The following is a 60,948-nucleotide window of genomic DNA, read 5'->3' on the forward strand; positions in this document are numbered from 1 at the left end:
TCTAAGCTCAGAATTTTGGTGGATTATGAGCTTCCACAAGGGAAAACAAAACACTCAGAGACAAGTGGTACTTGGAACAAAAAAAATGGGTAAGTCCAATTTTTTAACCACGGTAAGTTTCCAACAAGGTCAAACTTCATCAAAACACATAGCAGACACCCACTTATAAACTATGAAAATCTATGGGAAGAAACGGACACAACGAAAACCTTACACAATTTTATCTTTACAAGACAGTTCTAACACCACCCCCATCCCCCTTTTTACCTGACTGACCTAGGCTGGCAGTTGGGAAAAGAAAACTCCAGGATAATACTTACGATCCCTTTTTGACAGTTATTGCTTTTAGCCTTAGGATGGTTGGTTTACGGGGTAGCTGGAGTGAATGTTGCCTCTCCCAGTTACTTCGGTCTCCGGTTCTCCAGCTGGTTGGCCTCGGAGCGTTGTTCGGTGTGTGGCTCGGCTTCTTGAGATGATGTTGGGCCTCTCGGTAGTTAGGTTGTATATTCTGCACACAAGTCGAGTCCAGGGCCCGTTCGATGGTATGTTTCACAGCCGGTAACAGCCTGTCTCCATTCTCTCTCCGTTTCTGTCTTATCTGTGACTGCTTCCTACTGCTCCAGCTGCTTTCTCTACTATTTTCAAACTGGGCCGGGTAGTCCCCATTGGTTGAGGATTTCCCCGCTTCAGGCACGACTCGACCGCTGATTGGCCTGCCAGAATACACTTTTCCCCCATTGGCCAGTGCCTCTGTCTCGCTTTTGAGCCAGACTCCACAATGTAATCAGAAGATGTCACAGGTAGGTGTGAGGACAGGGGTATTATTTCAGTGCATATTGGTGCCTCAATGTCTGCTGGTCCATTGACTCCCAGGACTGTTACAATTACCGCAGTGATCTCAGGGCTATTATCCACTGTCCATATTGATTAGGTAGATAATGGTCCACATTCATAATTTGATTCGGAGTGAGTCATATTTTCAAACTGGGCTGGGTAGTCCCCATTGGTTGAGGATTTCCCCGCTTCAGGCCCGACTCGACCCCTGATTGGCCTGCCAGGATGCACTTTCCCCCCATTGGCCAGTGCCTCTGTCTCGCTTGTGAGCCAGACTCCACAATGTCTGTAGCCGCCCACACGTTTCCCAGCCCGCCTGGTCTGAGGATTTTACTTGGCCAAAAATGTTCATTTAAGGTGTATAGAACGATCCCATTTAGATTTCTTGTCGTTAGGGTGTTCCAATAAAACACGGCCGTGGATTTTCGAACCTTACAGTTTATTCTGAGTTTTATGGATTCACTGAACATTGGACCCTATAGGTTGTCATGAATGAATTGGGCACATTTTATCGTGACATGTAATTGACCAATAAAACTGGAGCTGACGGTTTTTTAACTCCCAGGTGGGGTTTCAGTGTCAACTCATTCTTTCGCCCTGGCAGCTGTCGAATATTCAGCACAACCCCGCGAGCTGGAGCTGGCACCATCCAAAGGGGAAATATTCTCCACCTCTGCATCCTTCCCATCACGCTCCCGTTTGTGGTCAGGGCTCTCATCACTCCGGCGATCAATCAGTTGTTTATTCTCTCCCAGCAAGGCAGATAATCTGCACTGTGGGATATTAAAGCAATGCCTCACATCCCTCACTCTTGTTTTTACCATTATCGCAACCCATTTTGGAGCCACCACATCCTGACTTCTCTCCAGCACAGACCGAGTCCGGCCTGACACGGTGAACTCTGCAGGGAGCCGTTGAGGGCCCGTTAGTTCAGAACAGTCACTGAGCTGTTTAAAGATGAACACGTTGTAAATCACGGTTGGATTCCTTTCCTGTGCAGCACCAGAGCACTGCGATGATCAGCAGTTCAGTACCACTAATGGATTCAGTACAGCCTAACCCTGATCAGTGTAAATGGATCGAACCACCTAGATACATGTGGGAGACTGACCAGGAGCGTCTGATCAATACAATAGATGGATCGCTGTAGTTAAACTCACCTGATCTTTATAAATGCACCAAACCATCTAACTACATGTGGAGAAGGGACTGGCTAGGATGGACTGCTCATTACAACAACAACTACTGCGATCATTTACATAGCTCCGTTAACTTAGTAAATTGCCCCAAGTCCCTTCACATAAGTGTAATCAGACAAAAAAGTATACTGAGCCAAAGAAGGCGAGATGAGTACAGAAGTGTGGTTAGAGATAGTTTCTAAGGATGGTCTTATAGGAGGAGTGAAATGGAGAAGTTTAAGAAGGGAATTCCAGATATTAGGGCCTAGACAACTAAAGGCACGGCAGCCAATGATGGGGTGAAGAAAGTGGAGGATACAGAAGAGGTTAGAGAATCAGCAATGCAGAATTCATACAATCATAGAAATTTACAGCACGGAAGGAGGCCATTTGGCCAATCATGTCCGTGCCGGCCGACCAAGAGCTACCCAGCCTAATCCCATTTCCAGCTCTTGGTCTGTAGGCCTGTAGTTATGGCACTTCAGGTGAATATTCAAGTACTATTTACATGTGGTGAGAGTTTCGGCCTCTACCAGCATTTCAGGCAGTGAGTTCCAGACCCCTACCACCCTCTGGTGAAATAATTTCCCCTCAAATCCCCTCTAAACCTCTATGCCACCTGGTTGTTGACCCCTCTGCTAAAGGAAATAAGTCTTTCCTATCCACTCTAGCTAGGTCCCTCATAATGTTATACTCCTCAATTAGGTCTCTCGTCAGTCTCCTCTGTTCCAAAGAAAACAACCCCAGTCTTTCCAATCTTTACTTATAGCTAAAATTATCCAGTCCAGGCTACATCCTCGTAAATCTCCTCTGTACCCACTCTGGTGCAATCACATCTTTCCTGTAATGTGGTGACCAGAACTGCACGCAATACTCTAGTTGTGGCCGAAGTAATGTTTTATACAGTTCAAGCATAACCCACCTGCTCATATTCTAAGCCTCGGCTATTAAAGGCAAGCATTCCATATGCCTTCTTAACCACCTTATCTACCTGGCCTGCTACCTTCAGGGATCTGTGGACATGCACTCCAAAGTCCCTTTTTCCTCTACACTTTTCAGTGTCCTACCATTTAATGTGTATTCCCTTGCCTTGTTGGCCCAGAAGAGGCGAGGACCCAGGGGCAGCACAGGCCAGCCCACACAACGATATCTGTGAGCACTAGGTCCATACAGCAGAACTGGTCTCCAGTCGTCTTGGTTAATTCTTGCCACTGGACCAAGATCTAATTATGTCAAGCCCGTGTGGTGGCTGGTTGGCAATGGCCACCACATGTTAAAAAATCCACGCACAGGCATCCTCCACCCTTCAGCATGTAGTTCGGGACGTGGAATATTAGGTCCTTCATTGAAACATCTGTGAACTCATTCCTTTTTGGCGAGGTAGCAAGTCATCCTCGATACGAGGGACCGGCTATGATGATGATGATAGCCTTCCCTAAATGCATTACCTCACACTTCTCCGGATTGAATTCCATTTGCCACTGTTCTGCCCACCAGACCAGTCCCTTGCTATCTTCTTGCAGTCTGCAGATTTCTTCTACTTTATAACTGCACAACCAATTTTTATAACACCTGCAATCTTTTTAATCATACCCCCGACATTCATGTCTAAATCACTGATATAAAACTCAAAAAGCAAGGGACCTAGTTCTGGGAGGATCATAGGGTTGGAGGAGGTTTCATAGATAGGGCAGGGGTGACCATATGGAGGGATTTGAACACGAGAATGAGAATTTTATAATCGAGAGATTGCTGGACAGAGAGCCAATGTAGTTCAACGGACAATGGCGTGTGAAAGGGACTTTGTGCGAGGGCAGCAGAGTTTGGGTGAGTTTAAGTTTATGCAGGGAGCAAGATGGGAGTCGGGACAGGACACCATTGGATTGGTCCTGCCTGAAAGGGACAAAAGCCTGGAGGGTTTTCGTGGCAGAAGGGGCGGAGCATGGAAAGGGAGCCATGCTGTACCTGCCCTGGGAGTGTTTGATGGGACAATGCAGAGGGACCTTTAATCTGTATCTAACCCGTGCTGTACATGCCCTGGGGGTGTTTGATGGGACAGTGTAGAGGGAGCTTTACTCTGTATCTAACCCATGCTGTACCTGCCCTGGAAGTGTTGGATAGGATAGTGTGGCGGGTGGGAAGGAGGGAAAGAGGGAAGGAGGGAAGAAAGGAAGAGAAGGGGAGGAAAAGAACTGAAAGAAAGCAAGAAAGAAATGAAGAAAGAAACGCTCTTCATGTTTTTGTGAATGAGTTGAGAAGAACAGGTTGGTCTCTCACAACACCCAACCTCCTGTTCTCGCTCCTTTACTCATTGAGAGAACAGCTTAAAATAAAAGATGTATCTTTCTGTATTTTTCCCATCCCCAGAATACCCATGTTCACTGACCTCCTCCTCTCCCCGTCTCTTTCCCAGACGTGATTTCACAGAATATCCGCCAGACTCCCACCACTGTCTCCAGATTTCCCGGGGAGGGAGTGGGACTGAAGTGTGATGTCACGAGCCCCAGTAACCCTGACATATTCTGGTACAGGCAAGACCCGGAGAGGGAGTGGGACTGAAGTGTGATGTCACAGGCCCCAGTAAACCTGACATGTCCTGGTACAGGCAGGATCAGGGGAGGAGCCGCAGTTGATGTTTTACTCACTAACTGTACAAAGTGTGAATCCAGAGGGGATGGTGAACGGTTTTACCACCGAGTGGCAATGAGTTGAAGCTGAAGTGCTCCAGCTGTGGGCGGATCAGTTGGCCGTGTATTACTGCGGCTGGAGTCTGCACAGTGAGTCCGAGAGATGGAGGGGCTCGACACAAACCCCAGAGGGGCAGGGAGCACTTGTGGGGGATAAAATCTCATGGCGCCTCTGCCTGTTGGGTCTATTTTGCAAAGCAAATGTGCTCTGACCAGAAGGGATATAAAAGTGAATAAAAGTGAGAAATTAGATTTTAAAAAGGGCAATGGAGAAGGCGCAAAGAATGATTAAGTTAGATGTAGAGAAGAATGAAAGAAAGAAAGATTGAAGGAAAGAAAGAAAGAAAGAAAGAAAGAAAGATTGAAAGAAAGAAAGAAAGATTGAAAGAAAGAAAGAAAGATTGAAAGAAAGAAAGAAAGAAAGAAAGATTGAAGGAAAAGAAAGAAAGAAAGATTGAAGGAAAAAAAAGAAAGAAAGAAAAAGGAAGGACAATTGAAAGAAAAAAATTAAGAAAGAAAGATAGAAAGAAAGAATGATATATATAAAGAAAGAAGGCAGAGAAAAAAGGATAGAAAGAATGAAAGAAAAACAGAAAGTAAGTAAGAAAAAAAGAACGAATGAAAGAAGAATGAAAGGGAGAAAGAATGTAAGAAACAAGGGAAGAATGATAGAAAGGAGGAGGCCATTCAGTCCCCTTGAGTCTGTTACTTAGGAACAGGAAAAGCCCATTGAGCCCCTTGGGACCATATGCACAGGAACAGGAGGAGGCCCATTCAGCCCCTCAAGTCTGTCACACGGGATCAGCAACAGATCATTCAGCCCCTCGAGTCTGTCACACAGAAACAGGAGGAGGCCCATTCAGTCCCTCGAGCCTGTTACACAGGAACAGTAGGAGGCCCATTCAGCCCCTCGAGTCTGTCACACAGGAACAGGAGGAGACCCATTCAGTCCCTCAAGTCTCTCACACGGGAACAGCAACAGACCATTCAGCTCCTCGAGCCTGTTATATAGGAACAAGAGGAGGTCATTCAGCCCTACGAGCCTGTTCTGCCAGCCAATGAGATCATGGTTGACGTGTTGATCTTCATTCTATCTGACCACATTTGCACCATACCCCTTGATATCCTTACCCAACAAATTTCTAACAATCTCAGTCTCAAAGGCTCCAACTGACCCCCAGCCTGAACAGACTGTTGAAGGAGAGTGTTCCATATTTACACTACCATTATGTGAAGAAGTGTTTTTAATGCAGCGCCTGAATGACCTAACTCTAATTTTAAGGTTCTGGGCCAGAGGAAATAGTTTATCTCTATATACCCTATCAACTTATTTTAAAATTAAAAAACTCAGTCAGTTCACCATTGAATCGTCTATACTCAAAGTAATATAGGCCAGGCTTTTGAAATCTGTCCTCATAATTTAACCCTCTGAGCCCCGGGTATTAGTCTGATGAATCTGCCCTGCATCCACTCCAAATCTATTACATCTTTCCTGAGATGTGCTGTTCAAAACTCAATAATCTAGATGGGGTCTAACTAAGGCTCCATATGCCACAAGCAAAACATCTTGCCCATTGTATGCCTTGAGATAAAGGACAGCATTCCTTTAGCCTGTTTGATACCTTTTTTTCCCTGTTTACCAGCATTTAGTAATTTGTTTACCTGAGCACTTAAAACCCCTTTCTCCTCCACAGCTCATAGCTTCTCACCATTTAGAAAATACTCTGATCTATCTTTCTTAGGTCCAAAGTGGATGACCTCGCTCTTGCCCACGTTACATTCCTCCTTTTGCTGGAATCGCTCCATGTTCCCTTTGCTGCACTGATATGTCTTAATGCAATTATATAGGGCCCTGGTGAGATCACACCTGGAGCATTGTGGACAGTTTTGATCTCCTTACCTAAGGAAAGACATACTTAAGAACATAAGAATTATGAGCAGGAGTAGTCTATTTGAACCCTCGAACCTGCTCCGCCATTCCATAAGATCATGGCTGATCTTCTACCTCAACTCTACTTTCCTGCATTGTCCCCATATCCCTTGATTCCCTTAATATTCAAAAATATTTCGATCTCTGTCTTGAATGCACTAAAAGACAGAGTCTCCACAGCTTTGGGGTAGAGAATTTCAAGGATTCACCATCCTCTGAGTGAAGAAATTTCTCCTCATCTCAGTCCTGAATGGCCAACCCCTTATTCTGAGACTGTGACCCCTAGTTTTAGACTCTCCAGCCAGAGGAAACATCCTCTTTGCATCTACCCTGTCAAGCCCTGTAAAAATGTTATATGTTTCAATGAGATCACCTCTCATTCTTCTAAACTATAGAGAATATAGGCCTAGTCTACTCAATCACTCCTCAGAGGACCATCGACCCATGCCAGGAATCAGTCTGGTGAACCTCTGTTGCACTCCCTCTATGTTAAGTATACCCTTCCTTTGGTAAGATCAAAATTGTTATGTATGCAACTCCTTATAAGCAGCATTCTACCACCACCAGAGGGTGCATCTGTTGGAGTCCCAAGGCATTCCAGCATCCCTTGGGAGCACTGCATATAAGCAGGCCTCTTATGCTGTGCCAGCACTCTGGAGTCAGAATAAAGAGGCTAAGGTCACACTTACTCAAGTCTACAGTACTCAGTCACATTGCTTTATTTGATACATAACAACTGGCGATGAGTAACAGATAATGAACCATCACGCAAAAATGCAGAGAACTGTTCGTATCCTGGAGAAATTCTCAGAAGGTGACGTTTGGGAAGCCTTCGTGGAGCAACTCGACCAATACTTCCTGGCCAACGAGCTGGAAGGGAATGAGAACGCTGCCAAATGAAGGGCGATCCTCCTCACCGTCTGCGGGCCAACAACCTATGGCCTCATGAAGAATCTTCATGCTCCGGTGAAACCAACAACCAAATCGTATGAAAAACACTGAACGCTGGTCCGGGAGCACCTAAATCTGAAGGGGAGCGTTCTGATGGCAAGATATCGACTTTATACATGTCAACGGTCTGAAGGCCAGGAAGTGGCAAGCTATGTCGCCGAACTAAGGCGCCTTGCAGGACATTGCAAATTCAGTGGATTCCTGGAGCAAATGCTAAGAGATATTTTTGTGCTTGGCATTGACCATGAGGTTATCCTTCGCAAACTATTGACTGTTGAAACACCGAACCTGAGCAAAGCCATAAAGATAGCCCAGGCATTTATGTCCACCAGCGATAAGACCAAACAAATTTCACAGCATAAAGATGAATCGGCAAGTACTGTACACAAAGTAACATCGTTTTCAGGAGGAATCCATATGGTAGAACGTACATGCCTGCAGCAGCACGACCTCAGATGACTCAGAATGCGAGGCAATTAACACCTTGTTGGCGCTGCAGAGGTGATCATCGAGCCCATCAATGCCACTTCAAACAGTATGCGTGCAAAGGCTGTGGAACAATTGGACACCTCCAGCGAATGTGCAGATGAGCTGCAAACCATGTTGCAGAGGAAGACCGATCCATGGCGGATCAAACTGAATTAGAGACTCGAACTGAGGAGGCAGAAGTGTACGGGGTACACATCTTCACCACGAAATGTCCACCGATCATGTTAAATTTGAACTGAATGGAATTCGAGTATCCAGGGAATTAGACACGGGTGCAAGTCAGTCTATCATGAGCAAAAAGACCTTTGATAGGCTGTGGTGCAACAAGGCACAAAAGCTCAAGCTGAGCCCTATTCATACCAAGCTGAGAACTTACAATAAAGAGCTGATCCCTATAATTGGCAGTGCAGCTGTAAAAGTCTCCGATGATGGAGCGGTGCACAAACTACATTATGGATTGTACCAGGAGATGGCCCCACACTGTTCAGCAGAAACTGGCTGGGGAAAATCCGCTGGAACTGGGATGACATCTGAACGCTTTCATCTGTCTATGACACCTCATGTGCCCAGGTCTTGAGCAAGTTCCCATCATTGTTTGAGCCAGGCATCGGAAATTTCTCTGGGGTGAAGGTGCAGATCCACTTGGTTCTCGGTACATGACCCATCCACCACAAAGCACGTGAGGTGCCATACATAATGCAAGAGAAAGTGGAGATTGAGCTGGACAGGCTGCAACGAGAGGGCATCATCACGCCGGCTGAGTTCAACGAGTGGGCCGGTCCGATTGTTCCAGTTCTCAAGGGCGATGGCATGGTCAGAATTTGTGGGACAATAAAGTAACGATTAACCATTTTTCGCTGCAGGACCAGTACCTTCTACCCAAGGCAGACGACCTATTTGCGAAGCAGGCAGAAGGGAAGACTTCACCAAGTTGGACCTGACCTCGGCCTTCATGATGCAGGAGCTGGTGGAATCTTCAAAAGGCCTCACCCGCATCAACACGTACAAAGGTCTGTTCATCTACAATAAATGCCCGTTTGGGATTCGATCGGCCACGGCTATTTTTCAAAGGAACATGAAGAGTCTGCCAAAGTCAGTTCTGCGCACCGTGGTTTTCCAGGATGACATATTGATCACAGGTCGGGACAGCATCAAACACTTGCAGAACCTGGAAGAGGTTCTAAGTCAGCTAGATCGGGTGGGACTCAGGTTGAAATGCTCGAACTGTGTTTTCCTGGCACCAGAGGTTGAATTCTTAGGGAGAAGAATCATGGCAGATGGCATCAGACCCACCGACGCCAAGACGGAGGCCATCAAGAGTGCATCGAGACCACAGAACATGACAGAGCTGCGGTCATTCCTGGGACTCCTCAATTATTTTGGTAATTTCCTACCTGGGTTAAGCACCTTGCTAGAACCTCTACATGTGTTGCTACGCAAGGAAGATGACTGGGTATGGGGGAAATCACAAGAGACTGCTTTTGAGAAAGCCAGAAATCTGTTATGTTCCAACAAACTGCTTGTTCTGTATAACCCATGTAAACGTTTAGTGCTACTTGCAATGCATCTTCGTATGGGGTCTGGTGTGTGTTATAACAAGCAAATGAACTGGGAACATTGCAACCGGTCGCTTATGCTTCCAGGAGTTTGTCCAAGGCCGAAAGGGCTTATAGCATGATTGAAAAAAAAGCTCTGGCATGCCTTTATGGGGTGAAAAAAATGCACCAGTATTTGTTTGGGCTTAAGTTCGAGTTAGAAACTGATCATAAGCCACTCATACCACTATTCTCAGGGAGCAAAGGTATTAATACCAATGCCTCTGCTCGTATCCAAACATGGACACTCACGCTGTCTGTATATAACTATGTAATTCGCCACAGGCCAGGCACAGAGAACTGTGCTGATGCTCTCAGTCGGCTACCATAGCCCACCACCGGGGGAAATGGCAAAGCCTGTAGACTTGCTCTTGGTAACGGATGCATTTGAAAATGAAAAGTCACCCGTTACGGCCCGCCAGATCAGGACCTGGACCAGCCAGGATCCTTTACTGTCCCTTGTAAAAAACTGTGTCCTCCATGGGACCTGGTCCAGCATCCCAGCGGAGATAAATGAAGAGATCAAGTCGTTCCAGTGGCGCAAAGATGAAATGTCCATACAGGCGGACAGTCTTTTGTGGGGCAATCATGTGGTTTTGCCTAAGAAAGGCAGGGAAACGTTCATATGTGACCTACATAGTACCCACACAGGCATAGTAATGATGAAAGGTATAGCCAGATCCCACGTGTGGTGGCCTGGCATCGACTCAGATGTGGAGTCTTGCGTGCGTCAATGCAACACTTGCTCTCAACTGAGCAATGAACCCAGGGAGGCACCGCTAAGTTTGTGGTCATGGCCCTACAAACCATGGTCTAGGATCCACGTTTACTTCGCTGGCCCGTTTCTAGGCAAAATATTTTTGGTTGTTGTGGATGCTTATTTAAAATGGATTGAGTGTGTAATAATGTCTGTAAGCATGTCCACTGCCATCGTCAAAAGCCTACGAGCCATGTTTGCCACACACGGCCTGCCTGATGTCCTTGACAGCAACAGTGAGCCGTGCTTCACCAGCGCTGAATTCAAGGAATTCATGACCCGCAATGGGATCAAGCACATCACATCTGCCCAGTTCAAGTCTGTATCTAATGGCCAGGCAGAACGGGCAGTTCAAACCATCAAGCAAAGCTTGAAATGCATGTTGGAAGGCTCCCTGCAGACCCGCCTATCCTGAGTCCTGCTCAGCTACCTCACAAGACCCACTTCGCTCACCGGGGTTCCCTCTGCCGAACTGCTCATGAAAAGGGCACTCAAAACAAGGCTCTTTTGAGTCCACCTGATCTCCATGATCGTGTCGAGGGCAGGCAGTATAAACAAAACATGTACCATGATCGCACAAATTTGTCACGTGATATTGAAGTCAATGACCCTGTATTTGTACTCAACTATGGACATGGTCCCAAATGGCTTGCTGGCATTGTCATAGCCAAAGAAGGGAACAGGGTATTTGAGGTCAAACTTGCAAATGGACTAACTTGCAGAAAGCATTTGGACCAACCAAAATGCGATTCACAGACAGCCACAAGCAACCTGAAGAGGACACCACCAACTTCGACCCTCTGATACACACACAAGTGGCAACCGACATCCCGGTTGACCACAAAGCTGAACTCATCATCCCCAGCAGCCCAGCAAGGCCAACTGCACAGCAGCCCAGCAAAGGTCCAACCAACTCACATGCACCTGTGTTTGTACCGAGACGATCGACTAGGGAGTGGAAAGCCCCAGATCGTCTCATCCTGTAAATAAGTGTACTATTGGTTTTGGGGGGAGTGATGTTATGTATGCAATACCTTCTAACCAGAATTCTACCGCCACCAGAGGGCGCATCTGTTGGAGTCCCAAGGGATCCTAGCATCCTTGGGAGCACTGCATATAAGCAGGCCTCCCATGCTGTGCCAGCACTCTGGAGTCAGAATAAAGAGGCTAAGGTCACACTTACTCAAGTCTACAGTACTCAGTCACATTGCTTTATTTGAGATATAACAAAAACTGTACACAATACTCCAGGTGCAGTCTCATCAGGGCCCTATAAAGTTGCAATAAGATGTCTTTACTCTTGTACGCAAATCCTCCATTAATGAAGACCAACATACTATTTCCTTTCTTAATTGCTTGCTGTACCTGCAGGTTAACTTTCAGTGATTCGTGTACAAGGACACCCAGGTGCCTCTGAACACCAACATTTCCTAATCTCTCACCATTTAAAAAATACTCTGCTTTTCTATTTTTCCTACAAAAGTGGATAACTTCACATTTATCCATATTATATTCCATTTGCCATGTCCTTGCCCATTCACTTAGCCTGTCTATATCCCCTTGAAGCCTCTTTGCACCCTCCTCACAACTTGCATTCCAACCTAGCTTTGTATCATCAGTAAACTTGGATATATAACATTTAATCCTCTCATCTAAATCACTGATATATATTGTGACTAGCTATGGCCCAAGCATCGATCCTTGCAGTACCCCACCAGTTATAGCCTGGCAACCTGAAAATTAACCGTTTATTTCTACTCTCTGTTTTATATCCATTAACCGATCCTCAATCCATGCTAGTATGTTATCCCCAATCCCATGAACCCTAATTTTGTTTAATAACCTTTTGTGGCACCTTATCGAAAGTCATTGCTTTTCTACCATCACACCTTTTAATGGAGTTTCCCAATCTACCTTAACCAACTCCCCTCATACCTACATAGTTTCCTTTGTTTAGATTTTAGACCCTAGTTTCAGATTTAACTAAGTCACTTTCAAATTTAATGTAAAATTTGATCATATGATGGTCACTCTTCCCTATGGGCCCTTTTACTACAAGGTTATTAATTAACCCTTTCTTATTGCACAATACTAGATCTAAAATAACCTGTTCTCTAGTTGGTTCCTCAACATACTGATCTAGAAAACCATCTTGTATATCTTCTATGAATTCGTCCTCCACACTATTACTGCAAATTTGGTTTGCCCAGTCTATATGCAGATTAAAGTCCCCCATGATTATTGTATTACCTTTGTTACATGCACCTCTAGTTTCCTGATTTATACTGTGCCCTACATTACCACTGCAGTTTGGGGGTCCACAAATAACTCCCACCAATGTTTTCTGCTCTCGCTGTTTCATAGCTTCACCCAAACCGATTCTATTTCTTGATTTTCTGAGCAAAGATCCTTTCCCTCTGCTGTCTTTATCCCATTCCTTATCAGGGATACTCCTTCTACTTTTCTATTTTGCTACCTCTTTTAAAAGTTACATATTCTGGAATATTTAGTTCCCAACCATGGTCACTTTGCAACTATGTCTCCGTAATGGCTATTAAATCAAACCTATTATTTTCTATCTGCGCTATTAATTCGTCTATTCTGTTGTGAATACTTCATGCATTCAGATAAAGTGCCTTTAGCTTTGACTTTTTTCTATTTTTCCCTGAGGTTACCTTAGTCAGTAATGCCCTTTTACCTTTGTTACTCTCTCTGTCCCTTCCTGACCCACCCTGCTTATTGTTACCCAAAACTCTGCTCTGCTCTAGAGCCTTGACATTTCTCTTGCTGCCTTTTCTCCGTATCTAAACCATGCTGTACTTTCCTGAATTCTGCCCCCACTCCCTTCATTAGCTTAATGCTCTGTGTACTGCCCTAGTTATTCGATTTGCTCGGACACTGGTTCCAGCCCAGATCAAGTGGAACCTGTCCCAATGGAACAGCTCCCTCTTTGCCCAGTGCTGGTGCCAGTGCCCCATAAAGCAAAACCTTTGCCTCCCACACCACTCTGAGCCACGCATTTAACGTTCTAATCTGCTTATTCCTGTAACAATTGGTATGGAGCTCAGGTAATAATCCAGAGATTATTACCATTGAGGTTCAGCTTTTTCATTTGGATCCCAACTCCTCAAACTCTTTCAGCAGAACCTCATTCCTAGTTTTATCTATGTCGTTGGTTCCTACATAGACTATGAAAACTGGATCCTCACCTTCCCACTCGGTTGGGGCTCAAATTTCTCCTTGCTGAATTTTGGCATAGTTGAAGAGTTACGGCCGATTTTATTGCACCTGACTATGACAAAAAAAAGTTGGAACTTTTGCCGTTTTAAATTTTGAGTTTGGTATGATGTAGATTGTCCTTAAGCTCTGTCGGTGGTGCCTAAGATCTGAGCTGAAACTTGGAGGCCGCCTTCTGTGCATGTACCAAAAAAAAAATCCCCTTTTCCACATGACGGGTGTGCCTGCGCTTGTACAGTACACTTCCTAGTCTGCATTCAGCCATTTTTAAAGAGCCAGGTGAGAACTTGCCTGTGAGTAGAAAAATCGGAGCTGCAATATAGATCAAGGGACAAGGACCAAGAATTTTCTACCAGAAGAAGTCGAGGCCCTTGTTTCTGTCATTGAGGGCGATGGCACAAGCTTCAGAACAAAAGTCCAGTTAATATAAAGCCAAAAGGAATGAACAAACGCTGGGACAAATTTGCAGAAGTTTTCTGTGGCATGGTGACCACCCCGAGGACCGATTGGCAGTGCAGAAAGAAGTGGCAGGACCTTGGCCAAGCAATTGGTGTAAGTAATATTTTAATTTATGCATTGGAATTACAATTGTAAGTGTGACCATCTGTGTGTGCCACCAACCACAGCAGACAGACCCCCCCCCCCTCCCCTCTCTAAAAAGTTCTATTTTCATCTTTGCAGAGGAAGGTGGCACATAACAGAGAGCAAAATAGAACTGGAGGAAGTCCGGCAAATCTGCACCCACTGACACCCCTGGAAGTGAGGGTCACTGGTATGATTGGTGCTGGCTCTGGAAGATCAACAACCGGTGCACAAGCTAGGCCCCGACTCCAGAGAGTTAGTCCTGCAAAATCCAGAGTCTGGCTTGCTTAAATGTTAAGTACTGTGCGGGCTAGCCATGCTTCGGTTCATGGGATGTACTCTCCATCAGCTACGCTTCGGTTTATGCAATGTGCTTTCATCATGGTCCTTCAAACGAGCCTGCACTGTGTGAGCCTACTCATGCCACCCTACCCCCTCCCTGCTACTAACCAATCGTCTTACCTGTTATATTTTGCAGAAGTTGTGCCCATCCCTGAGGAAGCACAACCCGATGCTGCAGAATAACATTCAGACACTCAGGAGCCTGATCAGAATAACATCTTTCATGCCGAACTTCCAGTGGAACAGCAGGATGAGCAGGGGGGAGGTGAGGTCCCCAGTTGTGACAATGTCACACGGAATCAGGAGGAAGTAGTGCTCCTCCACCCCCATTGATGTGCCAGCCCCTTTCCAGACTGCTACGAGTGATGTGACATTTCATGGCGTCCCACAGCGCGAGGTTGCGGGTCCCAGTGGGTTGCAGTGAGCCACACCCAGGGTGAGGAGGGGAAGGACAGTGCTCGTCTTAAATGCAACAGACGTAGTTCAACTCATGGCAATGAGTGGGGAGTGCATTGACCTTACCCGAGCACTCTGGAAACCATCATTGGGGTGGGTGATGAGATAGCGGGACTGACAGCAGAAGTAACAACACTCTCACGAAAATAGGAACACTGTCGGGGCACATTAGAGAGGGAATGTCAGAGATAGTTGATACGCTGTCGGGGCGGATTAGGTAGTTGCTGCAAGAAGGGAACACACCCAGGCTGTCATTGCCCCGCGGCAATTGACGGAATTAACTGCCGCGACTCCCACTCCAAACCCCAGACCATCCTCAGGTACTGTGCCGGTTCATCCACAGGCCGAGGAAGAGGCTGAAGAGACCCAAGCCGGGCCTTCCACATTGCCGTCTGTGCACCCCCAACAGGAAATGCACATTCCCCAAGATCTCGAAAAAAGCAGCTTGGTACCGGTGGGAGAATGCCTGCACCACCACCACGGCCAAGGGTGGAGTCAACAAGGGCAAGTCTTAGGATAAGGGGGAGGAGAGCTGGCTGCAGCTAAAGTTTGTTTGCTGCTGTTGTTGTTGTTGTTCTCATGTTATTGTTATTTAACTGATCTCAATTGAAAAGTTTTTTGTAAGTGATGTAAATTTACAAGTTTAAAGTTTGTAAGTGATCTTAACCAAAAAGTTTAAAATTTGATACAAGAACATTTTCAAAGTTAAGTTAAAGTACAAGTGTAAACATTTTTAATAAACATAATTCTTTTTCAAATTAAAGCAGAATCATTATCATTTTTTCAATTAACATAACACAACATTAGGGAACAGGTCCAAACAGTAAACATGGTCATCAGCCAGGTGACGAGGCCGTACCCTTTGTCCCCCAGCAGCCAGCTCTGCCCTTGTGGCTGCTGCTGAAAAATGGCAGATATAATGCTTTCACACAAGAGGAAAGCATCATGAGTGCTCCCTGGATATCTGGCATCAACTGCCATGATGAGCTGGGTGTTTAGTGAGTGGAACCCTTTTCTGTTCCTGTACATCACGGAATCATCCAAAGGTGCTCGCAAGGCGATGTGTGTAGTCAATGCAACCCTGTACCTGGAGAAGCCCACAGCCCTGTCACACATTGCCTGGGCAGTCATGAGGAACTTGATGTAGTCATTCCTGCAGGCACAGTGCAGCAGTCACCTGCTGAATGCAGATATGTTGGATGTTGAGAGATGGAGCATACATTCCCAGTTGAATAAGAGGCAGAGGCATAGAAGGCAAGTGCTGCAGTCACCTTCACTTCTACAGAGAATGCAGTCCTCCTCAGGCTTCTAGGCTGCAGGTTTGCCTTGATTAATTCGCAGATCTCTGTTATGACCTCCTTCCGAAAACGCAGCCTCCTGATGCAGTCTGCCTCACTCAGGTGCAGGAATGAACTCCTCTCTCTCTATCCCCGATTTGAGTAAGGCCTCCTGACCATCATCCTCCGCGCTCTCTGGTTCCTGATGTGATCAACGGCACCATGATGCAGAAGGCTCTTACTAAGAAAGGCATTGTTAATATTGCTCCCATTATTTGTTCTAAGTTTGAAACGCAATGAAAATAGTAGCAGAAAGCACTCACACCTTCTTTCCTCTCTATCCAAGGTTGATGCCCTAGTCATGGACCACACCCTGGTCTGCGCATGTGCAACATTAGGCTCGGTTTCTACTGTGACAACACTCGAGGCAGACATTTGGGGCACAAAATACACATGATGACTGGAGGCAATATTTAATATTTTTCATTGTTGCTGTGCAAAAAAATGCTTTTGTGCCGTCTCCGATGCTCACCGGGCTCGAGGCACACAGGGACGGAGCACCGGCCGGCAGCATCGCTCCCTCAGCTTCCACCCTCCCCTGGGCTTCTTTTGAAGCCGAGCACTGAGCTCCTGTGACCGGCCGAGGGAGCGATCCTGCCGGCCGGCACTCCGACCCTCAAGCCCGGTGAGGAGAGGTTCGGTGGTGGGATGAAACTTGATGGGCTAAGGTTTGGAAGATGGAATACAATGTCGGAAAATGTGAGGTCATCCACCTTGGGAAAAAAAAACAGTAAAAGGGAATATTATTTGAATGGGGAGAAATTACAACATGCTGTGGTGCAGTGGGACCTGGGGGTCCTTGTGCATGAATCCCAAAAAGTTAGTTTGCAGGTACAGCAGGTTATTAGGAAGGCGAATGGAATGTTGGTCTTCATTGCGAGAGGGATGGAGTACAAAAGCAGGGAGGTCCTGCTGCAACTGTATAGGGGTATTGGTGAGGCCGCACCTGGAGTACTGCGTGCAGATTTGGTCACCTTACTTAAGGATATACTAGCTTTGGAGAGGGTACAGAGACGATTCACTAGGCTGATTCCGGAGATGAGAGGGTTACCTTATGATGATAGATTGAGTAGACTGGGTCTTTACTCGTTGGAGTTCAGAAGGATGAGGGGTGATCTTATAGAAACATTTAAAATAATGAAAGGGATAGACAAGATAGAAGCAGAGAGTTTGTTTCCACTGGTCGGGAGACCAGAACTCGGGGGCACAGCCTCAAAATACGGGGGAGCCAATTTAAAACCAAGTTGAGAAGGAATTTCTTCTCCGAGGGTTGTGAATCTGTGGAATTCTCTGCCCAGGGAAGCAGTTGAGGCTAGCTCATTGAATGTATTCAAATCACAGATAGATACATTTTTAACCAATAAGGGAATTAAGGGTTATGGGGTGCGGGCGGGTAAGTGGAGCCGAGTCCACGGCCAGTTCAGCCATGATCTTGTTGAATGGCGGAGCAGGCTCGAGGGGCTAGATGGCCTACTCCTGTTCCTAATTCTTATGTTCTTATGTAAAAGTTACAATTTCCATTTATACTTTCAAATAAATGTAGTTTCTCCCTTTTTACTCTCCAAAAATGAACATGTGTCATGCATTCATTTTGTGTATGTAATTAATGTCTCCTTCACTCCCTCCAAAACCTCGGCTAAAATCAATGGCGTCTTATCTGCGCCAATTTTGTTATGTGCGTTGATTTTGTTAAAAGCCCAGAGTGTTTTTCAGCACGGCCCACTACACCATCTTAAAAGAAATCGTAGTTGGCCAAACTCGCTTAAATGGCAAGAAGTGGCACAGCGTCAGGTTACGCCCCCAGTGATGTCAAAAAATCGCACTGTAAAAAAATTGTACCCAAGTGGTTTGCGATGGTGCAGAAACTTAGAGGAAACTTGGAGATTTTAGTTTGCTCAAAATAAAACAACAGACGGCAAAAATACAGCGCAGAATGGTGGGGAAAATTGATCCCCAATTTCTGACCCTGAGCTGGCCCAGGGAGGGGGCAGTGTGTGATGTCCCTGTGGGGGTCAGTATCTGACCCTGAGCTGCCCCAGGGAGGGGGCAGTGTGTGATGTCCCTGTGGGGGGCAGTATGTTCAGTGTCTGACCCTGAGCTGCCCCAGGGAGGGGGCAGTGTGTGATGTCCCTGTGGGGTGCAGTATGTTCAGTGTCTGACCCTGAGCTGCCCCAGGGAGGGGGCAGTGAGTGATGTCACTGTGGGGTGCAGTATGTTCAGTGTCTGACCCTGAGCTGCCCCAGGGAGGGGGCAGTGAGTGATGTCCCTGTGGGGTGCAGTATTTTCAGTGTCTGACCCTGAGCTGTCCCAGGGAGGGGGCAGTGTGTGATGTCCCTGTGGGGTGCAGTATGTTCAGTGTCTGACCCTGAGCTGTCCCAGAGAGGGGGCAGTGTGTGATGTCCCTGTGGGGGGGCAGTATGTTCAGTGTCTGACCCTGAGCTGCCCTCATTCCCCCTATTCTAGGGGGCAGTCACTCTCCTCTCAGTCGGAGAGAGTTGGAGGGACAGCGTCATCTACTGGACACCGGCGGTATTTCAAGGCACATCATGTCCGGCTCCATCCCAGAGAAATCCAAAACTAACCTGCAGATTCAATTCATTTTATCAACGGTTCAAGAATGTTTAGCTCCATTTGTTGCAGCTTTCAGTATTTGAAGAAAGCTGTTTAAAAAGAGTGAAGTATGCATGCAAACACAATAAACATTATTTTTATCTGACCCGTTGATTAATTGGTCCAATATCCAGAATATTAAACTCCAGCCCAGTTATAGGGGAATCAATATCAGTAGGAAAAAACCCCAACTGTCAGAATGGACATGATGCAGTCTGGGGTAACAGTAGAATCCAACCTTCCAGTCACTTGTGAACTCGCTTGTGTGTCAGCAGGTTGGATGAGGTAGTGAATCCCTTCCCACACAGTGCAGGTGAACGGTCTCTCCCCGGTGTGAACTTGCTGGTGTGTCAGCAGGTTACATTTCAAAGTGAATCCCTTCCCACACACTGAGCAGGTGAACGGCCTCTCCCCGGTGTGACTGCGCCGATGAACTTCCAGATCAGACGGGTAATTAAATCTCTTCCCACAGTCCCCGCATTCCCACGGTTTCTCCGTGTTGCGGGTGTCCTTGTGCCTCTCCAGGTTGGATTACCAGTTGAAGCCTGGTCCACACACGGAACACGTGTACGGTTTCTCCCCGCTGTGAATGGTGCGATGTTTTTTCTGGCTGTGTAACCGGTTAAAACTCTTTCCACAGTCAGTGCACTGGAACACTCTCACTCGGGTGTGTGTGTGTCTCAGTGCTTTTCCAGTCACACTGATGTTTAAAATATTTTCCCACAGACAGAACAAACATTTCTCCTTCCACATTCAATGGCTGATGATATTCATATCCTGAGAATCAAATTATTCCGTCAGCTCTTGACGTGATGTTTGGTTTGAGTTTCCCGTCTGCAAATCGCGCCTTTTAATACACTGGAAAAGGAGTTTACAAAAACCATTACTTCAAGTACAGGACAGAAATTCAGAACAGACAACTCTAGATTCTATGGAACATTCTTTCCTCTCTTGTTCCTCCAAAGCTGTAAATCCCCGTCCCACACACTCTCCGTTCTCCCTGTCCTGAAATTCAAACACAATCGCACGTCTGAAGACAGCGTGTCCTCTGCTCCCAGTTTTCACCACCAACTCTGTCTGGGTTCAGTTCTACACTCACTGGTTCCCCTCCCTCTCCTCCCCTGAAGGTGCTGACTCTGGCTGGGTCCAGTTCTACACTCACTGGTTCCCCTCCCTCGCCTCCCCTGAAGTTGGCATCTCAGCACCCGGCCTACAACCGTGACTGAATTACTGCCGATAAAAGGGAATTATTGATCTACATCTATATTAATCTATATCTATATATCCGACCGCAGTGAAGGGGGAATAGAAGGCAGCTGCTGCTGACGGAGTGATTTGGAGATTAGATTTAAAGGGAAGGAGAGAGAGAGTGAGATTGAGCTGAGCGACGTGGAGTGCCGTGTAGCTGGCGAGAGGGCGATAAACGCTGGTAGCTCAGGGTATTATTCTGGGTTGGCGGCACACACAAATTGTTTATGAAGCCTCCCCGTCCATCTGCCAGACCATTACTGCCCTCCGCTCTATCTGCCTGCAACCACCTCTCCCGCTACAGAGAATCCATCCACAGCAACTCAAATCTTCATTTCAAAACTAAAATCGTAAAATCCATCGTTCCTGTTTGTTCCATGCTGTCTTGTAGCTAATTACATCTCGACAGAGCAGAGTGGGAAGGCTGAGGGGTTTTGCAGTGGTCAGGATAAAACTGTACCCGGAGCAAGTGTGTGTCGATGTAAACAATAGTTAGTTGCCTATGGCGAGAGCTCCCCGCTGGAGTGGAACTAAACTACAGAACTAGTGGGAACCTGTTCAACCTTTGCCGTCTCCAGGCCAGGTCCAAGACCATCCAACCTCTGTCGTGGACCATTTTCCATACATCGGGAGCCTCTTAGCAACAAGAGCAGACATTGACGACGAGATTCAACACCGCCTCCAGTGCAGCCTTTGGCCGCCAGTGGTAAAAAGCGTTTGAAGACCATGCCCTCAAATCTGCCACCAAGCTCATGGTCTACAAGGCTGTCATAATACCCGTCCTCCTGTATGGCTCAGAGACATGGATCATGTAGAGTCGACACCTCAAGTCGCTGGAGAAATACCACGAACGATGTCTCCACAAGATCCTACAAATCCCCTGGGAGGACAGACGCACCAACATTACCGTTCTCAACCAGGCTAACATCCCCAACATTGAAGCACTGACCACACTCGATCAGCTCTGCTGGGCAGGCCACAATGTTCGCATGCCACACACGAGACTCCCAAAGCAAGCGCTCTACTTGGAACTCCTTCACGGCAAACGAGCCAAAGGTGGGCAGAGGAAACGTTATAAGGACACCCTCAAAGCCTCCCTGATAAAGTGCAACATCCCCACTGACACCTGGGAGTCCCTGGTCATTGACCACCCTAAGTGGAGGAAATGCATCCGGGAGGGCGCTGAGCACCTCAAGTCTCATTGCAGAGAGCATGCCGAAATCAAGCGCAGGCAGCGGAAGGAGCGTGCGGCAAACCTGTCCCACCCGCCCTTTCCCTCAACGTGATAGGGACTGTGGTTCTCGTATTGGACTGTTCAGCCACTAAGGACTCATTTTAAGAGTGGAAGCAAGTCTTCCTCGATTCCGAGGGACTGCCTATGATGAAACAATAAAGTGAGCAGAAAAGGACCTGTTTAATGGGACAACGGTTGAAACTGAAACTATAACTATATAGAAATTATATCGGAGTTGAAACTGTCACAGGACAGAGAGTGGAGAGCACCAGTTCACACAATCACAGAACAGAGAGTGGAGAGCACCAGTTCATACAATCACAGGACAGAGAGCGGAGAGCACCAGTTCATACAATCACAGGACAGAGAGTGGAGAGCACCAGTTCATACAATCACAGGACAGAGAGCGGAGAGCACCAGTTCATACAATCACAGGACAGAGTGGAGAGCACCAGTTCATACAACCACAGGACAGAGAGTGGAGAGCATCAGTTCATACAATCACAGGACAGAGAGTGGAGAGCTCCAGTTCATACAATCACAGGACAGAGAGTGGAGAGCATCAGTTCATACAATCACAGGACAGAGAGTGGAGAGCTCCAGTTCATACAATCACAGGACAGAGAGTGGAGAGCACCAGTTCATAAAACCACAGGACAGAGAGCGGAGAGCATCAGTTCATACAACCACAGGACAGAGAGCGGAGAGCACCAGTTCATACAATCACAGGACAGAAGTTGGATCAATGGTCTTTGGAATGATTACTTCTCATTGTGCCTTTTGATCGACCCGGGAATTGATTTACTGATTTAATGAGACAGCTAGAGACTGATTTAACTTTTCAATTACTCAAGTTTTGATTTTAAATTTACTTATAATTAATCTATATATCAATCAATTTTGTTTTAATATAATTGATCTTGATTATACTGATTGCACTATTGTAGAATCCCTATTGTAGTATTCCCTATTCACTGTGTAAACTGAATTTTTCCCCGTGTCTATTTGCTGCCGCTTCGGACCAGAGCCATTCTCTTCTATTTCCACTTCCTTCTCCCGCTTTTTCTTTTCTCCCTATCCCTCCCTGACCATCTCTCCTGTCGTCATGTCGCCTTTCATCTCTCCTCTCTCGGATACTCTGCCCTCCCAAATCCCTCCCCCAACCCTTCATTACTCTCCAACCTACCTACTCTCCTGCCACTGTCCCAGGCTCGACTCCCTTTGAGACAAGCCTGCAGCTTCCCTCTGTGCCTCTCTTGGCATCTGCCGAAGGGCCCACTGTGGCACTCGTCGCTGTCACCTCACGAGCAGCAACCCCAACTGTCCCATCCTCCTCTCACCCACCTTGACACTCAGCTTGCCCGGGGGGAGGGGGAGGGGCTAACCTTGCCAATCTCCTCCCCGTCCAACTCACCCGTCCAATCCCTGACCCTGTGGATGCTGGCAGTGGGTCAGCCATCACTGATCCTCTCCGCATCTCTTTGCAGAATGTCTGTTCACTTGCGGACAAGACCCTTGCCATCCATGAGCTTATCGTGGATGATTGCATCGACATCATGGCCCTGACGGAAACTTGGCCGAGGGATGATGGCACATTACCTTTAAACAAAGCCTTCCCTCCCGGCTATACCTTCCACCACTTGCCCCGCCCAGACTGCCGTGGTGGTGGTGTGGCTCTCATCATCAAATCACACCTTGGTCTGTCCCCTACTCCTCCGGCACTTTCTCCTCCTTTGAACATCTCACCTTATTCCACCCCTCTCGCTTCATTTAAAGATCTCGTTCTCTATCGCCCTCCCAAATATGTTAACATTGTTACAGGTTGGATCTCCCTTCTCCGGCACCACGCCTCGTCCAGCATGATTCCGGCGCATGCGCAGAACGTGGCCGACACTCTGCCCGCCACGGACCGCGCTGACACTCCGCCGCCGACACTTCGGGTCTGCCCTGGACCCCCCCCACCCCACCCCACTCGGGCCGCTGACCTCCCCTCATCTGGTACAATCCCTTATTCGGCACAGGCCAGATCCCGAGGGTGCCGGATAATTGGGGGGGGGGGGGTTCAACCTATATTACATATCTATCCTCACTGCTCTCCTCCCTCAGCCTTTGCACCGAGTGACTTCTCATCCTCGGTGATTTCAACCTCCATCTCAATTCATCAAGCTCTCCCTCTTCTGAGTTCACTACCCTCCTGTCCTCCCTTAATCTCTCTCTCCATGTGAACTCCTCAACCCATACTCACATTCTCCCCCTTGATCTTGCCATCTCTCGTGGCCTCGATATTCCTACCGTCTCAATTACACATAAGCCCATCTCTGACCATTTCCTTGTATCGCTCTCCACCCACATCCCCCCGTTCCCCCACCCAAATCTACTTCCTTCTGCATCCGTCCCTGGAAAAAACTCTCTCCAAACTCTCTTACAACTGCACTTATCAACTCCAAACTGTCCAGCCTTTGGCCCTCCTTTCACCATGACATTTCTGCAGCCACCGATCTGCTCACCCACACCCTCACTATCACCTTTGATGCCCTAGTCCCTATTATTACTCTCTCTCACCCTGGCCGTTCCCCCGGTACAGCTCCTTCAGGTTCAAGGGGCGCAGACTTGAACGGATGTGGTGGACAAGTGGTTTAGTCATATACCTCCAGATCTGGCTTGACCACATAAAGCATTCTCGGGTCCTACTCTTGTCTGTAAAAACTGCTCACTGTTCCAGGATCATTCTGGAATGCAGAGATAACCCCCGGCTACTATTCTCTACTGCTAACCATCTCCTTAAACTCCTCTCCCCTGTCTCCACCACACTCACCTCCAACAAGTGTGAGGAGCTCATGGACTTCTTGGTCTCAAAGATTGAGACCATCCGATCATCTGCCTCTTCCAGTTCCCTTCCTTCCCCTAGCCCACGGGGGCAAAGTTCCTCTGAGGTGCCCCCTTGCCCCAGTTCTAAACTCGCATCTTTCTCTAGTTTCTCTCTGATCTCCCCTCTTGACCTCTCCATGCTCATCTTGTCCATGAGACCCACTTCCTGGTCCCTTAACCCTATTCCCACTAAACTGGTGACCACACAACTTCCTTTTCTGGCTCCCATGTTAGCTGACATTGTTAACAGTTCTCTCTCCTCAGGTACTGTCCCCTTCAGGGTCTACAGAGCAGTAGTGAAAACCACCCTCCTATATGCTTCAGAGACATGGACCATGTACAGCAGGCACCTCAAAGCACTGGAGAGGTATCAACGCTGCCTCCGCAAGATCCTGCAGAAAGGCGCACCAACGTCAGTGTTCTCGCTCAGGACATCATCCCCAGCATCGAGGCATTGACCACGCTCAATCGGCTCTGATGGATGGGCCACATTGTCCGCATGCCCGATACTAGACTCTAAAACAAGCGCTCTACTCGGAGCTCCGACACGGCAAGCGAGCTCCAAATGGGCCGAGGAAACACTGCAAGGACACCCTCAAAACCTCCTTGAAAAGGTGCAACATCCTCACTGACACCTGGGAATCCCTGGCCCAAGACTGCTCAAAGTGGAGGAGAAGCATCCAGGAAGGCGCCGAACACCTCGAGTCTCTTTGCCGGAAGCAAGCGGAAGCCAACGCAAAGAGCAGGAGGAGTGATGACAACCCAAGCACTCCACCCACCCGTCCCTTCAACCAACGTCCATTCAACCACCATCTGCCCCACCTGTGACAGAGACTGCAGGTCCCGCATTGGACTTATCCACCCGAAAACTCATTAATGTGGAAGCAAGTCATCCTTGACTCCGAGGGACTGTCCAAGAAGAACTGCCCCCCTCTCCTACAAATCTGCTGTCATCACCCCTCTCCTCAAAAAAACCCTTGACCCCACTGTTTTTGCTAGCTACCGCCCCATCTCGAACTCCCTTTCCTCTCCAAAGTCCTTGACTGTGTTGTCTCCTCCCAAATCCATGACCACCTTTCCCGGAATTCCATGTTTGAATCCCTTCAATCTGGTTTCCGCCCTTGCCACAGTATTGAAACTGCTCTCATCAAAGTCACAAATGACATTCTTTGTGACTGTGACAAAGGTGCACTATCCCTCCTCGACCGGTGTGCAGCCTTTGACACAGTTGAGCACTCCATCCTCCTCCAACGCCTCTTCATCTTCGTCCGGATGGGTGGGACTGCCTGGTTCCATTCTTATCTATCTAATCATAACCAGAAAATCTCCTGCAATGGCTTCTCTTCCTGCCCCCACATCATTACCTCTGGTGTCCCCCCCAAGGATCTATCCTTGGCCCCCTCCTATCTCTCATCTATATGCTGCCCCTTGGTGATGTCATCCAAAAACACAGAGTCAGGTTCGCTGACGACACCCAGCTCTACCTCTCCACCACTTCTCTCGACCCCTCCACGGTCTCTAAATTGACAGACTGCTTGTCCAACATCCAGTGCTGGATACTGATTCCAACCCTTTCCCTAGCATCTGTCTGAGGCTAAACCAGACTGTTCGCAACATAGGCATCATATTTTGACCCCGAAATGAGCTTCTGGCCACATACTCGCGACATATCTAAAACCGTCTATTTCCACCTCCGTAACTTTGCCCGCATCTGCCCCTGCCTCAGCTCATCTGCTGTTGAAACCCTCATCCATGCCTTTGTTACCTCTAGACTTGACAACTCCTGGATGGCCTCCCACATTCTACCCTATGTAAATTTGAGATCATCCAAAATTCAGCAGCCCGTGTCCTAACTCACACCTAGTCTCGATCACTCATCACCCCTTTGCTTACTGACCTACATTGACTCCCGGTTAAGGAACGACTCGATTTCAAAATTCTCATCCTGGTTTACAAATCCCTCCATGGCCTCGCCCCTCCCTATCTCTCTAATCTCTTTCCGCCTCACAACGCCACGTGATATCTGTCTTCCTCAAAATCTGCCCTCCTGAGCATTCCTGATCAGAACTGTTCAACCATCGGCGGCCGCGCCTTCAGCTGCCTGGGCCCCAAGCTCTGGAACTCCCTCCCTAAACCTCTCTGCCTCTGGACATTTCTTTCCTCCTTTAAAGACTCTCGTTAAAACCTACCTCTTTGACAAAGCTTTTGGTCATCTGCTGTAATTTGTTCTTATGTGGCTCAGTGTCAAATTTATTTGCTTTGTCTATAAAACTGCTGTGAAGCACCTTAAGACATTTTACTATGTTAAAAGCACTATATAAATAAAGTTGTTGTTGTTGATAGCAATGGGAGCTCGTACAACCGGAGCTCTCATTATTATCAATGAGAATACTAGATGTTCATTGGTGGTCCAGGCCCACATGATCACAGGATATGAATACATACCTGGAAGACATGTTCCTGTACGCTGCACTGTGGAACTCGGACTCCGACCGCAATCCTATGTTCCTCCGGGGCCACCAGGCAATTTTGTTTAAAAAATTTCACTTGGATGCATTTGCCCGAAGGAAGCCTCCGACTGCAATTTCCCCCCCTCTCCCCCAAAGTATTTGTTTAATTTTTCTGCCATTTCTTTATTCCCCATTATAATTTCTCCTGTCTCAGCCTGTAAGGGACCCATATTTACTTTTGCTAATCTTTTCCTTTTTAACAATACTATGAAAGATTTTACAGTCTGTTTTTATGTCTCTCGCTAGTTTACTCTCATTCTATTTTCCCTTTCTTTATCAACTTCTCGGTCCTCCTTTGCTGAATTCTAAAATGCTACCAATTCCCAGGCTTACTGCTCTTTTTTTTAAAGCAACATTATAAGCCTGTTCCTTTGATCTAAAACTATCTATAACTTCTCGTTAGCCACGGTTGGACCACCTTTCCTGTGGGGTTTTTGTGCCTTAAAGGAATGTATGTTTGTTGTAAATTATGGATTAATTCTTTAATTCTAGCCATTGCTTATCTACTGTCATACTTTTTTTAATGCAGTTTCCGAATCTACCTAAAGCAATTCACCCCTCATGCTTAACAAGTTTTCTTTGTTTAAATTTAAGACCACAGTTTTGGATTTAACGAAATCACTTCCAAACTTAATGTAACATTCTATCATATTATGGTCATTCTTCCGTTGCCAGCACGTCCCATGAAATAAACAAAATAAACAAGACTCACTGTTAAAAGTTGCTGTTGTTAATAATCACAAATCACTTTTTACAAATCACTCCAGGGCCTCGCCCCTCCCGATCTCTGGAATCTGTTGCAGCCCACAAGATGTCTGCACTCCTCAAATTCTGCCCTTTTGACCATCCCTGATTATAATCGCTCCACCATCGGTATCCGGCCCTTCAGCTGCCTGAGCCCCGAGCTCTAGAACTCCCTCCCTAAACCTCTCCGCCTCTTTCCTACTTTCAGACCCTCCTTTAAACCTACCTCTTTGACCCAGCTTTTGGTCACCTGCCGCAATTTCTTCTTCTGTGGCTCTGTGTTAAGTGTATGTGTTGTGTCCTGTAACACTGCTGTGAAGCGCCTTGGGACGTTTTACTACGTTAAAGACACTCTATAAAGAAAAGTTATTATTAATACTGCAGGAGTGAGTGATTGAGTGAGCTGGGAGTCCGGCGCAGGCGCACGACGAGCGGCTCAGCACCGACGTCACAGGCGATGTGGGCGGGGCGGTGCCGTCCTTCGCCCGGCGCGCGGTGAGGCGGTTTAACGGTTTTCAAATCAGGAGCCACGTGACCCCGGAGCTGCCCAGCGTTCCTTCAACACAATGGGCGGGGCTCTGTGGTGTTGTCGTCTCCTATTGGTGGGAGTGGCTGGCAATCTGCGGCGTGCAGCCAATAGACGGTCCGGACTCTCAGTGGGTCATTAATTCATGCAGCGGAGGCGCTCTATGGCGGAAGTGCGCATGCTCGGTGCCGCCCTCCACACCCCCAGTCCCCGGATGCCGCGCAGTTTGCTGTAACCAGCGGTTGGACAATGTGGGGATCCAGACTGATGGTGGGCGGCTGGGGCCGGGGCAGAGCGCTCGGCCGGCCGGCGGGCGGGGTGGGTGCGGTGAGTTTGTGAGGGAAAACACCAAACTGAACACACAGCCCCGGAGCTCAGGGTTTGGGGACGTGCGGGAGATAGACTGAAACTTCCAGTGAGATCAGACAGTGTGTAACCCGGGGGCCCAGTGAGCTCAGACAGTGTGTAATCCAGGGGCCCAGTGAGATCAGACAGTGTGTAACCCAGGGGTCCAGTGAGCTCAGACAGTGTGTAACCCGGGGGCCCAGTGAGATCAGACAGTGTGTAACCCTGGGGCCCAGTGAGATCAGACAGTGTGTAACCCGGGGGCCCAGTGAGATCAGACAGTGTGTAACCCAGGGGCCCAGTGAGATCAGACAGTGTGTAACCCGGGGGCCCAGTGAGATCAGACAGTGTGTAACCCGGGGGCCCAGTGAGATCAGACAGTGTGTAACCCAGGGGTCCAGTGAGCTCAGACAGTGTGTAACCCGGGGGCCCAGTGAGATCAGACAGTGTGTAACCCGGGGGCCCAGTGAGATCAGACAGTGTGTAACCCGGGGGCCCAGTGAGATCAGACAGTGTGTAACCCGGGGGCCCAGTGAGATCAGACAGTGTGTAACCCGGGGGCCCAGTGAGATCAGACAGTGTGTAACCCGGGGGCCCAGTGAGATCAGACAGTGTGTAACCCGGGGGCCCAGTGAGATCAGACAGTGTGTAACCCGGGGGCCCAGTGAGATCAGACCGGGAAGAATTCTGGTGATTTTCTGTAAGTCCAGACGGGCGGGACAGAGATCTGAGGAAAAGGATAAATTCAAGCAGAAATACTGGACATATACTTTTCTGAAACGTTGGCAAAATACTTTACGCTACATTCTACTTCACAACGTTAATATTCTTCTAATTTTCTGCCCTGTCATAATTAGATCTCTCAGTGAATGGCGGAGTGAATGAGAAAGTTCCACAGCTGGAAGGAAATACGGATTGTGGACTGAGGAACAAAAGCAGGTGACCCAGCACAGGATTGTGAGAGCACCAACCAGGGAGCCCTTTCCAATTGAAAGCGCTTTAATAGATCGACTGGGGAGAAAGATAAGAGAAAGTGCCATTTACTCAGATACACACTGGTCCTGTAGACAGTACACACAGGTTACAAGGTAAGACAGGAAATGAGACTGGGAGAGACTGACCACCGAGCACAATTATCCAGCATGAGGCTGTGCAATGGGATGTGAAGTGAGATCAGTTTCTGTCTCTAAACACACAGTCACAGTGAATCTTGTGTGTGTTTTAGAGTAAAGGACTTTGATCTAAGAGGTGACTCCAGTTTGAGGCAGAACCCAGCAGATGGACCGGTCTCTGTACATTAGGTGGGACTGAACTCTCACCGACACCATCAGATCTCAATGTTCAAATATTTCCCATCTGGTGAGAAAGCTAATGGAAAGATTGAACCAGAAGCACGTCGTCAATTCACTGATCACGATGCACAGACCAATCTGAAATACCATCAAGGCCCATCACTGACAGAATCAATTATTCATTCATGAACATTTGGAATGATAAGAAAATATCTTGATAACTACTAATATTGAAGCATTTCCAATTAATTGATCACTAGAGATATGTAGTATTCTAATATACTGAAACATAGATATGGAGAGTTGCAATTTATTGATTGGCGTCGTACTTGACCCCGAGATGAGCTTCCGAACCCATATTCCCTCAATCACCAAGTACGTTTACTTCCAGCTCCATAACATCGCCGGTCTCTGTCCCTTCCTCAGCTCAACTGCTCAAACCCTCATCCATGCCTCTGTTACCACTACATTGGACTATTCCATTGCTCTCCTGATCGGCCTCACACCTCGCACTCTCCACAAGCTTAAGCTTATCAAAAACATTCCTGCCCGTATCCTTACTCAAGAACACAAGAAGTAGCAGCAGGAGTAGGCCATACAGCTCCTCCCATCTGCTCCACCATTCAGTAAGATCTCTATTCGATTGTAAATTTCAAAGATTCACAACTCTTAAGTGAAGACATATCGCCTCATCTCAGTTTTAATTGGCCGATCTCAGCCTAATACTAGGACCCCCAGTTCTAGATTATCCAGCCCTTGTCAATTCCTCTAAGAATTTTATATGTTTCAATGATGTCACCTTCAATTCTTTTAAACTCCAGAGAATATAGGCCTCTACTCAATCTGTCCTCAGCCCTCTCTCAACTTGTATCAATTTCCATTCACCCATCACCCCTGAGCTCGCTGAACTACACTGACTCCTGCTCCATCAATGCCTCACTTTCAAAATGCTCATCCTTGTTTTGAAATCCATCCAGGACCTTGCCCCTCCCTATTGCTGTAACCTCCTCCAGCCCGACAACCCTCAGCTCTTTCCATTCCTCCAATTCTGGCCTCTTGAGCAACCCCAATTTTCATCCCTCCAATATTGCTGGCTGTACCTTCAGCTGTCGAGGCCATAAGCTCTGGAATTCCCTCCCTAAACCTCTAAAATACTCCTTAATACCTACCCTTTTGAACAAGCTTTTAGTCACCTGTGCTAATATTTCTTTACATGACTGGGTGTCAAATTCTATTTGATGACGGTCCTGTGAAGTGCCTTGGGACATTTTACTATGTTTAAGGTGCGATATAAATGCAATTTGTTGCTGATAACTCAAGATATTTTGAATTGTAATATAACAAAATGACAGGCTTGGGGAATTGCAACAGATTGATAACTGCAGAGGAAGAGGATTGTTATGTATTGCCAACAACGTGAATTATTTTAACGTGGGGTGGCCGTTGCACACCAGCTTCCACACGGGCTTGGCAAAGCAAGGTCTTGGTCCAATGGCAAGGGAATTCAAGATGACTAGAGACTAGCCGCTCTGCTGCATGTTTCATGTGGCACTGACTCTCACTGGGGTACAGTTTCCTCTGGTACTGACTCTCACTGGGATACAGTTTCCTCTGGCACTGACTCTCACTGGGGTACAGTTTCCTCTGGTACTGACTCTCACTGGGATACAGTTTCCTCTGGCACTGACTCTCACTGGGGTACAGTTTCCTCTGGCACTGACTCTCACTGGGGTACAGTTTCCTCTGGCATTGACTCTCACTGGGGTACAGTTTCCTCTGGCACTGACTCACACTGGAGAACAGTTTCCTCTGGCACTGACTCTCACTGGGGTACAGTTCCTCTGACACAGATTTACTGTGTATCTAATTTGTGCTGTCCCTGCCCTGGAAGTGCTTGATGGGACAGTTTAGAGGGAGCTTTAACCTGAAACTGATCAGGAGCTGTGGGTGGAAAGTTTTCAGTGCAGTGGCAGATCGTACTGCTGCTGAATTTTAATTGATAAGCTGCCAGCAGCGCAGTTGGGACAGACACCGAAGTTTGCCCTGCAGCAGTGTAGAGGGAACTTTATTCTGTATCTAACCCATACTCCACCTAGTCTGTGGGAATTTAGTTGGATTTTGAAAGCAATTGCTACGGTAGATAGAGAGAAAGTTATTCTGCTGCTTGGGGTGTCTAGGACAAGGGGACATAACCTTAAAATCAGAGCCAGGCCATTCAGGAGAGATGTTAGGGAACACTTCACTCAATGGATGGTTGAAGTGTGGAACTTCCCACAATAAGCAATCGATGCTCGCCCATTGAATAACTTTGGGCCGGTTGTGATTTCTGTCCAATGACCCGTTGCTTGTTCCCTTGGATTGGATCTTTATTTATTCTCTTTGGTTTGTTTTCAGTTTCATTGCTGGACCCACCACTCAAAGCACTTTGTCTGATCTGCCCCTGGGAATGAGCAGACTCCTCCCTCATCTCTCACACTGCACCATCTCTCCTCCTCTTTCCCCCTTGGTTGTGTTCCACACTCTGGGCCTTGGGCCTTCCCCGGGGATTCTCAGTATGAACAAGGGGGATGTGTGTTGAGACAGGATGTCCCAGCTCCTCTCCTCTTTCCCCCTTGGATGTGTTCCACACTCTGGGCCCTGGCCCTTCCCCAGGGATTCTCAGTATGAACAGGGGGATGTGTGTTGAGACAGGATGTCTCAGCTCTCCACCTTTAAAGGGACAGGGAGAGGACCAGCTAGGCTGAATGGCCCTGCTTTATGACATCACTGCAGTGCCGAGCAACCAACCTCCCTGAGCTGGCAGTGTCTAGTGGGACAGTTTAGAGGGAGAACGACTTGGATTTATTTGCCACATTTCACAACCACAGGACCTCTCAAAGCATTTTACAGCCAATGAAGTACTTTTGGATTGTAGTCACTATTGTAAGAAGGGAGATTTACCCTGTATCTGTACCTATGGACTGGAGGGTAGCTAATGTAACGCCACTTTTTAAAAAAGGAGGGAAAGAGAAAGCTAGTAATTATAGACCGGTTAGACTGACATCATTAGTGGGGAAAATGTTCGAATCAATCATTAAGGATGAAATAGCAGCCCATTTGGAAAGCAGTGACAGGATCGGACCGAGTCATCATGGATTTATGAAAGGGAAATCATGCTTGACGAATCTTCTAGAATTTTTTGAGGATGTAACGAGGAGAGCAGACAAGGGAGAACCAGTGGATGTGGTGTATTTGGACTTTCAAAAGGCTTTTGACAAGGTCCCGCACAAGAGATTATTGTACAAAATCAAAGCGCATGGTATTGGGGGTAATGTACTGACATGGATAGAGAACTGGTTGGTAGACAGGAAGCAGAGAGTCGGGATAAACGGGTCCTTTTCAGAATGGCAGGCAGTTACTAGTGGGGTGCCGCAGGGCTCAGTGCTGGGACCCCAGCTCTTTACAATATACATTAACGATTTGGATGAAGGAATAGAGTGTAATATCTTCAAGTTTGCGGATGATACTAAACTGGGTGGCGGTGTGAGCTGTGAGGAGGACGCTAAGAGGCTGCAGGGTGACTTGGACAGATTAGGTGAGTGGGCAAATACATGGCAGATGCAGTATCATGTGGATAAATGTGAGGTTATCCATTTTGGGGAAAAAACATGAAGGCAGAATATTATCTGAATGGCGGCAGACTAGAAAAAGGGGAGGTGCAACGAGACCTGGGTGTCATGGTATATCAGTCACTGAAAGTGGGCACGCAGGTGCAGCAGGCGGTAAAGGCAGCAAATGGTATGTTGGCTTTCATAGCTAGGGGATTTGAATATAGAAGCAGGGAGGTCTTACTGCAGTTGTACAGGGCCTTAGTGAGGCCTCACCTGGAATATTGTGTTCCGTTTTGGTCTCCTAGTCTGAGGAAGGACGTTCTTGCTATTGAGGGAGTGCAGCGAAGGTTCACCAGACTGATGGCTGGGCTGTCATATGAGGAGAGACTGGATCAACTTGGCTTTTATTCACTGGAGTTTAGAAGGATGAGAGGGGATCTCATAGAAACATATAAGATTCTGACGGGACTGGACAGGTTAGATGCGGGAAGAATGTTCTCGATGTTGGGGAAGTCCAGAACCAGGGGACATAGTCTTAGGATAAGGGGTAGGCCATTTAGGACTGAGAGGAGGAGAAACTTCTTCACTCAGAGAGTTGTTGACCTGTGAAATTCCCTGCTGCAGAGAGTTGTTGATACCAGTTCATTGGATATATTCAAGAGGGAGTTAGATATGGCCCTTACGGTTAAGGGGATCAAGGGGTATGGAGAGAAAGCAGGAAAGGGGTGCTGAAGGAATGATCAGCCATGATCTTATTGAATGGTGGTGCAGGCTCGAAGGGCTGAATGGCCTACTCCTGCACCTATTTTCTATGTTTCTAACCCGTGCTGTACCTGCCCTGGGAATGTTTGATGGGACAGTGTAGAGGGAGCTTTACTCTGTATCTAACCCATGCTGTACATGCCCTGGGAGCATTTGATGGGATAGTGTAGATGGAGGTTTACTCGGTATCTAACCCATTCTGTACCTTCTTTCGGACTGTCGGATGGGACGGTGTAGAGGGAACTTTACACCGTACCTAATCCATGCTGTAACTGTCCTCGGCATGTTTGATGGGATAGTATAGAGAGAGTTTTACTCTTTATCTAACCGTGCTATACCTGCCCTGGGAGTGTTTGACGGGGCAGTGTAAAGGGAGCTTTACGCTGTATCTAACCCAGGCCCTACCTGCCCTGTGAGCTTTGATGGGTCGGTGTAGGGGAAGCTTTCCTCTGTATGTAACCCATACTCTACCTGCCCTAGTTGTGTCCGATGGGACAGTGTAGAGGAAGGTTTACTCTGTATCTAACATAAGCTGTACCTGCCCTGGGAGTATTTGATGGGACAGTGTAGAGGGGGCTTTCCTCAGTACCTGCCCTGAGAGTATTTGATGTTACAGTGTAGAGGGAACTTTATAATGTATCTAACCGATGCTGTACCTGCACTGGGAGTGTTTGATGGGACTGTGTAGAGGGAGCTTTACGCTGTATCTAATTCGTGCAGTACCTACCCTACAAGTGTTTGATGGGACAGAGTAGACAGAGATTTTCTGTGCACCGAACCTGTGCTAGCCTAGCAAGTTGTGAGGAGGACGCAAAGAATCTACAAAGGGATATAGAGAGGCTAAGTGAGTGGCAAAAAATTGGCAGGTGGAGTATAATGTGGGAAAATGTGTGGTTATCCACTTTGGTAGGAAAAATAAAAAAGCAAATTATTATTTAAATGGGGAGATTACAAAATGCGGTGGTACAGAGGGATCTGGGGGTCCTTGTACATTAAACATAAAAAGTTAGCAAGCAGTTACAACAATTAATTAGGAACGCAAATGGAATGTTGGCCTTTATTGCAAGGGGGATGGAGTATAAAAGTAGGGAAGTCCTGCTGCGACTGTACAGGGCGTTGGTGAGACCATACCTGGAGTATTGCGCACAGTTTTGTTCTCATTTAACAAGGGATATACTTGCATTGGAGGCAGTTCAGAGAAGGTTCACGAGGTTGATTGCTGAGATGAAGGGGTTGTCATATGAAGAAAGGGTTAGCAGGTTAGGCCTATACTCATCGGAGTTTAGAAGACTTAGAGATGATCTTATTGAAACGTATAAGATTCTGAGGGGGCTTGGCAGGGTAGATGCAGAGTGGATGATTCCCCTCGTGGGGGAATCTTGAACTAGGGGGCATAGTTTCAGAATAAGGGATTGCGCATTTCAAACGGAAATGAGGAATTTATTCTCTGAGAGTCGTGAATCTTTGGAATTCTCTACCTTAGAGAGCTGTGGAGGCTGGGTCAATGAATGTATTTAAGGTGGGGATAGTCAGATTTTTGAAAGATAAGGGAGTCAAGGTTCATGGGGAGCAGGCGTGGAAGTGGGCTTGAGGCCAGGATCAGATCAGCCATGATCTTATTCAATGGCGGAACAGGCTCGAGGGGCCAAATGGCCTACTACTCTTCCTATTTCTTATGTTCTACACCTGCCTTTGGAAGTTTTTGATGGGATAATGTAGAGGGAGCATTACTCTGGATATAACCCATGCTGTACCTGCCCTGGGAGTGTCAAATGGAACAGTTTACGGGAGCTTTACTCTGTATCTAACCCGTGCTGTACCTCCCCTGGGAGTATTTGATGGGACAGTGCAGAGAGAGCTTTACTGTGTATTAAGATGCAGGTCATAAGGTCCAGGGGACTTTTCCACCTTTAGTCCCATTATTTTACCGAACACTTTTTCATTAGTGATAGTGATTGCTTTAAGTTCCTCCCTCGCTATAGCTGCTTGATTATCTGTGATTGGGATGTTTCTACTATGAAGACTGATAGAAACATAGAAAATAGGTGCAGGAGTAGGCCATTCGGCCCTTCGAGCCTGCACCGCCATTCAATGAGTTCATGGCTGAACATGCAACTTCAGTACCCGATTCCTGCTTTCTCGCCATAGCCATTGATTCCCCCTAGTAGTAAGGACTACATCTAACTCCTTTTTGAATATATTTAGAGAATTGGCCTCAACAACTTTCTGTGGTAGAGAATTCCACAAGTTCACCACTCTCTGGGTGAAGAAGTTTCTTCTCATCTCGGTCCTAAATGGCTTACACCTTATCCTTAGGCTGTGACCCCTGGTTCTGGACTTCCCCAACATTGGGAACATTCTTCCTGTATCTACCCTGTCTAAACCCGTCAGAATTTTAAACATTTCTATGAGATTCCCTCTCATTCGTCTGAACTCCAGTGAATACAAGCCCAGTTGATCCAGTCTTTCTTGATATGTCAGTTCCGCCATCCCGGGAATCAGTCTGGTGAACCTTCACTGCACTCCCTCAATAGCAAGAACATCCTTCCTCAAGTTAGGAGACCAAAACTGTACACAATACTCCAGATGTGGCCTCACCAAGGCCCTGTACAACTGTAGTAACACCTCCCTGCCCATGTACTCAAATCCCCTCGCTATGAAGGCCAACATGCCATTTGCTTTCGTAACTGCTTGCTGTACCTGCATGCCAACCTTCAATGACTGATGTACCATGACACCCAGGTCTCGTTGCACCTCCCCTTTTCCTAATCTGTCACCATTCAGATAATAGTCTGTCTCTCTGTTTTTACCACCAAAGTGGATAACCTCACATTTATCCACATTATACTTCATCTGCCATGCATTTGCCCACTCACCTAACCTATCCAAGTCACTCTGCAGCCTCATAGCATCCTCCTCGCAGCTCACACTGCCACCCAACTTAGTGTCATCCGCAAATTTGGAGATACTACATTTAATCCCCTCGTCTAAATCATTAATGTACAATGTAAACAGCTGGGGCCCCAGCACAGAACCTTGCGGTACCCCACTAGTCACTGCCTGCCATTCTGAAAAGTAGCCATTTACTCCTACTCTTTGCTTCCTGTCTGCCAACCAGTTCTCAATCCACGTCAGCACACTACCCCCAATCCCATGTGCTTTAACTTTGCATATTGTGGGACCTTGTCGAAAGCCTTCTGAAAGTCCAATTACACCACATCAACTGGTTCTCCCTTGTCCACTCTACTGGAAACATCCTCAAAAAATTCCAGAAGATTTGTCAAGCATGATTTCCCTTTCACAAATCCATGCTGACTTGGACCTATCATGTCACCTCTTTCCAAATGCGCTGCTATGACATCCTTAATTAATTGATTCCATCATTTTACCCACTACCGATGTCAGGCTGACCGGTCTATAATTCCATGTTTTCTCTCTCCCCCTCCTTTTTTAAAAAGTGGGGTTATATTGGCTACCCTCCACTCCATAGGAACTGATCCAGAGTCAATAGAATGTTGGAAAATGACTGTCAATGCATCCGCTATTTCCAAGGCCAGCTCCTTAAGTACTCTGGGATGCAGACCATCAGGCCCTGGAGATTTATCAGCCTTCAATCCCATCAATTTCCCCAACACAATTTCCTGACTAATCAGGATTTCCCTCAGTTCATCCTCCTTACAAGACCCTCTGACTCCTTTTATATCCGGAAGGTTGTTTGTGTCCTCCTTGGTGAATACCGAACCAAAGTACTTGTTCAATTGGTCTGCCATTTCTTTGTTCCCAGTTATGACTTCCCCTGATTCTGACTGCAGGGGACCTACGTTTGTCTTTACTAACCTTTTTCTCTTTACATATCTATAGAAGCTTTTGCAGTCCATTTTAATGTTCCCTGCAAGCTTCCTCTCGTACTCTATTTTCCCTGCCCTAATCAAACCCTTTGTCCTCCTCTGCTGAGTTCTAAATTTCTCCCAGTCCCCGGGTTCGCTGCTATTTCTGGCCAATTTGTATGCCACTTCCTTGGCTTTAATACTATCCCTGATTTCCCTTGATAGCCACGGTTGAGCCACCTTCCCTTTTTTATTTTTACGCCAGACAGGGATGTACAATTGTCGTAGTTCATCTATGTGGTCTCTAAATGTCTGCCATTGCTACATCCACTGTCAACCCCTTAAGCATCATTCGCCAATCTACCCTAGTCAATTCACGCCTCATACCTTCAAAGTTACCCTTCTTTAAGTTCTGGACCATGGTCTCAGAATTAACTGTTTCATTCTCCATCTGAATGCAGAATTCCACCATATTATGGTCACTCTTCCCCAAGGGGCCTCGCACAACGAGATTGCTAATTAATCCTCTCTCATTACACAACACCCAGTCTAAGATGGCCTCCCCCCTAGTTGCTTCCTTGAAATATTGGTCTGGAAAACCATCCCTTATGCACTCCAGGAAATCCTCCTCCACCGTATTGTTTTCAGTTTGGTTAGCCCAATCTATGTGCATATTAAAGTCACCCATGATAACTACTGCACCTTTATTGCATGCACCCCTAATTTCCTGTTTGATGCCCTCCCCAACATCACTACTACTGTTTGGAGGTCTGTACACAACTCCCACTAGCGTTTTCTGCCCCTTGGTATTCCGTAGCTCCACCCATACCGATTCCACATCATCCAAGCTCATGTCTTTCCTTTCAATTGCATTAATTTCCTCTTTAATCAGCAACGCCACCCCACCTCCTTTTCCTTTCTGTTTATCCTTCCTAAATGTTGAATACCCTTGGATGTTGAGTTCCCAGCCTTGGTCACCCTGGAGCCTTGTCTCCGTGATGCCAACCACATCGTATCCGTTAACTGCTATCTGCACAGTTAATTCGTCCACCTTATTCCGAATACTCCTCGCATTGAGGCACAGAGCCTTCAGGCTTGCCTTTTTAACACACTTGGACCCTTTAGAATTTTGCTGCAAAGTGGCCCTTTTTGTTTTTTGCCTTGGGTTTCTCTGCCCTCCTAATTTACTTATCTCCTTTCTGTCTTTTGCTTCTGTCTCCATTTTGTTTCCCTCTGTCTCCCTGCATTGTTTCCCATCCCCCTGCCATATTAGTTTAACTCCTCCCCAACAGCACTAGCAAACACTCCTCTTAGGACATTGGTTCCGGTCCTGCTTAGGTGCAGACCGTTCGGTTTGTACTGGTCCCACCTCCCCCAGAACCGGTTCCAATGCCCCAGGAATTTGAATCCCTCCCTGCTGCACCACTGCTCAAGCCACGTATTCATCTGAGCTATCCTGCGATTCCTACTCTGACTAGCTCGTGACAAAATATTTGTTCAAAGTCTCTGCCATTTCCATGTTCCTCATTATTAATTTCCCAGTCTCATCTTCTAAGGGACCAACGTTTACTTTAGCTACCCGTTTCCTTTTTACATACCTGTAGAAGCTCTTACTATCTGTTTTTATATTTCTTGCAAGTTTACTCTCATAATCTTTCTTCCCTCTTTATTATTTCTTTGGTCGTCGTTTGCTAGTTAAAAAAAATTTCCCAATCCTCTGGCCTCCCACTAATCTTGGCCACTTTGTATGCCATTGTTTTCAATTTGCCACCATCCTTTACTTCCTCAGCGGATAGTTCTCCGTTCTCTTAAAATCTTTCCTTCTCACTGACTATATTTTTATTGAGAGGTAGGACATATTTCCTTAAATGTCTGCTACTGCTTATCAACCGTCTTACACTTTAATCTATTTTCCCAGTCCACTTTAGTCAACTTTTTTGTTATACGTTCACGGGATGTGGGCGCAGCTGGCAAGGTCAGCATTTATTGCCCATCCCTAATTGCCCTTCAGAAGATGGTGGTGAGCCACCTTCTTGCACCGCTGCAGTCCGTGGTACTCCCACAGTGCTGTTAGGGAGGGAGTTCCAGGATTTTGACCCAGCTACAATGAAGGAATGGTGATTTGATTCCAAGTCAGGATGGTGTGTGACTTGGAGGGGAACGTGGGGGTGGTGGTGTTCCCATGCGCTTGCTGCCCTTGTCCATCTAGATGGTAGAGGTTGTGGGTTTGGGAGGTGCTGCTGAAGAAGCCTTGGCCAGTTGCTGCAGTGCATCTTGTAGATGGTACACACTGCAGCCACGGTATGTCGATGATGGAGGGAGTGGATGTTTAAGGTGGTGGATGGGGTGCCAATCAAGCGGGCTGCTTTGTCCTGGATGGTGTCGAGCTTCTTGAGTGTTGTTGGAGCTGTACTCATCCAGGCAAGTGGAAAATATTCCATCACACTCCTGACTTGTGCCTTGTAGATGGTGGAAAGGCTTTGGGGAGTCAGGAAGTGAGACACTCGCCACAGAATACCCAGCCTCTGACCGGCTCTTGTTGCCACAGTATTTATGTGGCTGGTCCAATTAAGTTTCTGGTCAATGGTGACCCCTAGGATGTAGTCGGTCAGGGATTCGGCGATGGTAATGCCATTGACTATTAAGGGGCGGTAGTTGACTCTCGCTTGTTGGAGATAGTCATTGCCTGTCACCTGTGTGGCACAAATGTTACTTGACACTTATCAGCCCAAGCTTGACTGTTGTCTAGGTCTTGCCGTAAGCGGGCATGGACTGCTCCATTATCTGAGGAGTTGCGAATGGAACTGAACACTGTGCAGTCATCAGCAAACATTCCCGCTTCTGCTTTCATACTTTTGTGGTCGCACTTATTTAGAATCAGGACACTGGTTTGAGATCCAACTTTCTCACCCTCCAACTGAATTTGAAATTCAACCATGCTATGATCACTCTTTCCTAAAGGATCCTTAACGATAAGATCATTTATTAATCCTGTCTCATTACACAGTACCAGATCTAAGATAGCCTGCTCCCTGGTTGGTTCCACAACGTACTGTTCAAGGAAACTATCCCGGATACATGCTATGAACTCTTGACCAATTTGATTTGTCTAATCAATATGAAGATTAAAATCGCCCATGATTATTGCCGTACCTTTCTTACAAGCCTCCATTATTTCTTGATTTATACTCCGTCCAACAGTGTAGCTACTGTTAGGGGGCCTATAGACAAAGCCCACCAGTGACTTCTTCCCCTTATTATTTCTTATCTCCACCCAAACTGATTCTACATCTTGAGCTTCTGAGCCAATATCATTTCTCACTACTGCACTGATCTCATCCTTTATTAACAAAGCTACCTCACCTTTTCCTTTCTATTTATCCTTCCGAATTGTCAAATACCCTTGAATATTTAGTTCCCAGCCTTGGTCACCTTGCAACCAGTAATGGCTATCAGATAATTCCCATTTGTATCTATTGTATGCCGTCAATACATCTATCTTGTTACGAATGTTGCGTGCATTCAGATAAAGAGCTTTTAATTTTGTCTTTTTACCATTTTTCTCTGCTTTGACCCTACTTTCTGTTGCACTCTTATTTTTATCTTTCCTTTCCTGTTAGTCTGGTTATCATTTTCCCCCACCGCTACCCTGCTCTATTGCCTTCTCCTTGCTTTTTGCCTTCTTAAATTTCCGCTCACCTGAACCCTCCCCCGCGCTATTTAATTTAAAGCCCTCTTTATAGCCCTAGTTATTTGCTTCGCCAGGACACCAGCACTAGCCTGGTTCAAGTGAAGCCCGTCCCAACGGAACAGCTCCCTCTTGCCCCAGTACTGGTCCCTACGTGGACCATAACAACTGGTCCCAGTATCCCATGAACTGAAACCCATTTCTCCCACACCGGTCTTTGAGCACCGTGTTCATCTCTCTGATCTTATTTACCCGATGCACATTTGCTCGTGGCTCAGGTAGTAATCCAGAGATTATTGTCTTTGTGGTTCTTTTTAATTTAGCCCCTAGCTGCTCAAAATCCCTCAGCAGAACCTCTTTCTTTGTTCTGTCTGTGTCATTGGTCCCGACGTGGACCATGACAACTGGATCTTCCCCCTCCCACTCCAAGTTCCTCTCCAACCCAGAGGACATGCCCTTAACCTTGGCACCGGGCAGGCAACACAGCCTTCGGGACTCACGCACTCGGCTGCAGAGAACAGTATCTATCCCCCTAACTATACTCTTTCCTCCCACTACAACATTTCTTTTTACTCCCCCCACTTGAATGGCCTCCTGTACCACGGCACTGTGGTCAGTTTGCTCATCCTCCCTGCAGTCCCTGCCCTCATCCAAACAGGGAGCAAGAATCTCGTACCTGTTGGACAATTGCAAGGGCTGAGACTCCTCCACCACTACTTCCTGGGCCCCCACAGCTGCCTCGCTCGTAGTCATACCCTCCTGTCCCTAACCACGGACCAAGTTTGAATTAATTAATCTAAGGGGTGTGACTGCCTCCTGGAACACAGGGTCCAGGTAACTCTCCCCCTCCCTGATGTGTCGCAGTGTCTGCAGCTCGGACTCCAGCTCATCAACGCGGAGCCGAAGTTCTTCGAGCAGCCAACACTTACTGCAGATGTGGTCGCCGTGGACCTCAATGGGGTCAACCAGCTCCCACATGCAGCAGCAGTAACACATCGCCTGCCCTGCCATCTCTAATGTATTTAGTTAAGTTTTCACGTTTTGAAAGTTTAAATTTTTAATCCCAGTTCTTAATTTAAACCAATGCCCAAGAAAAGAGAGAAAAACTGACCAACCAATCACTTCCCTGCTTTCCTTTGACATCACAGTTTGAATCTTTTTACTTCTTATCCTCCCAGGTCACTTTCGGCTGTCTGCTCGGCTGACTCACGCCCTTTGTAGGCTTACTGCTGCTCCCACTCTCACGCCCTTTCCGAAGGGATGGGTGCAAGTAGGTTTTTCCCCTCATGTTGGTTCTCTCACTACCTGCTGCAGGCCCAGTCTGGCAGCTATGTCCTTCAGGACTTTGCCAGCTCGGTCAGTAGTGGTGCTGCCGAGCCAGTCTTGATGGACATTGAAGTCGCCCACCCAAAGTACATTCTGTGCACCTTGCTACCCTCTGTGCTTCTTCCAAGTGGTGTTTGACATGGAGGAGCACTGATTCATCAGCTGAGGGAGGGCGGTAGGTGGTAATCAGCAGGAGGTTTCCTTGCCCATCCTTGACCTGAAGCCACGAGACTTAATGGGGTCCGGAGTCAATGTTGAGAACTCCCAGGGCCACATCCTCCCAACTGTATACTACTGTGCTGGAGCAGGCTCGAGGAGCCAAATGGCCTACTCCTGCTTCTATTTCTTATGTGCTTCTACCCTAGCCCAGATCCTGTCTCTATATTAAGAGCAATGGTCCCAACACTGACCCTGGGGGACACCACTGTTTACATCCCTCCGGTCTGAAGAACATCCATTAACCACTACTCTCTGTTTTTTGCCCTTTACCCAACTTCCTCTCCACGTGGCCCCACTCCCTTTAATACCATGAGCCTTAATTTGATCAACAAGCCTCCTGTCCAGCACCTTATCAAACACTTTTTGACAATCTATCTACACAACATCCACTGCATTTCCTTTCTCACTGCACTGTGTTATTTCCTGAAATAATCCCTGCTGTCTGTCCTGAATCAATCCATTTCACTACCAAATGTTGCAACGTTTACTTCTGTAGCCAGAATCCCCCCCGCGCAGAGGTGAAGTGCTCTATCAATGACAACAGGAGCCCAGACGCAGGACCGAGCTGTGCTCTGAGCAGGCGCAGTGCCAGTGGTGGAGGTGGTCTGAGGCGAAAGAGATGTTCCGCTAGTCGGTAGGAGCTTGTGGGCTCAGCGGAGGAATTGGACCCCTGGGTGGGCTGGGCAGCTTCATAAACACTTGGTGTAGGCCTCAGGCCCCGAATACAAGCCTGCAGGCTCCATGTTTTGACCTGCGATGATAGACCCGACCGCACGGGGTAACTAGCCGAATTCTTGGATAGGATCAGCACATCTGCGCGGCCATCTTGGTACAGGAGCAGAGGGCGGGTGGGGCGTTAGGGTCCCAGTGATCAGGAAAGACAATAATTTCCTCATTTATTTTCAATATGCACACACGGGATGTAGAACTGAACCCAACCAGAGAAGAGGGAGTGAGAAAACTGCAGATGGAGGAAAGAAATTATGGAGGTGGTGTGATGAGTTTGGATTTCAGCACAGGGTGGAGGGAGAGTGTGTGGGACGGGAATTTATAGCTTTGGGGGAACAAGAGAGGAAAGAATGTTCTATAGAAACTAGGATTGTCTGTCCTCAATTTCTATTCTGCACTTCCAGTGCTGACTTTTGTAAACTCCTTTTGCAGGATAATAGAAAAGGAGGATTTACAGACGGGAAACTCCAACCAATCATATCAAGATCTGACAGAGTCACTCGATTCACCTGTATATCATCGGCCTTTGAATGTGGAAGGAGAAACGTTTGTCTGTTCTGTCTGTGGGAAAAGATTTTAAACATTAATGTGACTGGAAAAGCACCGAGACACACACACACCCGAGTGTTCCAGTGCACTGACTGTGGAAAGAGCTTTAACCAGCCTGAAAAAACATCGCACCATTCACAGGTGGAGAAACCGTACACGTGTTGTGTGTGGACGAGACTTCAACTGATCATCCAACCTGGAGAGACACAACGACGCCTGCACCACGGAGAAACGGTGGAAATGTGGGGACTGTGGGAAGGGATTCAATTGTCCCTCTGCGCTGGAAACTCATCGACGCTGTCACAACGGAGAGAGGCCATTCACCTGCCCCGTGTGTGGGAAGGGATTCACTCGTTCATCCAACCTGCTGGTACACGAGCGAATTCACACTGGGGAGAGGCCGTTCACCTGCTCTGTGTGTGGGAAGGGATTCACTTATTCGTCCAGTCTGCTGGCACATGAGCGAATTCACACTGGGGCGAGGCCATTCACCTGCTCTGTGTGTGAGAAGGGATTCACTCGTTCATCCGCCCTCACTGAACACCAGCGAGTTCACACTGGGGAGAGGCCGTTTACCTGTCCCGTGTGTGGGAAGGGATTCACTCGTTCATCCAAGCTGTGGACACACCAATGCACTCACACTGGGGAGAGGCCATTCATCTGCTCCGAGTGTGGGAAGGGATTCACTGATTCATCCCACCTGCTGAGACACCAGCGAGTTCATACTGGGGAGAGGCCGTTCACCTGCTCTGAGTGTGGGAAGGAATTCACTCGATCATCCAACCTGCTGAGACACCAGCGAGTTCACAAGTGACTCTGCTGATATTGTTGCCGTTAATCAGATCCAGGACTGAACCATGTTCACTCGGACAGTTGGAGTTTGTTGCCGCTGGTGTAATTAATCCCTATAACTGGACTGGAGCTTAATTTTTTGGATATCATAGAATGGTTACAGCACAGAAGGAGGCCTTTCGGACCGTCGAGCCCGTGCCGGCTCTTCTGCAAGAACACTTCAGCTAGTCCCACTCCCCGCCCTTTCCCCGTAGACCTGCAAATGTTTTATTTCCGGTACTTATCCAATTCCCTTTTTGAAAGCCACGATTGAATCTGCCTCCACCACCCTTTCAGGCCGTGCATTCCAGATCCTAACCACTCGCTGCTTAAAAAAACGTTTTTTCCCATGTCGCCTTTGGTTCTTTTGCCAATCATCTTGAATCTGTGTCCTCTGGTTCTCCACCCTTCCGCTAATGGGAATATTTTCTCCCTACTCTGTCCAGACCCCTCATGATTTTAGAGCACCTCGACCAAATCTCTCAACCTTCTCTGTTCTAAGAAGAAGAACCCTAGCTTCACCAGTCTATCCATGTAACTGAAGTCCCTCATTCTCGTAAATCTTTTCTGCACCCTCTGTCAAACAACTGTCAAATAAATCAGCTTTGTTTCCTACATACAGTGAGTCGATTCCTGGATTTCTCCAAGAGGAGACTAATTGATGTCCTGTTACCGACTGTTCCATTTTTGAACCTTTTCTCTTTTGTTAAAGGAAGATTTGTATTTATAAAATGCTTTTCACGGCCTCTGTTTTAGTGATGTTGGTTGAAGGATAAATGTTAGCCAGGACACCAGAGAGATTTATTTTCTTCGAAAAAACGTCATGGAATCTTTGACACCCAATTGACAGGTCAGATGGTTCTGATTCGTTTTTTAAATTCGTTCAACGGATGTGGGCGTCGCTGGTAAGGTCAGCATTTATTGCCCATCCATAATTGCCCTTGAGAAGATGGTGGTGAGCCACCTTCTTGAACTGCTGCAGTCCGTGTGGTGATGGTACTCCCACAGTGCTGTTAGGGAGGGAGTTCCAGGATTTTGACCCAGCGATAATGAAGGAATGGCGATATGCTTCCAAATCAGGATGGTGTGTGACTTAGAGGGGAACGTGGAGATGGTGGTGTTCCCATGCGCCTGCTGCCCTTGTCCTTCTAGGTGGTAGAGGTCACGGGTTTGGGAGGTGCTGCCGAAGAAGCCTTGGCGTGTTGCTGCAGTGCATCTTGTACATGGTAAACAGTGCAGCCACGGTATGTCGATGATGGAAGGAGTGAATGTTTAAGGTGGTGGATGGGGTGCCAATCAAGCGGGCTGCTTTGTCCTGGATGGTGTCAAGCTTCTTGAGTGTTGTCGCAGTTGCACTCATCCAGGCAAGTGGGAGAGCATTCCATCACACTCCTGACTTGTGCCTTGTAGATGGTGGAAAGGCTTTGGGGAGTCAGGAGGTGAAACACTCGCCACAAAATACCCAGCCTCTGACCTGCTCTTGTTACCACAGTATTTATGTGTCTGGTCCAGTTAAATTTCTGATTAATGGTAACCCCGAAGATGTTGATGGTAGGGTATTCGGCAATGGTAATGCCATTGAATATTATGGGGCGGTGCTGTCTCACTTGTTGCTGATAGTCATTGCCTGCCACTTTTGTGTCATAAATGTTACTTGCCACTTATCAGCCCAAGCCTGAATGTTGTCCAGGTCTTGCTGTATGCGGGCATGGACTGCTCCATTATCTGAGTAGTTGCGAATGGAACTGAACACTGTGCAGTCATCAGCGAACATCCCCACTTCTGATCTTATGATGGAAGTAAGGTCATTGATGAAGCAAATGAAGATAGTTGGGCCTAGGACACTGCCCTGAGGAACTCCTGGGGCTGTGATGATTAACCTCCAACCACCACAACCTTTGTGCTCGGTATGATTCCAGCCAGTGGAGAGTTTTCCCCCTGATTCCCATTGTCATCAGTTTTACTAGGGCTCCTTGATGCCACACTCGATTAAGGGCAGCCACTCTCGCCTCACCTCTGGAATTCAGCTTTTTTGTCCATGTTTGGACCAAGGCTGTGATGAGGTCTGGAGCCGAGTGCTCCTGGCGGAACCCAAACTGGGTATTAGTGAGCAGAATATTGGTGAGTAAGTGCCGCTTGATAGCACTGTTGGCGACACCTTCCATCACTTTGCTAATGTTTGAGAGTATACTGATGGGGCAGTAATTGACCAGATTGGATTTGTCCTGCTTTTTGTGAACAGGACATACCTGGGCAGTTTTCCACATTGTCGCATAGATGCCATTGTTGTAGCTGTATTGGAACAGCTTGGCTAGAAGCACAGCTAGTTCTGGAGCACAAGTCTTCAGCACAGCAGCCGGTATGTTGTCAGAGCCCATAGCCTTTGCTGCATCCAGTGCATTCAGCCATTTCTTGACATCATGTGGAGTGAATTGAATTGGCTGGCTTCTGTGATGGTGGGGACCTTAGGAGGAGGCCCACATGGATCATCCTCTCAGTACTTCTGGCTGAAGCTGGTTTTAAACACTTCAGCCTTCTCAGAAGATCAAGATATAGAATCAGTTTGTGTGGAGATGAGAAATAATAAGGGAAAGAAATCACTGGTGGGAGTAGTCTATAGGCCCCCTAGCAGTCGGTAACCTGCAGGACAGCGTATAAGTCAACAAAAAATGGAGGCTTGTAAGAAATACTGCAATAATCATGGGTGATTTTAATCTTCATTTTGATTGGACAAATTAAATTGGCAAAGTTAGCCTTGAGGAAGAGTTCATAGTGTGTATTCAGGATGTTTTCTTAGAACAATACGATGTGGAACCAACCAGGGAGCAGACTATTTTAGATCTGGCAATATGTAATGTGACTGGATTAATTAATGATCTCATAGTGAAGGATCCTCTTGGGAAGAGTGATCATAACATGGTATAATTTCAAATTCGGTTTGAGGCTGAGAAACTTGGGTCTCGTACTAGTGCCCTGAACTTAAATAGAGGCAATTACAAAGGAAGGGTAAGACGGTAGATACGCAGTGGCAACCACTAAAGGAGATATTTTATAACTCTCAGCAAAGATATATTCCAGTGAGAAAGAAAGACTCTTAAGAAGAATGAACCAGCCATGGCTAACTAAGAAGTAAAGGATGGTATCAGATTGAAAACAAAGGCATACAATGTTGCGAAGATTAGTGGAAGGCCAGAAGATTGGGAACTTTTTCGAAAAGAGCAAAGGATGACTAAAAAAAAGAAAAAAGGGAAAGGGGATAGATTGAGAGTAAACTAAGAGCCAGTAAGAGATTCTACAGGTACATAAAAAGGAAGAGAAGTAAGTTGGTCCCTTCGAGGATGAGACTGGGGAATTAATGGGAAACAGGGAAATGGCAGAGAATTTGAATAAATATTTTGTATCGGTCTTCCCAATAATGGATAATCAAGGGGCTATGGGAGGGGGACAAAGTGGACAAGTCCCCTGGACCTAATGGCCTGCATCCTATGGTATTAAAAGAAGTGGCTACAGAGATGGTGGCTGCATTGGTTGTAATCTACCAAAAATCCCTGGATCCTGGCGAGGTCCCAGCAGATTGGAAAACAGCAAATGTAATTCCCCTATTTAAGAAAGGAGGGAGACAGAAAGCAGGAAACTGTTAGCCTAGCATCAGTCATTGGGAAAATGCTGGTGTCCATTATTGAAGAAGTAGCAGCAGGACATTTAGAAAATCATGATACAGTCAAACAGAGTCAGCATGGTTTTATGAAAGAGAAATCATGTTTGACAAATTTGTTGGTGTTCTTTGAGGATGTAACGAGCAGGATGGATAAAGGGGAACCAGTATATGTCATGTATTTGGATTTCTAGAAGGCATTCGATAAGGTGCCGCATAAAAGGTTACTGCGCAAGATAAGAGCTCACGGAATTGGGGGTAATATATTAGCATAGATAGAGGATTGGCTAACCAACAGAAAACAGAGAGTCGGGATAAATGGGTCATTTTCAAGTTGGCAAACTGTAACTAGTGGGGTGCCACAGGGATCAGTGCTGGGACATCAACTATTTATAATCTGTATTAATGACTTGGATGAAGGGACCGAGTGTAATGTAGCTAAATTTGCTGATGATACAAAGATAGGTGGGAAATTAAGTTGTGAGGAAGACGCAAAGAATCTACAAAGGGATATAGACAAGCTAAGTGAGTGAGCAAAAATTTGGGAGATGGAATATAATGTGGGAAAATGTGAGGTTATCCACTTTAGTAGGAAAAATATAATTATATTATATAGCAAATTATTATTTAAATGGGGAGAGATTAGAAAATGCTGCAATACAGAGGGATCTGCGGGTCCTTGTACTTGAAACACAAAAAGTTAGCATGCAGGTACAGCAAGTAATTAAGAAGGCAAATGGAATGTTGGCCTTTATTGCAAGGGGGCTGGAGTATAAAAGTAGGGAAGTCCTGCTGCAACTGTACCGGGTATTGGTGACATCACACCTGGAGTACTGCGTACAGTTTTAGTCTCTTTGCATTGGAGGCAGTTCATAGAAGGTTCTTGAGGTTGATTCGTGAGCTGAGGAGCTTGTCTTATGAAGAAAGATTGAGCAGGTTAGGCCTATCCTCATTGGAGTTTAGAAGAATGAGAGGTGATCTTATTGAAACATATAAGGTTCTGAGGGGGCTTGACAGGGTAGACGCAGAGAGGATATTTCCCCTGGTTGGGGAATCTAAAACTAGGGGGCATAGTTTCAGAATAAGGTCGCCTATTTAAAATGGAGATGAGGAATTTCTTCTCTCGACGGATCTTGAATCTTTGGAATTCTCTACCCCAGAGAGCTGTGAAGGCTGGGTCATTGAATTTATTTAAGGTGGATATAGACAGATTTTTGAATGTTAAGGGAGTCGAGGGTTATAGGGAGCAGGTAGAGAAGTGGAGGTGAGGCCAAGATCAGATCAGTCATGGCTCGAGGGACCAAATGGTCTACTCCATCTCCTATTTCTTATGTTCTTATGGAGCCTCGGTTGAAATCATGTGAAAGACGGAACCTCTGACAGTGCAGCTCTGACAGATAGCAATATATCTATCCTATATTCATAAGTCAACCCCATACTAACACGCAGTACCTGAGAGTGACGGGCAGTGTCTATCCTATACTTCCCTGCCCATCCCACACTCAATGATTAACCCCACTGTTCAAACTACAATCGGCTGAGCGCCTCTTTTAATGGTATTATGTCTGTAATGAACCTATGAATGACTCCACGAGGCAATGTGTTGTACTTGAGCTGTAGTGACTTTGGTTCTTTATTCGTAACTCCAGAGTGAGGCAGCTGCATGGTGGCAACTCTTTTATACAGCGCCTGCCATTAGGGCAGGAAATCTCAGCCTCCATCAGTTGCACCCTCTAGTGGTGACAGTATAGTATATACACAGTGTAAACCTTATTGATAGTACATCAGGTAAACAAGTCTCCATCTTTTGCAACTATACAGTGACGACAGAGAGTATATCTATAGTCTGCATATATAACAAATGGATGTTGAGAGTTTCAGCCGGACCAATTTAAAATAGTTTCTGCTGAATGACTGTTGCTTGTTGCAGGACTCGCTTTCAGCCAGGAGATGGCACCAACCTCTAATAGTTTGGAGTGTGCGGATTGTGTCCACACATCCAGACCACCGTGAGTCTGGTGCTGCCCGGGGAGCTGGTCAAGCACGGGGTGACCAAGTACTCTAGCTCCAAGTAAATCTCCACAATTTATTGACAAAAAAACGCAGAAAATACAACGGCTCTTTTAAGAGCCACCCACAGCCTCTCTGATGGAGCCACCAGTTTAATGCATTGAATTTGTCTGTTTATTCATTCCAGCTAACGTATTTTCAGGTGTGGTTCCAGAGGACTGGAGGACTGCTAATGTGGTACCTTTGTTTAAGAAGGGAGAAAGGGATAGACCGAGTAATTACAGGCCAGTCAGCCTGACCTCGGTGACGGCAATATTATTGGAAAAAATTCTGAGGGACAGGATAAGCCTTCATTTAGAAAGACACAGGTTAATCAAGGACAGCCAGCCCAGATTTGTAAATGGAAGGTCGTGTCTGGCTAACTTGATTGAATTTTTGCGGAGGTAACGAGGGTCGATGAGGATTGTGCGTTTGATGTGTAAATGGATTTTAGCAAGACTTTTGATAAGGTCCCACATGGCAGACTGGTCACAAAAGTAAATGCCCATGGGATCCAGGGAAAGTGTCAAATTAGATACAAAATTGACTAAAAGGCAGGAAGCAGAGGGTAACGGTTGATGGCTGTTTTGTGACTGAAAGGATTGTTTCCAGTGGGGTTCCGCAGGGCTCAGTACTAGGTCCCTTGCTTTTTGTGGTATATATCAATGATCTAGACTTGAATATAGGCGGTATGATTAAGAAGTTTGAAGATGATACTAAACTCCTCTGCTGTGTGGTTGATAATGAAGAAGCAAGCTGTAGACTGCAGGAAGATATCAATCAACTGATCAGGTGGGCATAACACTGGCAAATGGAATTCCATCCAGAGAAGTGTGTGGTAATGCATTTGGGGAGGGCTAACAAGAAAAGGGAATTCACATTAAATGGTAGGTCATCGAGAAGTGTAGAAGAACAAAGCGAGTGCATGTCCACAAATCCCTGAAGCTAGCAGTCCAGGTAGATAAGCTGGATAAGAATGCATAAAGAATGCTTGCCTTTATTAACCGAAGCATAGAATACAAGAGCGGGGTGGAGGGGTATGCTTGAACTGTATAAAATACTAGTTAGGCCACAGAGTACTGCGTGCAGTTCTGGTCAACACATTACAGGAAGGATGTGATTGCACTGGAGAGGGTACAGAGGAGATTTACGAGGATGTTGTCGGGAGTGGAGAATCCTAGCTATGAGGACAGATTGGCTAGGCTGGGTTTGTTTTCCTTGGAACAGAGGAGACTGAGGGGAGACCTCATTGAGGTGTATAAAATTATGAGGGGCCTAGATATAGAGAATAGAAAGGGCCGATTTCCCTGAGCAGAGTGGTCAACAACTAGGTGCATAAGTTTAAAGTAATTAGTAGAAGGTTTAGAGGGGATTTGAGGGAAGATGTCTCCACCCAGACGGTGTTGGGGGTCTGGAGCCCACTGCCTGAAAGGGTGGCAGAGGCAGAAACCCTCACCACGTTTTAAAAAGTACTTGGATGTGCACTTGAAGTGCTGTAACCTGCGGACCCAGAGCTGGGAAGTGGGATTAGGTCAGATAGCCTCCTGTTCGCTAGCATGAACATGGCCTCCTTCCGTGCTGTAAATTTCCATCATTCTATGATTGTTAATCTGGTGAGAAAATGATCAGAAAAATAGTCAAACTGCCCCAGGGTCACGTTGTTCAGCCGCCGAATCCAAAGAGAGTGCGGCCCTGCCGTTTCAGAGCGTACACCATATCCATGGCAGTGACCGTCTTGCGCTTGGTGTGCTCAGTGTCGGTGACCACATCCCTGATCACATTCTCCAGGAAACCCTTCAGCACCCCGCGGGTCTCCTCGTAGATCAGGCCCGAGATCCGCTTGAGACCGCCACGGCGAGCCAGGCGGCGGATGGCGGGTTTGGTGATGCCCTGGATGTTATCACGGAGCACTTTGCAGTGGTGTTTGGCTCCGCCTTTACCCAGTCCTTTGCCTCCTTTACCTCGGCCAGACATGATGATTCTTCACAGGAACATAAACTGAATGATAAACACAACTGGATGGTGAGAGTTTATGAAGCCAGCCCATGAGAATGTGAAAAAGGATTGCGAAAGTGGTAGATGGCTAGAGAAGGTAGCAAAAGGATGGAGATAGGGAATCATGGGAAAATGGCTAAAAGAAAATGTCAAACTGAGATATTTGCAATGTCGACACAAAAAGGGGTTACTCAGAGTTGTGGTCAAACACGAGTTACGCGAAAAAGCAAAGTCAGGCATGAGTCAGACGAGGGGCTGCTATATCCAGCCATGAAATAGGGAAATGCTATGAAAATCGAAACAATAAACACATCCCTGGAGCCCGCTCTATTTGGAGAGTTGTTAGCCTGCAATTGGGTATGCTATGGGGAAGTCGACCAATGATTGTATAAACTGAGTGTCAATCAAATGTGTTCTGCTGTAACCATGTATAAGTGTTGAGCTTTTGTACTGTTACAGGACTTGTCAGGAGAGAGGTGGACAGGCTCAAATCGAGAGTGTTCCCTTTATCTTAACAGGTCCTGGCCGGAGTATCTACAGAATAAAGGTCTTATGTTGCTAAGACTAAAAGTGTTCGTGTGTCAGTGAATTCGCTGAAACAGATTGAAGGGAAAAGAATCCAGTATCTACATTTGGTGTCAGAAGTGGGATCTCAACGGACGACTGCCGAAAACTTGCGAATTAAGAGCTGGACTAGCCTTGGACGAGACGAGAGGAAAATGGCCACTGAAGTAAGTATAATTTCAATACTGCTCCAGTTTCCTCCGGTTTCAAAAGTCTGAGGAAAGTTTAGCCACTCGCTGGTTCTCAGGTGGTGTCTGAACGAGATCCAGGTCAATCTGGCGAACACTTTCTAAACTTAGGAAATAAGTGTCCAAGTCAGGTGTGACGTCGACCTTGTATATCACTTGGCCCGTCTAGGCACTGATTGGATTTAAATTGGAAAGGACAAATTAAGTAAGGATTGGAAAGGACAAATTAAGTAAGGATTGGAAAGGATAAATTAAGTAAGGATCGTGCGGCAACACGAACAGGAAAACCGTGCGGGGACGCGGAGGGATAGAGAATCGCGCGAACCGTGTAGGGAAACGCGGAGGTTAGGGAATTACGTAAAATTAAGCTGTGGGATTACGCGGGACTGTGTAAATTTTAAATTGTACTTAAGCCAGGTGTGGTGTCGACCTTGTATATCACTTGGTCCACCTAGGCTCTGGGTAAGATCATTAAAACCACCACGGAGCGACGTAGAAACCATCAAAATTAGGACCCTGATCCAACATGCGGCGACACAAGGATGGGTAATTTAGATAAAACGACGAATTCCCTGAAAGGTCATGGATCCAAAAATTAATAGGAAAGAAGAGAGACTCTTGTGAACGTCTGTTTTAAATGAGAAATGCTTGTATGATTTTTACTGTGGAGAAGGAAGCCTGTGTGGGAAAACCGGGGAGTTGTAGTTTGCTTTAGCTCCACCCACTTTTTCAAACAGTGAAAGTTTTTTTAACCCTTCGTAGTGTTGTCCTGTATGTGGGAAGTTTAAGAGTGTGAACCTTATTGAATTACGTATATTCGGATGATAAGTTACGGAGCCAGGAAATGCACAAAGGATAGGTTTGTTGAGTAAAAAAAAAAATTATATGGTCCTGGTGGTTACAAAAAAAGGATTTAATAGCCAAATGGAGACAGTACTGTCAAAAGCTAAAAGATGAGTCCCTTCTGTCAAGCTGGCAGGAGAACGCCACTAAACTAGGACTTTCCTTGACAGAAGGAGGACATGTTAAAACTGTAGACGTCTTAAAGAAAGAGTGTGCGCACGAGAAACGTACTAAGAGTTCCCCTGGGACCTCCGAGAAGGGTACCGATAGACCACGTGGTCGAATGGTTGGCTTTGCGTTGACCGAGGCTGATGATGAATTTGATGAATGGTCACTGACTCGGCGCCCAACCCCAACAGCGCCTCCCGCAGCCCCGGGCCCCTCACCACAGTCCCCTTCCCGCCAACCTCCACCCTACACTCCGGCGGTAGGAGGTGATGATTACCGTAACCCCACACCAATGAACCGACAAGCCCAGACGGACTCTTCCTCTTCAGATAGTGACTCAAGTCCTCAGTTCACCAACCCTGTGGCCGGTAGGACCAGATCTAAGACTAAAGGACGTAACCTGATCGTTCAGAACCCTAGTCCAGAGAGGCGATGTGGGCGCTCTCATCAGCCCCGCTCTCAGTCTGAACCTCGGGGCCATCGGCGACAACTCACTCGTCATAACCGAAGCTCCAGCATTAGTTCTACAGGCTCAGAGTGCTCTTCAGATAGAGAAACGGCCTCAGGAAATAATACTTCTGTCCAGAAAACTAGGGTAGGAACTAGGGTAGGAACTAGGCAGTTCCCAGTTCGACCCATGCCAAATCCCAATTCAGAGCAGGTTGCGGACCACCCCACCATAGACGTATATGTGCCATGGAAACCGAATGGGATTATGGCTATCCTGGCTACCATACCAGATCGAAAGAGAGAACCTGTCAAGTTTATAGATCGCCTCCAACTCACCATTGGAGTTTATAAAGCGGAATCAAGAGACTTGTGGTCCTTAGTGCAGCAGACCATGAGCCCGACTGAACACGTCGGTTCTTAGAAAATTTGAGGCAAGCCACCCATGATGCATTAGTGACTGCTCACCCTAATAATGCCCAGGATCGCCTAAACGCTATCTTTAATGCTCTCAGCAAGAACCTTCAGAAGCCCATCAGTATGGCAGCATTATTAGAAACTAAACCCAAACGAGAAGAAACTGCCGATGAATTCATGGAAAGATTTATTGAAATATACGGAGGTCAATCAGGAGATAATGCCTTCAGGGCAGAGGATAATTCACCTCAATTCTGCGCTATCCTACTTCAGTGCCTGCCCTATTCGATTGCTCACACTATACGGACAAATAATATGAATTGGGTAGATAACAGTAAAGCCCAGATGGAAAGGGCAGTTAAATATTATTGGCAGGAAAAGAAAGGAGAGGGGGGAGGTGCGCCCCCAACCCGGGTCAAGACTGAATACGTGACTAGAAAGGAAGAGCCGCCTCGGGTGGAAGGACCAAAACCCGACCCAAGGGGATACCAGATGGAACCGCAGTATTGCGTGCAGAGTTGGGTGGATAAACAGGGATACGGTTATACCAAACACCCAAACGGCCCTTGCCCTGCTAATTACGGACCACCCTACTGTCCCCGGCCTGGTATGGGAAGAGGTCGGGGCTGGGAAAGACGAGATGGATGCTTTAATTGTGGGCAAGAAGGACATTGGAGTAGAGAGTGTCCCTCCCGTCGGCATGAAAGAGGAAAAGGAGGAAGAGGAAGGGGGGAGAGGACGGGGATCTTACACTAACTCCTCCCAGAACATCCCTTTTGGCCAATCGTCCCCCGATTACGTAGCTTGATTGTACAGAGAACCTCCCTGGATGACGAACCGATTTGCCAGTTTCCAGTCCCTAGCACGGCTAAACAGATGCGATAGTGGTTGGGGATGATCAATTACTGCAGATGCTGGATCCCTAATGTTGCCCTGATGACTAAGCACCTTACACCGCACACAACTAAAGAAGGCAGCTTTGAAATAGAAACCGCAGACGTCCAAGCCTTTAAGGAACTAAAGACAGCCCTGCTGCAAGCTCCGGCTTTGAGCCGGCCCCTCTATGACCGGCCCTTTCAACTGTATTGTACAATCCTGAAAGACTGTGCTACTGCTGTCTTTACTCAGAAACACGGGGATAAGCATAGGCCTGTTGCCTACTACTCTTCCAAAATAGACCTCGTTGCCTTGGAGCACCCTGTATGTACTCAAATATTAACCGCTATCTACAATAGCCTTCAATCCGCTGCCAACATTACCCTCCAGCAGGATATTGTTGTGTACACCTCTCACTCCGTAGCTCCCTCCTGGGCCAACTGCAGACTCAACATCTTACCATGGCCAGGCAAAGCAGATATGAGATCTACCTACTAAACAATCCTAAGCTGACCTTTCAGCACTGTACTGCCATTAATCCGGCCTGTTTTCTTACTAAGCCACCCCAAGATGAGGAAGAGCCCAGTCATGATTGTTTATCTTTAATTCAGGAGGCCTCGTCGGTCAGGGAAGATTTAGTTGACGTACCAATGGAAGACCCAGACTGTATTATGTATGTTGACGGAAGTTCTTCTATTAATCCAGAAGGTACACGAATCTCAGGATACGCCATAGTAAACCAGGAGAATCAGGTCTTGGAATCTGCCGCCTTTGAAACCGCCTATTCTGCCCAACAAGCTGAACTATTTGCCCTCACCCGAGCCTGTATCTTGGCCAAAGACCTCAAAGTCAATATCTATAACGAATCTAGGTATGCCTTTGGGGTAGCCCATGATTTCGGATAATTATAGAAAAATAGGGGATTCCTAACCTCACAGGGGAATGAGATATCCCATAGGCAACTGGTATCTGATTTGTTGCAAGCCCTCATGCTCCCCAAGCGTATTGCCATTGTTAAATGTATCGCCCACACCACCGGAAAGTCTCCGGTTGACATAGGAAACCGCTGTGCTGACAGAGAGGCTAAACAGGCCTCTTGCGGACAACAAATGGTGGTGCCTAGAATGATGAGTCAAACTAAAAGTCCTGCCAAGGATAAGTTAGCCTCGGAAAAACCAATGCCAACCATCCAAGATGTCATTAAAGCACAGGAGGACACTCCTGAAAAAGATAAACTGTTGTGGAAAGATTATGGATGTACTTATGACAATGTTTCTAAACTCTGGACCACTCCCGCGGAACAGACTTGCATGTCTGACGAGTTGGCTCTATGGGTTATTGAATGTATGCATTTTGCTACTCATTGTGGAGCAAGGACAACAAGTGACACGCTTTTGGCCACTTGGTGGCACCCTAGACTCCAGATGCTAGTCCAGAACATCAGTAGTCGCTGCCTTGTTTGCCAACAACATAATCCAGGGAAGGGAGTCCCCTGTGATTGGGGTAAGACGCCCCTACCAGAAGGTCCCTTTGAGACCTTGCAGTTGGACTACATTGAGTTGCAAAGAGTTCAGTGTTATAAATATGTGTTAGTAATAGTAGATGTGTTTAGTAAATGGATCGAAGCCTATCCTACCCTGGACAATAAGGCTCAAACTGTTGTTAAGGTGTTAATGAGGGAAATTGTTCCTAGATATGGTATCCCAGCTCGACTGATGACCACCTATGTTCTTTCTCTGACTCAGGCTCTGCGACTAGCTCACAACCAGGTTCGAGAGGCTCACCTTGTCCTCCCAGTTTTACCTGAATCGTCCCTCGTGGCACCAGGGAAGTATGTCCTGATTAAGAAATGGATTCGAAAGGGACTAGAGCCACGATGGGAGGGGCCCTTTCAGGTGTTACTTACTACCCCCACCGCAGTTAAGGTTGAAGGGAAAAGTGCCTGGGTTCACCTGCACCACTGTAAACTTATTACTTCATAATGAGCCTATCTCACTGGTCGTCGTCCTAACCCTTGTTTCTGTTTCAGACTTCCTCTCCTCCATAGCTGAATAAACCACAGCCTTGGGGCAGGAAGAAAGAAAAAGGCCAAGAACACGGCAGGAGAAAGGAACAAGCAGACTTAGCTATTTTCTGAGCTATCCTTATCTTATTGTTAACTAATGTATAGTATCGTCTAAAATTATCTAAACATGTGTAAGCTAGCAGGTATAATTGTGCTATCTTGTGCTATCCTAGCAGAACTAGAAGGGCGACAGGATAACTTATTTTATCAGACCCATACCCGATTGCATGGCAATCGAACTGTGTGTTACCCACTAGCCTAATCAGTAGAGGCCCTGTTCGTGGCTACCCCTGGGTGGACCCCCCACGACTTATATACGGCGGATACCACGGACGCACCCTGTGAGGGACAAACGAGCGAATATAGAAGGGGTATACCGGGAAGATGTGTGGAATTAATAGACTCCATGAATCCTGAGTGCAGGGGATCCCAGGGAAAGAACGGAGCGGTATGCTCGGACATTGCAAGCTTACCCGCTTTGCTTCTCAGGACAAGGGTGGGGTTGTGTATATATCACCCAAGCCATTGATGCCATAAAAAAGCAGCTGGATGAGTTTAGGCAGGGCCCAGAGAAAGGAAATAGTTGGTGGATTGGTTATTTGGAGGATCCTGGGGATCTTATTTAATGCATGGAGCAGTTATTCTCGTTATGATAATAGTTACCTGTTGTCTGATTATTGGTTGCTTTAATGTCTGTTGTAAAGTAATGATGGCAAAATTGGAGCAAACTCTTACAGTCACGGGCTCCCGGAATCTGGTTCAACAGACTAAAAGTTTACTCGAGGATCAAGAGGAGTATGAGAAACAAGAATGCGAACAGCTGAATGCGATACTCCTGGAATAATCACCAGGGTTATCATGGAATGATAAAAGGGGGGAATGAGAATGTGAAAAAGGATTGCGAAAGTGGTAGATGGCTAGAGAAGGTAGCAAAAGGATGGAGATAGGGAATCATGGGAAAATGGCTAAAAGAAAATGTCAAACTGAGATATTTGCAATGTTGACACAAAAAGGGGTTACTCAGAGTTGTGGTCAAACACGAGTTACGCGAAAAAGCAAAGTCAGGCATGAGTCAGACGAGGGGCTGCTATATCCAGCCATGAAATAGGGAAATGCTATGAAAATCGAAACAATAAACACATCCCTGGAGCCCGCCCTATTTGGAGAGTTGTTAGTCTGCAATTGGGTATGCTATGGGGGAAGTCGACCAATGATTGTATAAACTGAGTGTCACTCAAATGTGTTCTGCTGTAACAATGTATAAGTGTTGAGCTTTTGTACTGTTACAGGACTTGTCAGGAGAGAGGTGGACAGGCTCGAATCGAGAGTGTTCCCTTTATCTTAACAGGTCCCGGCCGGAGTATCTACAGAATAAAGGTCTTATGTTGCTAAGACTAAAAGTGTTCATGTGTCAGTGAATTCGCTGAAACAGATTGAAGGGAAAAGAATCCAGTATCTACACCCAGACCTGGTTGAGGAAGGCAGAGTGTGAGAGAGGCGCGGAGGAGCCAGAATCATGGTGACAGGTTGAGCAGAGACAGCGGCCTCTGAGCTTCCAGAACCGCATCCAGGCTTCACACTCCAGCATTGAAATACTTGCCTGCTCCCCTCCCCCCCCACCCCCGCACACTCTCCCTGCCCAGTGTTTAAACCGACGGGAAGGGCCCAAGTGACCTCCCCTCCCTCAGCTCTGCCGGTGGCTGCCGTTTCCTCTGTGCTTGGCTGATGACCGTTAAACACATCAGGGAGCGGAGATATCCCGGGCCAGAGTAAGGGAGCAAACAGCAGCCTCCTTCCAGCAGCTCATCGCATTGGGACTGTGTCCGTAAATAGGCTTTGTGTCGGGGTATCGGGGGCTGTTTGTAAGAGGCAGAGTGGAGCAGGAAGTAGTTCTGGAACATGGAGTGAGTGGGGGAAGGGAGCGGAGATATCCCGGGCTGTGTGTGTACAGTGTAAGGTAACAGAGAAAGTTAATCACCACACTCTTTCAAATCATTGCTGGTTTCTGTCACCAAACCAGTAGTGAATGTTCCTGATTCAGTCCCAATCTCACCGTGTCTGCTCTTCTTGGACATTGAACAGTGGAAACACAGCCTGACAGTGAGGATGTGAGGAGTGTCACAAAGTGCATCTATTGCAGGCATCAGGACAGAGTGTGAAAGTGGACATTTCAAATTCGGTAATTTTGTTTCGGGTGCGTTGAGTTCTCCAGAACCGTGTTGAAGGTGATCGAGAGATACATTGTCGCTCCCTCAGATACATCAGGATCCGGGCTCTCTGATATTCTGTTGACTGCACCGGCCCTTAACTTGGTTCCAATAGACTGAGAACAATTGTGGTACAGCCCAGGTACCTGTGGTTATAATCCAGAAAGCGATTCAGAATTTTACAGGTAGTCCTGTGGGAGA

The 60,948-nt window shown here is 46.9% G+C and overlaps 1 protein-coding gene and 2 long non-coding RNA genes across 3 annotated transcripts; 1 reads left to right on the plus strand and 2 right to left on the minus strand.

The window, feature by feature from the left end:
- Nucleotides 1-18,958: 18,958 nt before the first annotated feature.
- LOC139273830 (uncharacterized) lies at nucleotides 18,959-27,992 on the minus strand. The gene is made up of 2 exons (XR_011595395.1): nucleotides 27,816-27,992; nucleotides 18,959-19,843 (listed from the first exon to the last, which is right to left on the minus strand). It is a non-coding gene; the product is annotated as an uncharacterized lncRNA (long non-coding RNA).
- Nucleotides 27,993-28,348: 356 nt separating this feature from the next.
- LOC139273829 (uncharacterized) lies at nucleotides 28,349-46,434 on the plus strand. The gene is made up of 3 exons (XR_011595394.1): nucleotides 28,349-28,442; nucleotides 29,318-29,548; nucleotides 44,326-46,434. It is a non-coding gene; the product is annotated as an uncharacterized lncRNA (long non-coding RNA).
- Nucleotides 46,435-52,639: 6,205 nt separating this feature from the next.
- On the minus strand, nucleotides 52,640-52,951 carry LOC139273824 (histone H4-like). Its single transcript, XM_070890904.1, has one exon. It carries the CDS (start codon nucleotides 52,949-52,951, stop codon nucleotides 52,640-52,642), a length of 312 nt encoding a protein of 103 aa, XP_070747005.1.
- Between the last annotated feature and the right edge of the window lie 7,997 nt (nucleotides 52,952-60,948).

Source organism: Pristiophorus japonicus, chromosome 9, assembly GCF_044704955.1.
Source record: "Pristiophorus japonicus isolate sPriJap1 chromosome 9, sPriJap1.hap1, whole genome shotgun sequence".
Taxonomy (NCBI): domain Eukaryota; kingdom Metazoa; phylum Chordata; class Chondrichthyes; family Pristiophoridae; genus Pristiophorus; species Pristiophorus japonicus.

Bases quoted from the DNA above. Each gene is read 5' to 3' on its own strand.
- LOC139273824 (XM_070890904.1), bottom strand. From the start codon at position 52,951: ATGTCTGGCCGAGGTAAAGGAGGCAAAGGACTGGGTAAAGGCGGAGCC.